This window comes from Homo sapiens, chromosome 1 (assembly GCF_000001405.40).
Source record: "Homo sapiens chromosome 1, GRCh38.p14 Primary Assembly".
NCBI lineage: Eukaryota > Metazoa > Chordata > Mammalia > Primates > Hominidae > Homo > Homo sapiens.
The window spans coordinates 189,763,244-189,835,332 of record NC_000001.11 but is presented as its reverse complement, the minus strand read 5'-3'; the positions used below and the strand labels follow the sequence as shown (position 1 = coordinate 189,835,332).

At 34.5% G+C, this 72,089-nt stretch overlaps 1 long non-coding RNA gene across 1 annotated transcript, besides 1 other annotated feature; it reads right to left on the bottom strand.

Annotated features, from left to right (window-relative positions):
- Positions 1–20,414: 20,414 nt before the first annotated feature.
- Positions 20,415–59,864, bottom strand: LINC01701 (long intergenic non-protein coding RNA 1701). The gene is made up of 4 exons (XR_001737811.1): positions 59,768–59,864; positions 57,996–58,073; positions 43,570–43,754; positions 20,415–20,501 (listed from the first exon to the last, which is right to left on the bottom strand). It is a non-coding gene; the product is annotated as a long intergenic non-protein coding RNA 1701 (long non-coding RNA).
- Positions 24,367–24,567: a silencer, noted in NCBI's record as "peak549 fragment used in MPRA reporter construct". NCBI's record gives its function as "represses an SCP1 promoter by STARR-seq MPRAs in K562 erythroleukemia cells {active_cell/tissue: K562}" and the evidence as "EXISTENCE:reporter gene assay evidence [ECO:0000049][PMID:32103011]".
- Positions 59,865–72,089: the final 12,225 nt, after the last annotated feature.

Sequence of the window (72,089 nt, the reverse complement as noted above, 5' to 3'; positions counted from 1 at the left end):
CAGGCCACACTGCACATTGTAGGCACTCAGTAAACATTTTATTTATTCAGAAACCATTTCAAGGATATTATGCAGTTCACAAATGTGTCTGCATCTCTATTTCTATTTATATACATACACACGCTTAAAATGTCACTTGGAAAAATCGACCTGGGTTGTGTGTCCTGCATACATCATCTTCATTTTAAAATTTCTATAATTATTTTGAGGCATAAAATATATCTGGTTATAGCCTAAGGGAAACACACAGTGCCTGCCCTCTCAGTGGGGGACATCTTTCCCCAAATGACAGGCAGATCTGTCACAGAGTGTGGTCATTTATCTCTTCTGATTTCATCCCGTAAAGATGCCCTATACAAGGTGAAGTGATAATTTTCCTCAGAGTTAACATGTCCAATGTCTCATTTATCATTCTAGTCCTTGTGAAATGACATCGAACATTAAATTGAGAACTAATTTTGGTTGTGAACTTTGGCTGCCTGCCTGCTTCTCTGAGAAAATAAGCAAATTATCTATACTTTTTGTCATGGAAGTCATACGTCACCTGGAGCCGTCCTTTTGTTCTTTTAACCCATGTTGAGAAGCGACAGAAAAGAATACACGAAAGAGACTATAACAAAATAATACATTTTGCCAGGAAAAGTTATCAAAATTATGCAAAATGTTTAATTTGTGGAAAAAAAAACAGTGGACAAGTCAGGGGAGAACCTGGAGAAAGCCTGAGAGTACATATGATGGTTTTAATTCAAAAATATGCAATTAATTCCCTATAACTTTGGATATAAAAACAAATACAATTATATAATTTTTCAGAGAGTAAAATTTCTACAAATCAACATATTATTTTCATCCAGCAGGGAAACTTGTTTGTAAATATTTGCCTTAAGTTAGAACACAATTTTATAATTTGTTTTCTAAATGCACTTATTCACACATATAATCAAGACAGTCAACTGGATCCTGTGGCTGGGTCGAGAAAACATCTATCTGCTGAACTTTTAATTTTACCTTATACAATTAAGAATTTTCCCTGAAATAAAATTGATCATAGATTGTAATTTATCAGGTAAGTCTCACTGTTGTGAGAAAGTTAGACATAGGGAATTTATATACATTTAACAAGTCACATAAAAATAAACTAAGAATAGAGGAAGGTTGTGCTTTTTAAAGAATATTATTGTTTTATAAAGATGGATATACTAAGGGGATATGGATACATAGTCGAATTGAATGTAAATTTATTAACCCATTTGCAATTTGCCCAAAGAATACTCTTGTCTCTAATCCTGAAGTATTATCTGTTAGAGAAATGTATGTCATGTTACGTTCTGTGATGGAATATGACGTTACATTCTGTAACAGAGATGTATGTGATGTTGCATTAGGATTAGGGATAAGAGTATTCTGTAACAGGAATGTATATAATGTTACATTAGAATTAGAGACAAGTTCTGCTTAGAAATAACTCCAATAACAGTTTCATATTTTATTTTCACAGTGAAAAATCAGTCAGATTTACTTAAGCCTCAAAATGGAGTTATGTAAAATTAAATGAGCATTGGCAGCAAGCTGTACTTTTTTTTCTAAATGGAAAATGGGTTAAATAAATATTGTCTATAAATTTTGCAAATCACTCCTGTGAGCCCTGACATTATGAAGCTTATTATCTAAATAATCTACCTAATGATAAAAATGAATATAGAAAACATACAGTAATAAATAATATCTATTGAAAGCTTACTATTGTCTGGTATTAAATACAATCAATGCTTTACATGAATTATTTTATTTATTCCTTTCACTCCCTCTGTGAAGTATAAACTATCGTTTGCATCATTTTATGATTGAGGAAAATAAATCATAAAAAAGAAAAATAATTTTCACAAAGTCTTAACAACTAGTAAGTGATCGAGTCAGAATGCAAAACTGTCTCCAGCATGCATTTAGTAACCTTAGACTAATAAAACGCAAAATATGTTAAGTGCTTATAAGCATCTAGTAGCACAAAAGAGAATAGAGATACAATGAGAGAGGGACAGAACAAAGAGCTGGCATTTCAGCTGCAGTTTAAGGAGGCAGAATTTCTTCAAGCTGGATTATGAAAAAAGAAAAGTTACTTCAAGAAAATATAACAGTCTGAGCAAGGGCAAGTAAAGAGGAAAGGTCTTACTTTTTGTAATTACAAGTTTTCTAGACTGTCTGGAGCATAAGCTTCAGGCAAAGTATTTGAAGGGGATCAGGCCTGGAAAAATTGTTTGCCATCGAATTCTGAACTTCAAATTCCATGCCCAAACTGAGTTACAAAAATAGGAAGACTACTATGCAAGTATAGCAAGTCCTCAAACATTATACTCAAATATTGATTCCTCATAAAGTTGATTTGATAAAAATCACTTTGCAGCCAAGGACCCTGTCTGTGAAGAGCTTGTATGTTTTCCCCATGTATGTGTGACTTTTCTCTGGGTGCTCTGGTTTTCTCTGGTGTGGTTAGTTGGCCTGGCTGAGTGAGTGAGTGAGTGAGTAACCTGAGTGTGTGTGGGTATGTCTGTAAGTGTACCCTGCAATGGAATTGCAGCCTCTCCAGGGTGGGTTCCAACAGTGTACCCTGAGCTTCCTTGATGGACTCCTGCCGCCACAACCCTGAACTGGAATAAGAAGGTAAGTAATTATCTTGTTTTTATGAATCTTTCTTAAATGTATGTATAACTCACATTTTTTCAATGTTTAATATTAGAAGTGCTTTGGTCTTCACTTAGCAGTTTTGCAATGTTTTTATGACCAGAAATATGCCATAGGAATTAAACTCTTGTTTATATCAAGTAGCCTATGGTAAAACTGGTTTTCTTATACATAATTTCATTTAAAGCTGCTGTTTCCAAAAACCTATCGATAATGTTAAATAAGGACTTACTATATACTTGTTTATGTTAGTAATGGCATTTCAAATTGTGGGAAAATGAGCAATTACCTTGTATAAATTGCTGGAAAAGTAATTATATGGGAAAATAATTTATATTTCTATTTTTCATAATTACTAAATTATGTTAAATTTGAATTAAATCACTAGACACAGTTGGTAGATGGTTTTTCAAGTGTATTGGTAATGTTGTATATTCTAGTTCATATTTCTCCCTCCTCAAGAAGATGATTGTGGTAGATTAAATACTGGCCCCAAAAGATATCCAGGTTGTAATTCCTGGAACCTGTGAAAGTCACTATATATAGTTGCTAGGACTTGCATATGTAATTATGTTAAGGATCTTGGTATAGGTATATCATTCTGAATTATCAGGATGGGTCCTAAATGGAATCACTGTCCTTATAAGATGAAGGCAGAGGGAGATTTGAAGACTGAAGAGGAAAAATCCATATATGTAACATAGTTTGGGAGCACGAGCAAAGGAATGAAGACAGCTTCCCGAAACTGAAAAAGTCAAGGAAACAGATTCTCTTTTAGACCCTCCAGAGCTAGCTCTATGGTGCTGAAAACCTGATTTCAATGAGGTAAACCTTATCATAAACTTCTGGCATCTAGATCCACAAGAGAATAAATTGGTGGTGTTTTAAGCCAAATAATTCCTGATAATTTGTTATAGCAGTTATAGGAAACCGATGCAATGATATTTACAGAGGTCTACATCATACCATTATACAGTTCCATGTATATGGAATATTTATAAATAAGTATATATTAATAAAAAGTAATAAAATATAGATGACTATGTTTTGCTGATTGAAGAATGAGAAAACCCCAAAGAGGTATAAAATTAATCTATGCAACTACTGGATAAGTTTATCTGCACAAAAATTAAGTATTTATATATTTTTAAAAGCAATAAAATTAAATACAAACAAAGCCAAAACTGCAACAAATATTGATACTCTATTTTATAAGTGAGAACATGCAGTATTTGCTTTTCTGTTTCTGCATTATTTTGCTAAGGATAATGACCTTCGAGTACATCCACGTTGCTGCAAAGGACATAATCTTATTCTTTTTTTATGACCACATAGTATTTCATGGAGTATGTATGCCACATTTTCTTCATCCCACCTATATAGGGCCATTTAGGTTGATTCTATATCTTTGCTAATCCGAATAGTGCTGCAATGAACATACACGTTCATGTGTCTTTATGACAGAATGATTTATATTCCTTTGGGTTTATATGCAGTAATGAGATTCCTGAGTCAAATGGTATTTCTCCTTGTTGGTGGGAGTGTAAAGTAGTTCAACCATTGTGGAAGACAGTGTGGTGATTCCTTAAAACCTAGAGGCAGGCCGGGCGTGGTGGCTCACGCCTGTAATCCCAGCACTTTGGGAGGCCGAGGCGGGCAGATCACCTGAGGTCGGGAGTTCAAGGCCAGTCTGACCAACATGGAGAAACCCCGTCTCTACTAAAAATACATTAGCCAGGCTTGGTGGCACATGCCTGTAATCTCAGCTACTCGGGAGCCTGAGGCAGGAGAATCACTTGAACCCAGTAGGCGGAGGTTGCGGTGAGCCAAGATCATGCCACTGCACTCCAGCCTGGGCACCAAGAGTGAAACTCTGTTCCCCCCCCCCCCAAAAAACAAAACAAAACAAAACAAAACAAACACCTAGAGGCAGGCCGGGCGCTGTGGCTCACGCCTGTAATCTCAGCACTTTGGGAGGCGGAGGCGGGCGGATCACGAGGTCAGGAGATGAAGACCATCCTGGCTAACACTGTGAAACCCCATCTCTACTAAAAATACAAGAACAAAATTAGCCGGGCGTGGTGGCAGGCGCCTGTAGTCCCAGCTACTCGGGAGGCTGAGGCAGGAGAATGGCGTGAACCCAGGAGGTGAAGCTTGCAGTGAACCGAGATTGTGCCACTGCACTCCAGCCTGGGCAACAGAGCAAGACTCCGTCTCAAAACAAAACAAAACAAAAACAACAACAACTAAAAAAAAAAAAAAAACTAGAGGCAGAAATAAATGTACACTAGAGATTCTGGTACTTTGTGTCTTTGTTCTCATTAGTTTCAAAGAACACCTTTATTTCTGCCTTCATTTCGTTATTGAACCAGTAGTCATTCAGGAGCAGGTTGTTCAGTTTCCTTGTAGTTGTGTGGTTTTGAGTGAGTTTCTTAATCCCAAGTTCTAATTTTATTCCCTTGTGGCCCGAGAGACTGTTTGTTATGATTTCTGTTCTTTTCTTTTGCATTTGCATTTGCTCCTAATTAGTAATGTTGAGCATTTTTTGTGCTTGGTGGCCATGTGCATGCCTTCTTTTGAGAATACTCTATTTATATCCTTTGCCCATTTTTTAATAAGGTTGTTTGTGCTTTGCACATTGATTTGTTCCTTATAGATTCTGGATATTAGACCTTTGTCAGATCATAGTTTGCAAATAATTTCTCTTCTTATGTATGTTGTTTACTCTGTTGATAGTTTCTTTTGCTATGCAAAACTCTTTAGTCTAATTAGGTCCCACGTGTCTATTTTTGTTTTTATTGCAATTGCTTTTGAAGTCTTTGTCATGAAATCTTTGCCAACATTTATAGCCAGAATGCTATTTCCTTGGGTTTTTGCTAAGGTTTTCATAGTTTTATGTCTTATATTGAAAACTTAAATGCACTTGGAGTTAATATTTCACATGGTGAGTGTAAGGGTTCCAGTTTCAATCTTCTGAATATGGCTGACCAGTTATTCCAGCATGATTTATTAATATAGGGATTTATTTCTCCATTGCTTGTTATTTTTTACTGTGTCAGAAAACAGATGACTATGGGTGTAACACATTATTTCTGGTCCTCTAACCTGTTTCATTTGTCTATATGTCTGTGTTTATAGCAGTACCATGCGTTTTGGTTATGGTAGCCTTGTGGTATAGTTTGAATTAGAGTAGTGTAATGGCTCTGGCTTTGTTCTTTTTGCTTATGATTGCTTTGGCTATTAGGCTCTTTTGGTGTTCCATATGCTTTAGAATCATTTTCTCTAATTCTTTGAAAAATAATGTTGGTAGTTTGATAGGAATAGCATTGAATCTGTAAGTTGCTTTGAGCAGTATGGCTTTTTCAACAATATTGTTGATTTCTATCCATGAGCATGGAATGTTTTCCTATTTGTTTGTATCATCTTTGATTGCTTTGTTTTGCAATTCTCATTGAAGAGATCTTTCACCTCCTGGTTAGTTGTCTTTCTAGATATATTATTTATTTGTGGCTATTGTGAAAGGGATTGTGTTCTTGATTTAAATCTCATCTTGGACATTTTAGATATGTAGAAATGCTATTGATTTTTGTACATTGACTTTGTATCCTGAAACTTTATTGAAGTTGTTTATCAGTTCTAGAAAACTTTGAGCAGAGACTATGGGATTTTCTAGCTATAGAACTATAGAATTATGTCATATGCAAAGAGAGATAGTCTGACTTTCTGTCCTCATATTTGGATGCTTTTTAATTTTTTTCCCTTGCTTAATTGCTCTGGGTAGGACTTCCAGTACTATGTTGAATAGAAATGATGACTGTAGGGATGCTTACCTTGTTCTGGTTCTTGGGGAGAATGAATACAGCTTTTGCCACTTCATTATGACGTTGGCTGTGGTTTTGTCATAGATGGCTCTTATTAATTTGAGGTAGGTTCCTTTGATGCCTAGTTTGTTGAGGATTTTTAACACGAAGATATATTGACTTTTATCAAAAGCCTTTTCTGAGTCTATTGAAATGATCATGTGGTTTCTGTGGGTTTTTTGTTGTAGTTGTTGTTTGTTCTGCTTATGTGCTGAATCACATTTATTGATTTCCACTGTTATTCCGTATGTTTAACCAACTTTGCATCCCAGGAATAAAACCTACTTGAATGTGGTGCATTAGCTTTTTGATGTGCTGCTGAAGTCAATTTGTTAGTACTTTGTTGAGGATTTTTGCATCTATGTTCAACAAGGATATTGACCTGAAGTTTTGTTTGTGTTGTTTCTCTACACCTGAATGACGCTGGCTTCATAGAATGAGTTAGGAAGGAGTCCTCCTTCATTGATTTTTGGAGAAGATTTTCAGTAGGATTTGTATCAGCAATTGTTTATATGTCTGGTAGAATTCAACTGTGAATCTGTATGTTCCAGGTTTTTTCTCCTTGATATGCTTTTTTATTACCTCTTCATTTTTGGAAGTCATTGTTGTTCTGTTCAGGTATTCAATTTCTTTATAGTTCAGTCTTGGGAGGCTGTATTTTTTTCCAGGAATCTATCCTTTTCTTGTAGGTTTTCTGGATTGTGTGCATAAATGATGTTCACAAGAGTCTTTAAGGATTTACTTTTTTATTTTTGTGTGATTAGTATAAAAATTACCTTTGTTATTTCTGATGTGTTTATTTGATTTGCCTCTCTCTTTTTCTTCATTAGTCTCCTAGTGATCTTTCAGTCTTACTTATTCTTTTTTTTTTTTTTGTTTTGAGACGGAGTCTTGCTCTGTCGCTGGAGTGCAGTGGCACGATCGAGGCTCACTGCAAGCTCCACCTCCCAGGTTCATGCCATTCTCCTGCCTCAGACTCCCGAGTAGCTGGGACTACAGGCGCCCGCCACCACGCCCAGCTAATTTTTCATATTTTTAGTAGAGACGGGGTTTCACCATGTTAGCCAGGATAGTCTCGATCTCCTGATCTCGTGATCCACCCGCCTCGGCCTCCCAAAGTGCTAGGATTACAAGCGTGAGCCACTCTTTTTTTTTACTTTTTTCCTGAGACAGAGTCTTGCTCTGTTGCCCAGACTGGAGTGCAATGATGTATTCTCCGCTCACTGCAACCTCCGCCTCCTGGGTTCAAGCGATTCTTCTGCCTCAGCCTCCTGAGCAGCTGGGATTACAGTTGCACCCCACCACGCCTTGCTATTTTTTGTATTTTTTAGTAGATACGAGGTTTCTCCATGTTGGTCATGCTGGTCTTGAACTCCTGACCTCATGATCAGCCCGCCTTGGCCTCCCAAAGTGCTGGGATTACACGCCTGAGCTACCATGCCCGGCCTATTCTTTCAAATAATAAACTTTTGGTTTTATTGATGTTTCATGTGGATTTTTCCATCAATTTCATTACATTTAGCTCTGATTTTGGTTACTTCTTTTGCTAGCTTTGGGCTTGGTTTCCTCTTATTTTTCTAGTTTCTCTATGTGTGATGTTAAGTTGTTAATTTGAGATTTCTAACTTTTCGATATAGGCATTTAGTGCTATAAGCTTTCCTTCTAACACTTTTTTACCTGTCTCCCAGAGATTCTGGTATGTTGTATGTTTGTTTTCATTAATTTCAAAGAATTTGTTGATTTCTGCCTTAAATTCATCGTTTACTCAAAAGCCATTCAGGAACAGGTTAATTTCTGTTTAGTTGCATGGTTTTGAGAGATCTTACTGCCATTGACTTCTATTTTTATTGCACTATGATCTGGGTTGTTCTGATTTGGGTTTTTTTATTTGTTTGTTTGTTTTAGAATTGCTTTATAGACCAGTGTGTGGTGAATCTTAAAGTATGTGTCATGCACAGATGAAATAAATATATATTCCATTGATGTTGGTTAGAATATTCTATAGATTTCTGTTAGGTCCCTTTGGCCAAGTGTCAAAGTTTAGGTCTCAAATATCTTTGTTAATTTTCTGCTTTGATGGTTAGTCTAACATTGTCAGTGGGGTGTTGAAGTCTCTCAGTACTCTCACTATCATTGTGTGGTTCTTTCTTAAAATGGCTATTTCATCTTTCATCTCTTGTATTGTTTTATTGAATTCCTTAGATTCCTTGGATTGGCTTTTAATTTTCCTCTTAATCTCAATGATCTTCATTGCCATCCAGATCCTGAATTCTATGTCTGTCCTTTTGGCCATTTCAGTCTGGTTAAGAACTATTGCTGGGGAGACTATGGTTTGGAGGTAAGAAGGCACTGTGGTTTTTAGAGATGCTAGAGGTTTTGCATTGGTCCTTTCTCATCTGTGTGCCCTGATATTTCTTTAATATTTGATGTTACTGTCCTTTGAATAAGTCTTTTTGCTTTTGTATTCTTTGATGCCCTGAGGGTTTCACTGTGGTATAAATTGGGTTTCCTTGATGGCTTTATATCTGGATGGAGCCTGGGCTCAGCTAAGCACTCCTGGGCTGTGTGCTCTAACTGCGGGAGCTGGAACCCATGCCTATGGCTTTTTCTCTTGCCCCTTCGTGTTAAACATCTGCTGTGTCTAAAGGTTCGAGGTGTTCCCAGTCCACTGGTGACAAACTCTGATCAGATGTGCCTACAAATGCACTTGGTGAAGCAGCAGCACGATGGAGAGATTTCCTCACATGAGTGTACATCAGCAGGGGGACAGTGGTGGTGACAGCTCATGAGCTCACACTAGCAAAGTAGCATGGAGAGGGCTGCATGCACATGTGTGCCAGTGGAGGCCCCTGTGCAGAAGGTCTTCAAATGTTAGGTGGTGTCTGCTGGTGAAAGAGGTATGGTAGTGGCCTCTGGCAAGTGCTTCCTCTGGGCAGCCGAAACTGCTACAAGCAGCCAGGCAGGAACCCTTGGAGAGGCCAGCAGACATGGGGAGAACTCGGATCAGATTGGCCCCACCCCACAGGCCACATAGCCCTTCTCTGAGCAGGTCTGGCATCCAACAAATGCTAAAGCCACCTAGAGGAGCATGGCAATCTTTGAGGGATAGGTGCCCTTGGCCATGCTCCACTGCAGTCGTTCCTTCGCCTAGCTCTGTTGGCTCTGTTCAAGCTGGAGCTCTGTCTCTTGTCAATTTTCTGGGCAGTTCTCCCTACCCACTCAAGTGTTCATATGGGTCATGGGGTTTCCTGCAGCTAAGATTCTGAAGGTCCATGGCAAGAATGTGCCACTCCACACCTCTTTCACTCACCACATCCCCAGAAACTGCTCAGGGTCCGGAACAAGCCCTCATGCTTGGCAACCACATGTAGGGTTCCCAGCTTCTTCCCCTTTGAATCTGGGATCTGCATCCCTTCGATGACTCTCAATGCCTTGATTTCAAAGATCTGTTTGGATTGTGCCAGTATTCTTGGTGGTCTTGCCTCTTAGTAATAGAAGCGTTTCCTGACCATATCTAGTTCATCATCTTACACCATTAAAAAGTGGAAATTAAAAAAAAAAAAAGCTGCAGCTGATTGTTTTCAGCTACCACACTGAGGGTAAGGCTTTTCTTATTCAGCAAGCTCTGGATTAGGTCAAATAATCACAGTGCTCTCTCAGTAGAGATTTTTCAGGAACTGTGTGATAGGCCAGATATTTAAAAGGTATTTTAGAGAACTCTGAACCCATCTAACCTTGCCTATGGCTCTGAAGCTAATGCTTTTTATAACTATTTTTGTCATAAAACTGCTAATTTTCAAGGCTGTCACAGAGCTGGGAAGAGCAAAGCAGTAGTGGGCCAAGTTTAAGTATCACAAATCCCTGTGTTTGTACTGTAGTTTAGCTTTTTTCTTGAAGAAATCATTTTTAAATTGTTTTAAACTTTGGTTAATTTTTGGAGATCTGAAAAAAAATGGCTTTGATAATTCTTTAAGAATTTTTGTTAATAATATGGGGGAGAAAATTTACAGATATCTTCACTTTGCCATTAAAGGAAGTTCTGCCTCCGTCAAACTACATTATATTTAATAATTCGTTATAGCATATGAGCTGGGCATGGTGGCTCATGCCTGTAATCCCAGCACTTTAGGAGGCCAAGGCTGGTGGATCACCTGAGGTCAGGGGTTCGAGACCAGCCTGGTCAACATGGCGAAGCACCATCTCTACTAAAAATATAAAAAAATTAGCTGTGCATGGTGGCAGGTGCCTGTAATCCCAGCTACTCAGGAGGCTAAAGCAGGAGAATCATTTGAACCCAGGAGGCAGATGTTGCAATGAGCTGAGATAGCACCATTGCCCTCCAGCCTGGGAGACAGAGTGAAACTCTGTGTCAAAATAAATAAATAATTTAATAACGATGTTAATAATTTATTATAGACTACCAGATAATTACAGTATGTCACTTAGTGGTATAAGCATTTTATGTTTATATATATGTATATATATGAGTGTGTATATATGCACACATATATGTAACATATATATATGTATATATATAAACTTTAATCTTCACAACTATCCCATGAGACAGAAAATATTACCCCCATTTTATACAGGAGAAAACCAAACCATATAGAGTTTAAGCTGACTAATCAATGTCAGTAAGAGGGAGAGCCTGATCTGAAACCAGGAAATACATTTTCAGAACCTGTGTGAATAACCATTATATCTTCTATATTACCACATGCTGCTTTTCTTCTTCCCTCTCAGGTGTATGACACTTTGGTCTAACATAATCTTTGGTGTTATCCAGATCGCTTCTCTTCCAGTCCATTTTGCTTATGCCCAATGCCTTTTTCATGCTTTATTTCACCAACTGCACTATCTTTGTAAATGTTACCCTCACAACCTATACTCTTTTGTCTCTTTACATGCTTTCCTAAATACTGTATAATTTCAAGATAACATTTATTCATAGCAATCCATAGAACATCATTATATTGTATAAATTGGCTGGGCCTGCTGGCTCATGCCTATAATTCCAGCACTTTGGGTGGCTAAGACAGTGGGAATGCCTGAGGACAGGAGTTTGAGACCAGCCTGTGCAACACAGCGAGACCCCTCATCTCTGCAGAAAAAAAAAAAAAAAAAAAGGCCAGGCATGGAGTGTACCCATAGTCCTAGCTACTTGGGAGGCTCTGCAGGCAGAACGGTTGAGTCCAGGAGGTTGAGGCTCCAGTGAGCCATGTTCACGCCGCTGTACTCTTATCTGTGTAAGAGAGTGAGACCCTGTCTCTAAAAAAACAAAAATTAAAATTTTAAATTATCTTTCTAACTTTACCATATGTACATCAAAGACAAGGCTGTACCTTATTTCCCATAGTCACTAGAAGAAATTCTGTGTTAAAGAGTCTGTAAAGATTGGATAAGTGAACAGACATTAATTCTCAAGAAACAATAAAGAAATGTTTTTTTTACTATGTAACCTTACATATTATTTTAATATTTATTGTGATTGACCTGGATTATATAAAACTCTATTATATTTAAAACACTCTGATAGTAATGCCTTTAAATCATTCAAATTGTATACAAACGTTTCTTATATTCAGTTAGTAGCTGAAATATTTTCCAGTGCACCTTATTTTTTATTGCTTTATTCATACAATCCTAAAGTAATACCATACAATTAAACAGGAAAATAAAGTATCCTGGTTGCCTAGCTTATGTCATAAGTGTAAACCATAATTATATTATTTTTTCACAATTTTTTGCCCTTGTTATAAGTTAGACATTTCTAATAATTGATTATAATGAGCAATATTTGCATAATTTCTCAGATAAATCACAATACTGGAATTAATTTCTCACAGCTTTGTCACATATAACATATTAGATACATGTTTAGATTTTATTTGTTCCACTTAGTCCATATGTTACACTGAAGTTTGATGTATTTGTGGAGAATATAGAAAAAAAATTATACTCCTTATTTGAAGAAGCTTTATGGTAAAAATAAATGTATCATTATATCTACTTATCTTCTAATTTGATAATTTTGTTTGGAATCCATTTTGTTATAATTAGTTTTTAAGCTTTTATGATTCACTTATTTTTCATCTTTCATTTGCAGGAGTGTGTAGGTTTAATATTACTGCAAGTTACATAGAACTCTGGGAAGACAATATTTTACAAAACTTTAGTCACTTAAAAACATACAAATCTATGCAGAGACCATAAACAAAAAATGCTCTAAAATGATATGAGCTACACTTTTTTATATTAAGGATGTTTATATTTGACATTCACTTCAGAAAGAGGAGATAGGAAGGTTTAAACAGCCAGCATGCCGAAACTAGTTTTTCCTGAAATGGCTTTTACCATATTCACATCTGGTTCATCTAATTAGGTTTGCAATTGTTATACCTTCAATATTCACATTTTATAGGCGTGCACTTATCAACATAGTCAGAACAGGATATCTTTTATTTTTTTAAGTGATAACAATATATAACCCTTAGTATTTTTGTTGTTGTTGTTGTTCTATTTGCTTTATTTTGTGTTTTACATTTTTCTAAACACTAACATTTTTCTTCATATTTATTTGGATGTAGAATCTCTAGCTAGAGTTTCTTGCTTCTGGTTTGTAATTCTAATTTCAATGTTCATATACCCTGTGAGTGTGATTTGTCTCAGCATGGAATATCATGCTTGTTTCAAAGAAGACTCCCTTCATATTTCTTGCAAGACTCGCAGTGTTTCCAAGAATCTGCTCAGCAGGGAATAGCACTTTATAAAGGCCCTATGTTTTGCTGCTTCATTTGACAATTTCTGTGTTTACACAATGAGTGGCATGCAGATGGAGAATATAAATATTCCATGAACTTGGGTTGAGTTTTCTATTCTTTTCTTGTTTTATAAGTAAAAACTCAAATGACATTCAAATGCCTCTAAAATATTAGTTAACAGAGATGTGTTTATCTCCAGTTGATGCAGGCACAAAATTGTTTAAACATAAAACAAATGAGAAAATTCCAGTGAAGATATCATAGCATAAAAGCATCCATTGGTGATAATTTATAATATGTTTTAATATAAACTCGACTAATGTTTCAAAATAAAAAAAGTTAAGGTACACAAGAGTCAGTGAGAATGCCAAAAGAAATGATTTAAAGAGTCATAAACAGACATTATTTTATAAAGACAGATGTTACAGTTTTATAAATACTGTCATGATTGGTGTCATAATCAAGGACTCTAGAATCCTAATATGGTGCAGTTCCACTACTTCTGGGCTAATTACTTGAGTAAGATACTTGAAACCTTTATTCTTCACAATGCCTCATTCTAAACAGATCTTTTGGAGACATATATGTGTGTATATGAGCCCAGTCTTTTCACCAGCCTAATGATTATAATTGTTTTAAAGATTTCATCAGTTTTTGGCTAGAATTAAATTAGATGACACAAACATAAGTGCACTGAAGTGAATAAATATAATTAGGTGGATGGATAGACGATAGATAGATATAGCATTATTGCTGTTGTTATTACTATGGCCTTCTAAAGGTTTATTCTTCAAAGTTTTCAAGTTACTGGTGCTTGGAATAAGTAAAAAATGACTACTCAAATCTTTCAACCAAACACAGTGTAAGTAGTGTACATCTAGCAGATTACCCAAAGTCTTCCTGTCTCCCTTTTTGAAGGAGACCTGTCCTTTCTCTTAATCTGTAATACATAAGACTTACTGGCAACACCTCAGGGCACAGTTCAATAGCTGAGGTAGGGGCACTTGCTTAATCAAAAACCCTTTTCCTGGAACTGAAATTTATAAAGTAAATGAGGGAGAGAAAGAGAGAGATGGGATTCTGTTTCCCAGAGGTATTTAGATGCCATGCTTCTCACCATGTGGGCCTATTAGTTCAAAAGAAGCCGATTAGCAGAGACAGATAATGAAACAACAGAAGAGGTGGACAAAGAAATTCAAGGAGCCCTGTATCTGTGTATTTGTTCCCAGAACCTATTCACTCACAATGTCCCACCTCAGTTCCCTTGTCTTCCTTGACACACTATTGAATCTTTGATTATAAGTTGCATTCTGTTTTTAAGGTAGGTAAAATGAATTTTTCAACTTCTAACCAAGAATCCTAATGTAGAAAATTAATAGTCACAATTGGTTCCCTCTGTTTGTTAGGGCTCCAGCAATAACATACTACACACTGGGTGGCCTAAGTAACAGAAATTTCTTGCATTTTCTACACTAACCAGACTGCTACATCAAGGTCAAAGTCTTGACTGCTTGACTGGGAAAGAATATCAAAAAAATCTCTGGATGGGGTTGTCTGAAATCAGTACCCTTTACAATCTTGAAATTCTCGATCCTCCTGAGATCTATAGGTCTGCAAAAGAAGCCCCCCTTTTTTTTCCTGTTAAAAGCTACTTCCCCCTCTTGCTTATACAGGTTGCAGAAGCTTCTGCCATGCAATGCGTACAGGATCTATTTTCACCATCCTCCCCTGCCACCAGATCAATAATTAACATCAGGTAACAACATATAAATGGAATTTTGGAGTTATTAGAAAATAGCATTACAGAAGCAAGACAGAGTGACGTCCAACTGTAATATTTCTCAATCCTTACAAATAAAAGGTTTAAACGTGATAATACAAGGATTTATCATCAGGACTGATGGTAATGTCCTGAATAACAAGTAATGACCTCTTGCCCAGTTGTCAAACCTGAGTCAGTTATTAGAACTACATCGAAGGGAAGGTACGACCTTCTAACACCACAGGAATTATTTACAGTAAATATTTCAATGTTCATTCATCAGAGACTTATGGCTATTTACTATGGTACCTGTAATGTAAGAAAAGGTATACACCTAACCATTTTCAGAATATTTGGCACAGAATCTGAGATGTCATGGATATCCAGGCTCATATTACCATAGACCTTCTTTTATAGTGAAGACATGTAAGATCAAGTAATAAATGGAATCCTGCCTTATATCTGGCTTACAGGAAAGTCTGTTGGTCTACTCACACCATTTTTCTAGTTCCTAAATAGATGATTGGAATAGATACATTTGTTAGTTGATAGAAACCACACATTTCTTAGTTCCTTGGTCCATAGGGTAAGAGTTATCACAGCATTAAAAGCCAAGTGGAAACTTCTAAGACACTCTTCCTACCCCAATCTCCACACACATACATGTAGCCTGAAGAAAATTAGTAAATACAATACAATGTCACCTCCCTGGTAGAAGAGCATAGATGAATACCTCCTTTAAAAACCTGAATCAGGAGTAGTTGCACTTATCTCATCCAAATTTATTTAATAGTCTTGTACCTGCAAAAACTAGGTATGAGGATTACAGTAGGTTAATTCAGATAATTAGCAGCCCAATTTTAGCTATAGTGTCAGAGACGAGAAGATTTACTCAGAGTTGATTAACACAGCCTCCAATATAATGCTCGTACCTTTGAACTGCCAAATGCACTTTTCCAATCCTAATAAAAAAAGAAGGACCGGAAATGATTTGCATGTGTATGATAAGAGCAAAAATATATGTTTTCTGCCTTACCCTAGGGCTATATGAACTCTCTTGACTGCTATAATAATATAGTCCTAAGGAATTTGAAACATCTGAACATTATATATAATATAATTGTTTGTATGCTGAATTATCAAGTATACTTATACTTGGAGTTCCAGAAGGATAACAGAAAGAGAGAAGAGCAAAAGGAATATTAGAATAATGTGGTCTAAGAATTTTACAAATTAATAATGGCACAAAGCACAGATCCATGAAGCCTAGAAAAGAAATATTCAGAAATAAAAGGCACTAAACTATTGATATGTACACTAACAGGGATTATATTTTATAAGAAAAAAAACTAGTGTTAAAAACCATTAAGCTATTCAAAATAACTTTTGTATATATGACTTTTGTGAATTACAAAAACCATAGTTTTTGAGATTAGATCAGTTAATTTTTGGATTAAGGATGAGGAAACAGGTTAACTACAAAGGAGCAGCACAAGATCATTTTTTAGGGTAATTAAACTGTTACGTATCATGATTGTGGTGGTAGATATATGACTCTATGCTTTTGTCAAAATTGGTAAAATTATACATCACAAATATGGAATTTTATTGTTTCCAATTTAAAAGAAAATAAATTTAAAATTATAGTGTCCATTGCTTTACATTCTATTTCTAGTTTCTAAAGTATATATATACACACTTTATATATATATAAAGTATATATATACACACACACACTTTATATATATATAAAGTATATATGTATATATACACACACTTTATATATATAAAGTATATATGTATATATATACACACACTATATATATAAAGTATATATGTATATATATACACATATATATAAAGTATATATGTATATATATATACACATATATATACAGTATATATATGTGTATATATGTATATATATACACATATATATAAAGTATATATATGTGTATATATACACATATATAAAGTATACATATATAAAGTATATATATGTATATATATATACACACATATATATACACACACACACACACACACACACACACACACACACACACATATATGGGAGTATTTCTTCTTTACTCAGTCCGTGTCTTTGATTCATTGAAAATTTATATTTTTAGTAATGAAGAGTTAATGATGAATTTATCCAAGAGGTGGGGAAATATAGAGACATTTAAAGTATCTTTAGAAATTTAGTGAAAATTTCGATAGTACCAAAAGGCTTTAGCATCCAGTTGCTAATTTTATGTACCCTTTTTTAAAAAACAATGTTTATAAAGTGACAGGAGCAAGGAAGAGTTGTCATGTTCATGGATATTCACCATTTTGAAATAGTTTTCTATGTTTCAGGACATTCCTATGTTATGTATTTCTTTTCCTCCATAAAGAAATAAAAATAATCCAGTTGTGGGCCATTCTTTCATCTAAGATACATGTGGATTTTCTAGGCTCTAATCTCATTAAACACATCTATGAAACAATAAGAACTGGAAGTTAAGTAGACAAAATTTGGACAAATCTTCCAGGTTTTTTCTGGCAGAGTAGTGGAAATGACAATGATACAAAATCCACAATAGTTACAAGGTTGATACTTTTTATAAAATTATGTTCTACAGTTTAATATTACTTTAAGAAATTAAAATTATAGATTATAAAATTAAAACATGAAAAAAATCAATCTTAGGGATGGTAAAATGTGTTAAGAAAAATTACCTCTTGGCTCAGCTCTTTTGCCATTTTAATGAACTCACTACATATTTACACTAAAGTAATATTTTTAATACACTGTTTCCCTATATAAGACTGCTGAAGTATCAGATAACAGAGTTTAGAGTCATATTGCTATTTAATAGATCATCAAGAAACCAAAAGCATTAAATTTAAATAATATATAGATTTTATTTACGTTATATATATTTAAGTTTAAAAAGCCAAAATATAATTTATTTATGGTAGTAATCTTTACCCCCTCTCTCTTTCTTTCTTTCCTTCTGTCTTTCACCTCTGTTTCTGACAGTTTATCTATATTTCACTGTCAGAGAAATAATGCCTGAAAATATCTCTAGAGATTAAATAAAATAATTATTCACTAGAACATTGTTTTGTTTCATTTTTCAATGACTGACCATGGAAATTTGAGATCATAGAGCAACCTGTTATGTATGGATGGCAAAGATAATAAAATAGAACATTTAGTAGGGTTCCCTAAAATCGTGAGGTATATTTACTTGAAGGTGGTATGTGTTTAAATACAAAAAATATTCTAACTTCATAAATAGAGAAATTGTTCTGCCACAGCTGAACAGATATATTTTTCTTCCACTTTTTAGGTAAAATTCTCATGGGGAATAAAGTAGAAGGGATTTGATTTCTAGGTCAGATTCTTCTGTTCAGTAGCTTTTGTGATTTACCCTAATGTGGTCTCCCCACTTAGTAGAGAATCTGGAGATGAGACAATACAGAAGGCAGCAAAGAAATTCAAAGCAACCTGGCTATCAGCAGGGAGTGTTTCTTTCTCTCTGGGAGCAGTCGGAATTACTTGAAATGCTACTGAGCAAATGCTGTGATGTACTCTAATTCCTGTCTTCTCCACCCACTACAGATCCCTCTTCTTTTTGGTTGAATAATTAACAACAACAAGAGTATCTTTTTTAAAAAAGTGAGTATTTTTTCAGTTTTAGAGGGTATATTTACCCAAGAAAGCTTCTTTTGGCCTAACATGGGTTTGAGGTGATGTGTTGTTAAAAAAGGGAGGTGTTGCCTCTTCCAGTTATTAAAATCCCTTGTTCAATCTTGATAGTCTAAGAATTTAGGTTTACAGAGTACTAATAGAAGCCCGGGTTTCTATCATAGACAACTAACTTAACCACACTAATCAAATCCAAGAATGGTGCTAAATATTACAAAACTTCCATACGTAACCATTCAATCTGAACTCTAACAGTAAGTATAAAAACATAAATATTTGATATTTTGAATTGTGTCATATATGCTGGAAATATTTACACAGAGATCCAGGATGTGCACCAAGTAAATCTGAGCAGCTTACATGTCCCATTTCTTCTCAATTCCTATAGGAGGTAAAAGAGAATGGGGTAGCTTGAATTGTTTTCTTACTACTTAGGTTAGACAAAGAAGATTCTCTTTAGTGACAAACTTCTTTCTTAATCTCTTTGAATTTGGTCTTTTGGAAGACTAGAGAAAATATACTATTAAAAATATTACTAACAACAAACTCATCAAAACAATCTTGAAAACACCAAGGGAATGCAGAAGCTCAAACTTACCCCCTTTGAAAAGGTGAGCATGTATGACATAGTTCTATCAATCTTTGTTTTATAAGAATATTGTCAACTTATTGATTTCAGTTATCTGATATGTATGTTCTCAAAAAAAGTATTAATATTACTTTCTAATATAGAAGGCACTGGAGTTCTTCACTGGTACAAATTAAACTTTAAAATAAAAGTCAATAAATACACAATAACAGGTTTGTACTTTCAAACTTTGAGACTTTAGTGTAATTGAAAACATGGTTATTGCTGATAAATACCTGCAAATATCCCAATTCAAAGACAACAAGTTATTTTGCTAAAAAATAGAGTTTGAAGGATCAATTTGCAGGAAATATTAAACAGAGGGATGTTTCTTTGATTTCCAAACAACTCATTTATGCTAGATGAGCTTCTTGCATCATTTAATGGCACAAGTGTACTTCTACATTGTTTGCAATAGCTATCTGATTTATCACTTCATTGAAATTTTATTAAAAGGTTCAGTTTGATGTATTTTATCTTTCTACACCCACATAAAAAGGCCTTAGAAGTTCAAATAATTCAGCACTGGGGAAAATAATAAGACAAAATTGCATTGGATTTGGAGTTCTTTCTAGAGATAAAAAAAAAAAATGACTAATAGCCAGTTAGCAAATGTCAACTGAAAATAAAATCCTAAAGCAGAAACTAACCAATAAATGTTTCTGCAGTTGTTTTGACAAGTGCATAAAAATGACAAGAAATACTGTAGAATCTATACAATGACAATGAAAATTATTTGGAACATTTGTGTCTACATATACATGCATGCATGCTTAAAATGTTGAAACATAACACAATTTTTGATATATACATCCTAGAATATGCTAACCCTCTAATTATTGAGGATTTTCAGGTTACATTAGCAGCAAAATCTACCACTTTAAAATATTGTCTCTTAGGCACTGTTAAAATATATCAGTATATTTTGTTGCAGTGGAAACAGAAAACCTCATTTAAGCATTTTTCTTCTATATCCAAGTGTGGATATTTATTTCTAGAGAAAAACTGAAGATCATGGTTCCTGCTTTTTTTTTTTTTTTAATATCCAGTTGTACAGAGAACATGGGTGATAATTTGGCATCTCAATGATGAGTCTATAAAGAGGCTGCAGAGAAAAACAAAATAAGAAAGCCATCACAATTTTGTCATTAAAGAAAAATATAATAACTTACATATTATTTCAATAAGATACAAGAATAAATTTTACAAGTTTTAGTTCATTGTAAGGATGATAATATAAGAATTAAGTTTCTTCATCAGACACAGGCCAGCAGCTGTGGGATGGGTGGTTAAATAAGAGCTTTGTCTTATAGATTACATGTCCAGGTTACCTTTCAGACTTTACTATGGCAAAAAACTGAAAGAAGACAGAAACATGTTTAAAGTTTATGGAAAATATCTGGAGAATTAAGATCTCCCCTTCGCTTTCTCTCTTTCTTTCTCTATTTCTCTTGCATGCTCTGTTTTCAATCATTATTATTATTATAATACTTTAAGTTCTGGGATACATGTGCAGAATGTGCAGCTTTGTTACATAGATATAAATGTGCCATAGTCACTTGCCGCACGCACCCATAAACCAATCATGTAGGCTTTTAGCCCTGCATGCATTAGGTATTTGTCCTAATGCTCTCCCTCCCCTTGCACTTCACCCCCTGACAGGCCCCGGTGTGTGATGTTCCCCTCCCTGCGTCCATGTGTTCTCATTGTTCAGAATAAAATATCTAGAAATACAACTTACAAGGGACGTAAAGGACGTCTTCAAGGAGAACTACAAACCACTGCTCACAGAAATAAGAGAGGACGCAAACAAATAGAAAAACATTCCATGCTCATGGATAGGAAGAATCAATATCATGAAAATGGCCATACTGGCCCAAGTAATTTATGGATTCACTGCTATTCCCATCAAACTACCACTGACTTTCCTCACAGAATTAGAATAAACTACTTTAAATTTCATATGGAAACAAAAAAGAGCCCATATAGTAAAGACAATCCTAAGCAAAAAGAACAAAGCTGGAGGCATCACACCACCTGACTTCAAACTATACTACAAGGCTACAGTAACCAAAACAGCATGATACTGGTATCAAAACAGGTATATAGCCCAATGGAACAGAACAGAGGCCTCAGAAATAACACCACACATCTACAACCATCTGATCTTTGACAAACCTGACAAAAATCAAGCAATGTAGAAAAGATTCCCTATTTAATAAATGGTGCTGCAAAAACTGGCTAGTCATAAGCAGAAAACTGAAACTGGACCCCTTCCTTACACCTTATACAAAAATTAACTCAAGATGGATTAAAGACTTAAATGTAAGACCTAAAACCATAAAAACCCTGGAAGAAAACCTAGGCAATATCATTCAGGACATAAGCATGGGTAAAGACTTCATGACTCAAGCACCAAAAGCAATGGCAACAAAAGCCAAAATTGACAAATGGGATCTAATTAAACTAAAGAGCTTCTGCATAGCAAAATAAACTACCATCATAGTGAACAGGTAACCTACAGAATAGAAGAAAATTTCTGCAATCTATCCATCTGGCAAAGGTCTAACATTCAGAATCTACAAGGAACTTAAACAAATTTACAATAAAAATCAAACAACCCCATCAAAAAGTGGGTGAAGGATATGAACAGACACTTCTTAAAAGATTTCTGCTTTTCAAGAGGTTACAGTTTCTTAAAGGTGATAAAGTCATGATCACTTATGATTATTTTTAATGCAAAGATGTTTATGCGGGTACTGAATTCAAAGGAAGCATATAACTCTCACAGAATGAGGAAGTGGGCTAGAGAGTAGGTAGCCAGAGAAAGGTCTTTAATTTTATGTTCTGATTAGGAATTTAATATGGAATCTCCATATAAACATTTAAACATTCCAGAAGTGTATAAAGAAAGAAATCTTATATAATCATATGAATCAGATATACAACAAAATATTTGTAATGGCTGCTTACTCTATCCATATCTATATGTTTACTTATCTATCTATAATTCCACCCACATTTCTTCATACTCCCTTATCTACTTTTCTATAAAAACATCAAGTAGGAATCACACTGTTTATATATTTACACACTGTGTTCACCTCACAATATTATTGTGAATATTTATTTATCATTTAATGTACCTGAAAGCATAATTTTAATGTCAGCGTGTTCAATCTTATTTATGCAGTTCATAAATTTTTCCATGTTGAATATTAAATTACATATCTATATTATGAATAAGTTTCTTGTAACAACCTTCTTGCCTATAACTCTAATTATCAATGAAAAATAAATTACCAGAAATAGAATTGTTCTTGAAATGCCTTGCCTAATCACACTATTGAAAATTTAAACGACTTTCTTCCTCTGTCTGCAGTATATGTATACACAAAAGAATATTTTTTTTAAAAAACATATGCAGTACTATACATCTCATTAACCATGGCCTTTTCACATTTATATGTCTGTTGTTTAGCAGAGTGCCTGGAACATAGTAAAAGTTTAACAAATGTTTGTTTTATTAGGTGGTTTCTTTAACTTAAACCTCTATTTTGGAGATGATATAGCTAAGTGGTATTTATTCTAATAATTTTATCGAAAATTCTTCCATTTAACAATATTCTTATAAATTGGTTATAAAAACTGACTAATTTTTATTTATCAATAAGTCATTCTGCCTTATTTCTTGAGGAATGTAAAACCTAATATTATGCTAACTCATAATTTGGATTGAGCTGATTTTGACAGCTGTCTAAAATGTTACAGTTCAATTTCATTGACTACATGACATTGAGATGTTCATGAGGATACATGTTTTTGAAGCTGCTCGAAAAAATATATACATGTCTATATTAGAGGTGTAAAATCTGGTTAAGTATGTGTGTATCTATATATACACACTTAGAAATATACATGTAATGCATTTTTTTCAGGACATTTCACATTTTAAAGATCTGACTTACTGTCTTCTCATAAAATAATCAGATCTCTCTAATAGTGTGACAGGCCTCTTGCCTGAGGAAAAGTATTCAGAGCTGAGTTGTAGTTGCTCTTTATAGGAAATACCCTCTGTGTTCAGTATTATTCATTTTATTTACATAGTTGAACCATGTATACTTTAAAATTAGAGTTTCCTAAACTATATAATGTTAAAACAACTACTGTTGCAGTTTAAATTTATTTTCTTTTTAAAGCAAAATCAAGAAGATTGCTTTTTTTTTTTTTTTTTTTTTTTTTTATTCTTGCTCTGTCGCCAGGCTGGAGTGCAGTGGCACGATCTCGGCTCACTGTACCCTCTGCCTCCTAGGTTCAAGTGATTCTCTTGCCTCAGCCTCCTGAGTAACTGGGACTACAGGTGTGCGCCACCATGCTCAGCTAATTTTTGTATTTTTAGGAGAGACGGGGTTTCACCATTTGGCCAAAATGTTTTCCATCTCTTGACCTTGTGATCTGCCCCGCTCAGCCTCCCAAAGTGCTGGGATTACATGCGTGAGCCACCGGCCTCTTGATTGGTTCTTTTATTGTCTCTGAGTCACAAAGATTTGCCTTCTAAATTAAAAAAAAAAACTTTTGACTTGATGCTTTAATGTGCATTCTCTGTAGTTTATATTCCTATCTTCCTTATTTCATGTTATTTCAGTAATATCCAGAGCCAATGTGACATTATTCAATTAAAGTACATTTGAGCACTAGTAAAAATAGTTATTATAATTATTGTCTCTAATACTGTAATGCAATATTTATAGTTCTATCTTTAATATCACTAAATCTTCACTTTGTCATGAATCCCTCACCTATGATTAAAAGATGTCAGTTGTGTTAACTCAGTGTAAGATACTTTAGTTCTGTGAAGCTGAGGATAATACAAATTTGAGATTACTTCCCTTTCTTTGGTGATGAAATGGAATATTTCAAGTGTGTTTTAGCTGGTGTTTTGACAGGACTTCTGGATTAGTGAGGCGAAGGGTTGGACAATTTTGTATCTCAGAACAGAATTATCAAACCAGACCAAGTTGTCAAAAACAACCATTTCAGAACTCCAGAAACTGGCCGGATATTGGCCGGGTGCAGTGGCTCAGGCCTGTAATCCCAGTACTTTCGGAGGCCGAGGGTGGCGGATCACCTGAGGTTAGTAGTTCGAGACGTGCCTGGCCAACACGGTGAAACCCTGTCTCTACTAAAAATACAAAAATTAGGCTGGCATGGTGGTGGGCACCTGTAATCCCAGCTGCTCAGGAGGGCTGAGGCAGGAGAATCGCTTGAACCCAGGAGGTGGAGGCTGCAGTGAGAAGAGATCATGCCACTGCACTCCAGTCTGGGCGACAAAATGAAACTCCATTTCAAAAAAAAAAAAAAAGGAAAAAAGAAAAGAATTCTGGAAATTGACTAAAAGAACACAACAAACTAAAAAGCATTTATTCAAGAAAAACTACTATACCTTGGGTAAGAACCATGGGAGTCATAGCATTCTTAGCAGGACCTTTCCTTACTCTCCTACACCTCACTCTGTGTGTTTAGAATTCCTGTCAGGGAAGGACAAGCTATGAAAACTGGCATCTCTGCTGCTGAGGTGTGCTTGCTTGATTTGTAGTGAAGAATGAAAATAATCTCATGGCTGAGGAATTGCCTGAAAATGTAATAATATCAGTGGCAAACAAAAGGGGAAAGGGCCATCACAGTAATTCTCCTATTGCAGTCCTGGTTGGGGAAAGTAACAACCAGGCAGACTGCGCTGAAGCTTAACAGGGAAATCTGGGAAATGAAAAAGTAAAAAGGAGCGTCTACGAGATGCTATATATCGCTGGCAGTCTGGAATGCTGCATGAACAAATAAGGCTACATAGGAGAGATTTGGGAGTGGTCTTGCAATCTAAACTTCCTCAGCTAAACTTGAAGCCGTGCACATACGCAGAGGGGATAGAGAGGGCCTGAAGGAGAGCAGAAATCAAATTAGATATGTAAACTTCCTAATTTTTTATTGTAGTTCCATCCTAAACAAGATTTATCAGCAGAGAATGGAAACTTTACTTGTTCATGGTATTTAAAGTCAACCACAAATCATGAACCGACCACTAATTTGTACTGACACTGAAGTGACCCGCAGGAAAACAAACTTAAAGTTAAAACAAGAATAATAAAAAATAATCAGTGACATTGGCATTTTTACTCTGTGAGAAAGGCACAATTCACAAATGGAATCCAGGCAAATTACTAAACAAAGAAACAAGTAAAGCAGCAATGAACACAACCCCCTTAGAGAAAAATCAGAATCCAGAGTGGCTGCACTATATAATAATAATAAACTACTAACTAACATAAGATGGTATTTGTAATTACTTCACCAACAGAAAATTATGGGGTTTTTTTTGAGAACATACGAAATATTCTCCAGGATAGACTGATAAGCAGTAAGACTGATGTAAAAACACTTAATAAGATTAAAAATCAAGCAAAGCATGTAATCAGACAGAAAGGTAGTTTATTAGATAAAGCATTTGACAAAATTTAGTTCACTTTTGTGTTTTTTTTAATGCCCAACATACCAGGATTACAAGGAAACTTTTTCATTATAATAATGAACATATATGAGAAGCCTACAGGTAATATCATATGCAATGATAAAATTCTGAAAGCTTTTATGCTAGGAAAAGGAAGAAGATAAGGATGCCTGCTTTCACCAGTTCAGTAACACAATATGGAAAGTTTCTAACACGGTATTGAAAGTTATAGTCACAGAAATTCAGAAAGAAACAAAAGTAAAAGGCAATTAAATTGGAAAGAAAAAGTAAAATGATTTCTGTTCAGAGATGGCATGATGCTGTACGAAAAAAACTCAAAGGTCCACAAAAAACCAAACTGTTAGAACAAATTTAAAAATTCAACAATGTTGCATGATACAATATTAACAAAAAAGTTGTATTTCTGTATAGTAACAATAAAAATAAAAATAAGAAAAAAGTCCATTTTATATAAAAATAAAAAGAATAAAATACCTAGAAAAAACTTAAGGAGATAAAATACTTGTACATTGAAAATTACAAAATGTTGGTGAAAGTAACTAAAGAAGACACAAGCTCAAAGACATTTGTGCTCATAGATGGAAAGACTTAATATTGTGAGCATGACCAAATGCATTCTACAGATTCAATGCAATTTCTATCAAATCCCAAGGATAATGTTTGCAGAAATAGAAACATTCTTCCTAAAGTTCATTTGGATTCTTAAGGGACCCAGGTAACCTTAACAATACTGAAAATAAATAACAAAGTTGGAGTACTCTCACTTCATGATTTCAATACTTACTACAAAGTTGTTATAGTAATCAAAACAGTGAATTACTGGCATAAAGAAAAACATATAGACCAATGAAGCTGAATAGAGAGCCCAGAAATAAAACCTCACATATATGGTCAAAGGGTTTTCAACAAAAGTGACAAGAACATTCAATAAGGAAAATAGCAATCTTCTCAGAAATGGAAAATGATATAACCACATGCAAAATAAGAAATATGAGTCTTTTCCTTATATACAGAAAACTCAAAATATTTTAAAGTTTAAGCATAAAAGTTAAAAGTATAAAAATCTTTAAAAATAGGGAAAATTATTCATGTCATTCGATTTGGCAATAATTACTTCTTGAAAGAATATCAAAAGCACAGGTAATATAAGAAAAATTAGATATATTGGACTTGATCAACATTTTTTAAAGGATACTAAAAACAGAGTGAAAAGGCAACACATGGAATGAGAGAACATATTTGCTAATCGTATATCTTATAAAGAGTTAATATTTAGAATATATAAAAAAAGCTCCTATAGGTTATCAGCAACACAAAAACCCAAACAACCTATTTTTCAAAAGGGCAAACAATTTTAGTGATCAGTTCTCCAAAACCATAGAGTATATATATGTGGACATAAACATGGAAACAGTAGACACTGCAGACTACTAGATGAGAGAAGGAGGAAGTGGGGCATGGATTGGAAAACTACCTATTGGGTACTATTCTCATTACCTGAGAATAATCCACTACCTCCATGCCATAAACCTCAGCATCACACAATATACCCATGAAAAAAAACCTGCACATGTATCCCCTGAATTTAAAATAAAAGTTGAAATTAAAACCAATCAACAAACCAAAAAAACAAACCAAAAAACCCAGAGAAAATTCCAAAAGCATATTAACCCTTTAAGATCTCAGGAAAATCAGTAATTGCAAAATTAAATTATTTAGAATTCAGTTTTGCACACAAATATAAAATCCACAAAGACTGCTAATCTTTTAGTGCAAATATTGAACATTTTCTCTCAACAAATGTTCTTACCAGGAAAAAACACAGAAAAATACATAAATGTTCAATAAGCACATGAAAAGATATTCAGTGTTATTAATCATTAAGGAAATGCAAATCAAAGCAAAATGAGATACCACTTCACAAGTGGATTGCTATTATAAGAAGAAAAACAAATGGAAAACAAATGTTGGCACTAATGTGAAGAATTTAGCAGCCTTGTGCATTGCTGGTAGGACAGTAAAATTAGGCAGCCACTGTAGAAAGTGTATGTTTCCTCGAATAATTTGTTTGCTCAAATAATTATAGAATTAGCATATGAGCCAGCAATTCAACTTCTGTGCACATACCTAAAAGTAATGAAAGCGAACACCTGAATAGATATTTGTATAAAATGTTTATAGCAGCATTATTCATAATAGCTACAAGGTGGAATCAACCTAAGTGGTCATGACAAGATGAATGGATAAATGCATGTTGTGTTGTGTGTGTATATGTACCCCCTGAATTTAAAATAAAAGTTGAAATTAAAACCAATCAACCAACCAACAAAACAAAGCCAAAAACCCAGAGAAAATTCCAAAAGCACATTAACCCTTTAGGATCTCAGGAAAATCAGTAATTGCAAAATTAAATTCTTTAGAATTCAGTTTTGCACACAAATATAAAATATTGTATACATACACACATACACACACACAGGAATATAATCCAGACTTTAAAAGGAATAAACTTCTAATACATGTTTTAACATGGATGAACCTTGAAAACATTATGCTAAGTGAAATTAGCCACAAAGAAAGAGCAAATATTGCATAATTTTACTTATCTGAGGTACATAGAAAAGGCAAATACATAGAGATAGAAAGTAGAATAGTGTTTACCAGATACTGGGAAGAGAGAGGGATGAAGATTTACTGTTTTTTGGGTGTAAATTTTCAGTTCGAAATGATAAAAATGTTCTAGAGATGGATGGTGCTAACAGCATATTCAAAAATGTTGTGAATATACATAATGCCCTGAATTGTAAATTTAAAAATGGTTACAATAGTAAATTTTACATTATGACTATTTTACCACAATTAAACAAAGTTAAAAATACTCTAGGAAAAAAATTATTCATTCCAGTGTATTTTAAACACATACTTTTCTAGTGCTCCTTCCAATTCAAGACCTAATTTCCGAGTGATGGCCATGTGTGGTAGGTTGAGGTTATACTGGAGCCCTACGGAGCCCTTCAAGGGCACCTTCCTATAATAGTCTCTTACTTGAGCCTATCAAAGGGCATGCAAGCAGGTCCTCACATTTAAATTATGCTATTATCTTTAAATAATGTTGCATATAATTTAATTTAAAATGAGTAAAGAATGTGTACGTCACACAACTTTTGCTTAAGTTCTTTTAAGCGAATGAAAAGAACTTTATTTTCATGAAGGTGCCTAAGATGACAGGAGCCCTTTCTCTTAAACATTGTAAATATTATAGCTTGTGAATAACACAATTATTTTGCATTGTGATTTTCTGTGTCAAATCTTTTATTTTGTTAGTGACAAACATTCGAAGTATATCACTATTTTTCAACCGTAAAAAATATTGCTGGACTAATTCCAGCAATATTTCTTCAATTAGAGTTCAAAGTCTGCAAATAATCTTCATTAGCTCTAGTCTTTGGCCACTGGGATTTTGACTCCATCTGCTGAGTCATCTTTCCTTTTCCTTTTCCTTTTTGTAGCATTACAGCTGAGTGGTTTTATCAGTTTGCTTCCTGCCTGTAGAATTTAGGGTATCTAGTAGCCTTCCTTCGTTTGGTACTCTCTCTGTCCCTTTCAGTCTACACTGACAGTATGTCTACTTCAATAAATTTCTCAAGAATTTTGGGGTATTGTATTAATTACATTGAATTTTATTTTATTAGACATAAGCCATATCTACATGTTTGTCTGATATAATTTATATTATATTTTTGGCTTCTGTTCAGTTGGCAGAGGGACAACACCTTTTACCTTCTCCTAGAGGTTCCCTGATTTCATTGAGAAGAACTCTGAAAAATATCCTTAATCTCTTAAAACAGAGTGTGCACTCTAACCTTTTGGTCTTTCTGAGATCTCAGCAAAAGATTATCATAGTCACACACTCAGCCTTTTCTCTATAACAAACTTTCGGCAGCAACTTTTGACTTTTGGCCCTTTGCCATCAGAAGAGTCTGAGATTTATAAAATATTATATCCTGGCTTATTTCTGCTCAAAAGTCCTCTCGATTTTCTCTCCTCTGTTGCTTTATACCATGAGCAGTAAGAAGAAACCAGCTTTGTTCAGAAATCTTTTTAGCTATATACCCAGGTTCATCACTCACAAGTTTAGCTTTCCAAATAACTGGAGAACACAATGTTACTAAGATTCTGCCACTATAAAACAAAATGATTCCTTCCTTCAGTTTCTAATAATATGTTTCTTACTTCCTTCTGAGCCATCATTGGCAATGTTCTTAATGTCCAGATTTGTGGTAATATTCTGTTCATTGTGATTTAAGCTTTCTGTTAGGCAATTTATGATTTCTTCATAATGCTCCTTTACTTTCTTCTGAGCCCTCACCAGCATGGTCTTTGATGTCTACTTTTCTACTAATAGTCTGTTTGAGGAAATCTGTGATTTTTCTAGTAGTCTCCCCAAACTTTTTTTTCAAATTTTCTTCCAGCATCCACCTACTTCCTGACTACAAAGCCATTTCCACATTTTTAGATATTCTTAAGCATAGTACCCAACTCTTGGTAACAAACTCTGTATTAGTCTTCTATTGCTGCAAATTTGCAAAACAAATTACCATATACTTAGAAGCTTAAAACCATGTATTATCTTACAGTTTTGCAGATTAGCAATCGAGGTGTTCTCCACAAGATTCTCTTCTTAGTGTCCCACAGGCTGACATTAATAAGATATGGCCAAACTGGATTCTTACTTAGAGATTCTGGATAAATATTTGCTAACAAGCTCATTCAGCTAGTTGTGAGAATTTAGTTCCTTGCTGTGGTAGGAATGCAGACTCCTTTTTCTTGCTGGCTGTGAACTGGAAAACACTCTCAGCTCCTGGCTACTTGCAGTTCTGGGCCATGCGCCTTCTCACAGGCTCTCTCACATGCTTTCTCATGCCATAGTCTGTAGCAGGATGTCTCATGTCAAATTTCCATCATGCTTCCTACCTCTGACTTTCTCTCTGTGACCCCAGAAAACTCTACTTTTAGTGTGTTCATGTAAATGTCTGGCCTATGTGAATAATCTCCGTATCTTAAGGTTAACTGATAAGCGAGCTTAAATAAAAGCACAAAATCCCTTTTGCCATACACATTATATAATTATGGTACTAACAACAGAGAATAAATATCATGGGGCCATCTTAGAATTCTACCTAAAACAGAGCCCAGAATAGGAAGATACAGAAATGGAAGCAGAAACAACTGATGACATGATGTCAACTTATTATCCAAAACTGCTGAAAGACTTCCATTCACTAATTTTTAAAGAGCTAGGAATCATGAGAAAAATAAATTTTAAAAAAGCAACAAATAGGAACATCATAGTAAAACTGATTTAAAAATAGTAAAAAGGTTAAAAAACAATTAAAAGCAACTAAATAAATGAGACAGTTTACTTCAATATGACAATGTTAAGGTTCCTTGCAATAGAGAAAAACAAAAAAGCCTGTCCTCACCCCAAATGAAATGGTATCTTAAAACTACTATAAGACACCTGACTACTTATATATCTATAAAATATCCTTAAAAAGTATAATTTCTCACATAAATTTTCCATGCAAAATGTGTGTAATAATAGCAATATATTAATAATTGTTTTTGCATTAATTAATTACTATATTTAATAATAGCAAGAATAATCTTAAGGGGTACTAGACAGTTATTTAATATTAAAATAGTACACTATTTAGGCTACAGTTCCCACAAGTGACTGACGGTGCATTACAGCCCAGATATTTGCCCTCACAAATATACCATCTATCCTGTCAGTTTCCGATGGAAAGGCTCTCTGTGAAGTGGGGCTTACATGGGAGCCTTGGAGACTGGTGGTAGTTTGGGGGTATAGCAGAAAGCAAGGATCTTTGCAGGTGATACTCATCTAGGGCCTTCTGATAGGGAAGCCACTGAAAAACCTGGGTAGGCTTTGTAGGATTCAAAGCAATGATGACTACCAAATACTGTAGAAATTCTCAAATAGTTTAACTATGTGTTTCCGTGTTCATGAAATAGTTTTTATATTGTGAATATAACCATAGCTGTAGCTCACATTATTGAAAACGTAGTATATTCCAGGTCCTGCTAAAGTACTTTATTTGCATTGTATTTTCTAATTGTCGAAAAAAGTATGAGGTATACACTCTCATACTGATTTTTACAGACTTTACTGCGTATCAGTGAAGTCTGAATCTGGAGCCCATACTCTTACTCGGTACACTGCATTATATAAGAACATTTATTAGATATTATTTGCAATTTTTGAAATGTCCTAAAATAGTAAAACTTAAATTACTTATGATTTATCGTTACTATGGACTCCATATTTATGTCCTCACAGAATTCATATGTTAAATTTTGGAGGTGGTACTTTGGCAGGTAATTAAGTCAGAGGATAGAGGCTTCATTAATGATACTAGTGACACTATAAGAAGAAACTGGACAGTTTACTTCCTCTCTCTGCTCTCTGCTGTGTGAGGCTCCAGAAGAAGATGGCAATCTGCAAATTAGTACCAGACACCTGATTTGCCAGCACCTTGATCTTATACTTCTCAGCCTCCAGAACTGTGAGAAATAGATGTTTGTTGTTCAAGCCATCTAGTCTATGATATCCTGTAATAGCAGTAGAAATTGACGAAGGCAATCCTTAATATGAGAAACCGTGCAGCTATTTGAATGTGGTAGACTTAAATGTATCCACATGCAAACACTTTTGACATACTGCTAAGTGTAAAACTAAAAGCAAGTTGCAGAGCAATATGTAATGGAAATAACTAGATATATGTATGAGAAGTAAATATGTAAATTCATAGCAAAATTTCTGGAAGGAGGCCGGGCACGGTGGCTCATGCCTGCAATCTCAGCACTTTGGAGGCCAAGACGGGTGCATTACCTGAGGTCGGGAGTTCGAGACCAGCCTGACCAACATGGAGAAACCCTGTCTCTACTAAAAATACAAAATTAGCCAGGCATGGTGGCGTATGCCTGTAATCCCAGCTACTTGGGAGGCTGAGGCAGGAGAATTGCTTGAACCCAGGAGGTGGAGGCTGTGGTGAGCTGAGATCGTGCCATTGCACTCCAGCCTGGGCAACATGAGCAAAACTCTGTCTCGAAACAACAACAACAACAATAACAAAAATTTCTGGAAGGATACATTGGTTACCTGAAGGAGGGTAGTAGGATGCTGAGTTTAGGGTACGGGGGTCAAGAGAATAGAGGAATGGAAAACTGAGTTATGTTACTCTAATACTTGGTTTGGCTTATTTATTTATTTATTTATTTATTTATTTATTTATTTATTCATTCATTTATTTTGAGACCGAGTCTTGCTCTGTCGCCCAGGCTGGAGTGCAGTGGCGCAATCTCGGCTCACTGCAAGCTCCGCCTCCCGGGTTCACGCCATTCTCCTCTAACAGCCTCCTGAGTAGCTGGGACTACAGGCGCCCGCCACCACGCCCGGATAATTTTTTGTATTTTTAATAGAGAAGGGGTTTCACTGTGTTAGCCAGGATGGTCTCGATTTCCTGACCTCGTGATCCACCCGCCTCAGCATCCCGAAGTGCTGGGATTACAGGCGTGAGCCACCGTGTCCGGCCATTTTTTTTTTTAAGAAAGGCTGTTTTCCTATTTAATGTTTTGATAAAAATAAAATGTAAGAAAAATTATTGATGATATTTTTGCTTATTGATAGAGAAAAGTATTTCATTGTTTTTAAATATAAGACAGTTATGCTTTACTTATGAAATAATAACATACATATTTCTGTTGCTTGTGGGACCTAGAGGATGAAGAGGATAAGTAGTTTTTTAATAGCATACCTGTAAGCTCACTTTTCTAGAGTGTGGGCAGGATTGCTTTAAAAAATTTATATTACATATTCTGATGCTATCTTTACATAATTTATACATAAGATAATAAAGTAAGGAATATGGATTAGAAGAACAAATAATTATACATGCATATATGTTTATAAACTTGTTTTATATAATTTATTTACATGCACAACAAATTTTTAGCTAAAACACAGGTGCAATTTCAAAACTCATACGATTAGATCATGCCAAGTTGTACGCAATTTCAATTGTTGACTGACCTGAGAACGTAATTTGATAAAGCAGAGAAAAAAAACACAAAAAAATTTCACAGATGATGAAAACGAAGTTTCAAAGAGGATGTGCAAGAGTGATGACATTGCTACTTTACATTTTTTGGAGGGATGCAAATTTAGTCTTTATAGAGCTTTAATAGAATAATATACATTTTTACTCTCATGAAAATTGGATATAGTTAAATTCTAGATCCAGAGTTTCACCATTCCTACAGTGAAATAAGAGAATATGCACATGGGCAAAAAAGAAATCATAAAGACAGCATTACTTAAAAAAATAGGTAGCAATGAAAAAAAGCAGATCAGGTAACATTTAATGCATTTAGTAATTTGGAAAGGCCTAAAAATGGCCTGAAAATTGTAACATAAGAGAAACAGACTGGCAATTAAAAATGCTGAAACTGACTATTGTACTTTCATATCTGTATCTTCAATTCTTCATATCAAAACTTCCTTTAAATGTGAAATTAAAGAAATTGGAAGTTTCTAATGTATAAAGAGAAGAGATAGTAAACAACTGAAAAAATTGTTTTTTTATTACACTGTAGCTACATTTATATTTGAAGTCAAACATCACGGTAAGGTGTTAAACTTGAAAAAGAATACCTTATGTTCTTTGCCAGTTTCACTCCCTGAAATTGTTTGTCATCAAAGTCCTCTATGTTGATGCTAAATTATCAACCTAAAATGCAAAGTGGAGGTGTGATGATAGTTTGATGGACATCTATATGACACCTAGACTGGTTATTTTCCCTCTTAATAAGCTTTGACATGTAAGTGTTCCTAAAGTTCAATGCCATACAATTTAATAAACAAAAATGTTAAATTTTTTATGATATCTTTATTTGAATCAAAAGCAAATGTATGTGTGACATTTCTATGTGTATTATGCTTTTATATTTATACAAAATATACATAGTGATATATTAACTAAGCTATTTTATACTGAAATAGAATTGCATTATATGGATTTCAAAAAGATGTAAATGACAAATATATATGAATATTAATTTCCCATTCTTTTATGAATATAATAGCATGTAATGTGCAAATTGTAGCAAACTGATTCATTCATTTCACAATCATTTATTAACATCTACCTTAAGACCTTCAGTGGGCAGATTACCTGTTATTTTAAGTAGATTACCCTGCATCATTCTTTAACTTTAAACCCCTTAAAAGGAACACCTAATGAATTTGTATGCATGTAGTAAAATTTTCATAACTCTTTCACAGAATTTTGTTTAGAAAAAGGCCAGTGATTACCAAGATGAACATATGATTTTATTTGTGAGAAAGTCAAGAATCAGAAAGTTTAAACAATTTGGTCAAAGGTTTGTTAGTTTTAGAACTTTAGAATTACCCTCCTCCTATCCTACTCCTCATATCCTACTACACAACTGTTTCTCAAACTGGGATCTGTGGACACGTAGTCTTGCAGACATACTCAGGGAATTATCCTATATTCTACTGAATCTTTTAGTCTTCATCACCCTGACTTTGTTGCATTCTAAGTGATCCATGTTTCAATAAATGGCAGTAAATGGTAATTCAAATTTCAAATTTGCTAGTTGCTCAGGCTAAAAATGGCAGTGTTATCCTTTACTCTCATCATTATTTAATACCACGCAAGCTGTTCATTGGAAAATCCTCTGGTCTATATGAGGAACCAGCAAATGTTTTCTCTAAAGGGGAATATTCTAAGTGTTATAGTCTTTGTATGCAATATAACCATTGCTATAACCACTCAACTCTACTATTACAATGTGAAAGCAGCACTAGACAATATGTAAAAGAATGGGTATAGCTGTGTTCCAATGAAATCTTATTTACAAAAATTTAGACAAAGTTATGGTTTCAACCAAGAGCTATAGTTTGCTAACTCTTTTAATGGCTTCTTAAATGTATCCTGAATGTGAAAACCTCTTCTTAACATACACATGGTTAACTCCCTCATATTTCAAAACAAACACTATGCTACTATCCCATCTGGTCTCTCTGAACCCAATACACCGGTGTAAGCCCATCAGAACATTTTTAAATGAGATTGGCTTGGATCTGTGTTCTCACCCAAATCTCATGTCAAATTGTAATTCCCAATGTTAGAGTTGGGGCCTGGAGAGAGTTGATTAGATCATGGGGACAATTTCTTATGACTGCTTTAGCACCATTCTCTTGGTGCTGTTCTTGTGATAGTGAGTGAATTCTCATGACATCTGGTTGTGTAGAAGTATGTAGCATGTCACCCCATCTTGCTGCTGCTCTTCCATGTGAGATGGCTCACTGCCCCTTTGCCTTCTGCCATGACTGTAAATTTCCTGAGGCCTCCCAGCCATGCATTCTGTACAGCATGTGGAACCATGAGCCAACTGAACCTCTTTCTTTTCTTTCTAAATAACTCTGTCTCAGGACCTTTCTTTCCTTCCTCCCTTCCTTCCTTCCCTTTCTTTCTTTTCTTTTTCCTTCCTTCCTTCCTTCCTTCCTTCCTTCCTTCCTTCCTTCCTTCCTTCCTTCCTTTTCTCTCCTTTCTTTTTTTTTTGAAACAGAGCTCGATCTTGTTGCCCAGGCTGGAGTGCAATGGTGCGATCTTGGCTCACCACAACCTCTGCCTCTCAGGTTGGAGCGATTCTCCTGCCTCAGCCTCCCGAGTAGCTGGGATTACAGGCATGCGCCACCACACTTGGCTAACTTTTTGTATTTTTAGTAGAGACCATGTTGGTCAGACTGGTCTTGAATTCCCAACCTCAGGTGATCCGCCTGCCTGGGCCTCCCAAAATGCTGGGATTATAGGCGTGAGCCACCACACCCGAGCAGTCTCAGGTGTTTCTTTATAACAATATGGGAATGGCCTAACGCATCATGTAATGACATTTTAATACAATTTTCTGAATAGGTATTACAGAATATTCTCATGATTCTCAAATCAAAAAGTAGAAAAAGGCATATGCAGTGAAATATTGATACCTATATAAGATACTTTATCTTGCAAGCTGATAACCACTGCTATTATTTTACTTCTTATGTTTCCCTCTAAAAGTCTAGATAAATAGTTCAGTGGATATTAGTTTTTTTGGCAGATTATGGCATAAAATATTGAATAATCTGCTCTTTGCCTTTTCATTTATTAATGTAGCTTATATACTTTCCATTTTGTTACATAAATAGAAAATTCACCATTTTATTATGTTGTGTTATATTTTATTTCATTGACATTTAGCTAACTAGTTTCATACTGATGGGCATTTAGGATATTTTTCATATTTTGCTATTAATGTTAATACTACACTAAATATCATTATATTTATTTATACATGGGCACAATACATGAGCAATTATAACTGTTGACACTAGCATATCTCACAATGCACCCTGGCGTTTCCACCCTTCTTCACCCTTTACCCTGACTTTTTCATTCAACATCCATAGATACAGATGTGGATATAGATATACATAGACACAAACGCAACACAAACATACAGATATAAAAACATACACATATCTTCCTACATTAGAAGGTAAGCTCTATGAAAGTATGGGCATTGCATAAATTATCCTCTGTAACCAGTAGGACATTGTATAAATTATCCTCTGTAACCAGTGCTTGGTATATAGTAGGCCATTATTAAATAATTTTTAAATACCTTTATTTAAAATTTAAATATTTCACAAACATTTTTTCTTAAAACAAATAAATTTTAAATACCTTTAAAAATAGAAGCTGAAAATTGGTAGCTTGAGTTTTGGCTTTAAAAATACTATTAATCCACTCAATATCCATTTAATGAGAGAGAAATGATACCACACCCTACTATTAGTGATACAACAACAGGATCATATTAAATATAAATTCTGCATTCTTGCCAAATGATTTAGATTAGTGAAGTATCCACCAGTGTTTGAGTAGAAATATGGGTATGAAAATTTAGCTATCATAGGGCATAACCTGTAGGCATCTTGAATTAAAAAATAAACTTTACCTATCACTGTTGGTTAATTCAATTATGTCCTTAAAATATTATTTCTGACATTAAATTAATGTTGGTAATTTGAATAATATTAATTTTATAGTGTTTATAATTTATTTTTAAATTAGCTTTGGTTGTATATCTTTATGAGCAATGGGAGTTTATACATAGGCCTATGTTTTAAATTTCTTAAACCATTATAAAATGAATAATTTAATTCAAGATAAGAAGTATGTGAGTTTACACATAGCTATATATATATGTATATATGTATATATATACATATATATATATAGTTTTTTTCCATTAAAAGAATACTATGCTGTATACTACATACATTTGAGAAATAAAGCCAAAAGTATATTTTCTTTTTATGGATGTATTTTTAGAGCATTTTTTCCACCAATACACTTTAAAACCCCATAAAAATATTAACTTGAGATTTTTTTAACTTCTTGGTGTAATCATGTAGTGCTATAAATTTTCCTCTTAATGCTGCTTTAGCTGTGTTCCAGAGATTCTAATATGTTGCTATTTCTAGTAATTTATGTAGCACCAAATAAACAATATCCTCCCCCAAAAAATGGGGAGGGGAAGAGCCAAGATGGCCTACTAGATGTAGCCAGGAAGAGCTTTGCCCACCAAGGGAGAACAGACCATCTAGTACACTGGCATTCTCCAAACACATCCATGGAGAATTAAGCAGATCCATGGAAATTAAACAACCTGCTCTTGAATTACTTCTGCATAAAAAAAATTGAGGCAGAAATCAAAATAATTATTTTAAACAAAAAAGCAAAGGCAAAACATTCTAGAATCTCTGGGACACAGCTAAAGCAGCATTAAGAGAAATGTTTATAGCACTACATAATTACATCAAGAAGTTAGAAAAATCTCAAGTTAATAACTTAATATCACACCTAGAGGAACTAGAAAAACCAAGAGCAAACCAAGCCCAAAGCTAGTAGAAGAAAATAAACCACCAAAATCAGCTGACCTGAAAGAAATTGTAGTGCAAAAATCCATAGGGAAAAATCAACAAAAATAAAAGTTGTTTTTATGAAAGAATAGATCAGATTTATAGACCACCACCAGATTAATAAAGAAAAAAAGAAGATCCAAATAAACATAATGAGAAATGACACAAGTGACATTACCACTGATGCCACAGAAATACAAAAATCCCTGAGAGGCTTTTATGAACACTCTGGACAACAACTAGAAAACCCGGAAAAAAATGATAAATTCCTGGAAACATACAACTGCTCAAGATTGGACCAGGAAGACATAAAAATACTGAGCAGACCAAGAATAAGTTCCAAAATTCAATCAGTTATAAAACACCTACCAAGAAGGAAAAGCTCTGGAACAGATGAATTCACAGTCCGAATTCTACCAGATGTATAAAGAAGAGCTGGTACCAGTCTTACTAAAATTATTTCAGAAACGTGAGAAGGAGGGACTCCTCCCTAACTCATTCTAAGAGACCAGTATCATTCAGATACCAAAAACTGAGAGAGATAAAAAGAAAAAAAGTCAGGCTACTATCCTTGATGAACATAGATGCAAAAATTCTCAACAAAATACTAGCAAATCACATCTAGTAACACATCAAAAAGTCGATACACCACATTTAGGTAAACTTTATTCCTGGGATGCAAGGTTAGTTTAACATATGGAAATCAATAAATATAATTTATCACATAAACGGAACTAAAAACAAAAGAAATCAGAGATAACAAAAACAAGTGGAATAACATTCCATGCTTATGGATAGAAATCATCAATATTTTAAAAATGGCCATACTGCCCAAAGCAACTTACAGATTTCATGCTATTCCTATCAAACTACCAACATCATTTTTCAAAGAATTAGAAAAAACTATTCTAAAGTCAAATGGAAGCAAAACAGAACCTGAATAACCCAAGCGATCCTATGCAAAAAGAACAAAGCCAGAGACATCATATTACCCTACTTCAAACTATACTGTAAGGCTACAGTAACCAACACAGCATAGTAGTGGTACAAAAACAGGCACATAGACCAATGGAACAAGTAATAAATAAATAAATAAATAAAGCCACAAACCTACCACCATCTGATCTTTGACAAAGTCAATAAAACAGGCAATGAACAAAGCACTCCCAATTCAATAAATAGTGCTGGGATAACAGGCTAGCCATATGCAGAAGATTGAAACTGGACCCATTCCTTTTACCATATGCAGAAATCAACTCGATAGATTAAATATTTAAATATAAGACATAAAACTATGAGAACCCTAGAAGAATGGCTGGGCCTAGTGCCTAGAACCCTAGAAGAATATCTGGGTGCAGTGGCTCACGCCTGTAATCCCAGCATTTTGTGAGGCAGAGGCAGGCGGATCACTTGAGGCCAGTTCAAGACCAGCCTGACCAACATGGTGAAATCCCATCTCTACTAAAAAAATACAAAATTAGCCGGGCATGTTGGCACATGCCTGTAATCCCAGCTACTTGGGAGGCTGAGGCAGGAGAATTGCTTGAAACCGGGAGGCAGAAGTTGCAGTGAGCCGAGATCACGCACCATTGCACTCCAGCCTGGGTAACAAGAGTTAGACTCTGTCTCAAAAAAAAAACAAAAAACAAAACAAAACAAAAAAAAAACCTAAAAGAAAACCTAGGAAATAACATTCTGAACATAAGCATTGGCAAATATTCCATAACGAAGACTCCAAAAACAATTGAAACAAATACAAGAAAAAAAAACAAGTGAGACCTAATTAAACTAAAGAGCTTCTGGACAGCAAAATAAATTGTCAAGAGAGTAAACAGAAAACCTACAGAATTTAAAAATATGTTTGCAAACTATGCATCTGACAAAGGCCTAATGTCCAGGTACTAAAATTACCTTAAACAAATCAAAAAGCAAAAATCAAACAACCCACTTAAAAAAAGTACAAAGGACATGAACAGACACTTTTCAAAAGAAGGCATACATGCAGCCACTAAGCATATGACAAAATGCTCAACATCACTCATCACTACAAAAATGCATATCAAGACCACAATGGATATCACCTGACACCAGTAAGAATGGCTATTAAATAGAACATAACTGATATTGGCGAGTTTGTAGAGAAGAGGAACGTTTACACACTGCTGTTGTGAATGTAAATTAGTTCAACCACTGTGGAAAGCAGTTTGGACATTTCCCCAAGAATGTAGAACAGACTCAACCCACCAATCCTACTACCGGGTATATATTCAAAGGAATATAAATCATTCTACCAAAAAGACACATGCACTCCTGTGTTCATCCCAGCACCAATTACAGTAACAGACATGGTATCAACCTAGATGCCCATCAACAGTGGACTGGATAAAGAAATATGGTATATACAAACTATGGAATACAACACAGCCATAAAAATAAGGAAATCATGTTCTTTCCAAATACATGGATGGAGCTGGAGGCCATTGTCCTAAGTGGATTAACACAGGAATAGAAAACCAAATACAGCTTCTCCCTTATAAGTGAGAAGTAAACATTAAGGACACATGAACACAAAGAGGGGAACAACAGACACCAGGGCCTACTTGAGGGTGGAGGGTGGGAATAGGCTGAGGACCAAAGAACTGCCTATCAGGTACTATACTCGCTATCTGGGTAACAAAATCATTTGTACACCAAACCCCAGTGACATGCAATCTACCCATATAACAAACCTTCACATGCACTCCCTGAACCTAAAATAAAAGTTGAAAAAAAAAAAAAATGCCAGCAACTCCCTCAATTCTGCCTGTTAAATGTCCATACAAGTCATTAATCTAAAAATATAATCAATTCATTCTCTAGTTACAGACACAAAAAAGGTATGAGTGGTTATATAATTTTAAAGTTCATGGAAACCACCTTTTAAAACTATTTAGTAAGTTATTGTATAATTTGAATAAATGAATTATACATATAAATTCCTAATAGGAAGAGAATAAATGCCATATTATTAATTCTCACTTCAAAGTTTATTTTCTGAAGTGAATAATATTGATAATAATATGTTGCTACATTGTGTTTGTGTTCACACATTTAAAGTGTAAAATAACTTGCAAAAAATAAAATGCCATAGAAACTCAAATTTCATTATTAAGGCAATTAGGTGGAATACAAAAATGGCAAGCCATTTAAATGTGTTGGACATTAATGCAAGATATACAGCTTTCACCATTGTACAATATTTAGACATTCAAGTGGTGGAACCCCATAATAGCAAATATTTATTTATTTTTTCTGATCTTTAATTTCTTCTTGACTTTCACATATTACTTGAATATTTAGAACTGTGTTAGCTTGAACAAATTCTTGAATATCTCCCTGGCTTATTTTCTTAATTTATAAAGAGGGTAATAACTTGCTTAACTAATAGAATTATTATAAAGTTTAAATCAGTTAATAAGTGCAAAGTTCTTAGCAAATTGTTTGATGCTGTGGAGAGAGGAGAACTGTCAGACCAGGGAACATGACAGAGCTTGATTTGACTCTTGAGCCTCCCAGAATTGTAAATTGAAATAAAGTTGTGATAACATTTTTCTTCCTTGGTGAAGTACTGTCATTCCACATTGTCACCTTCATTCACTAATACAAATGAAAGTTCCAGAATCACTTGTCCTACCTGTATTATATTCTGAGTGTTATTTCCTAAGGAGAATCATGACAGTATAGAGATCTGGACAATATGTAGTGGTCTCCCCTGTGACTTAGCCAAGAAAGGACAAAGGGAGGGAATGAAAACAAAGAAATTCCACACTTGCTTTAAGACATTTTTGTACCTACATAGAAATCTATAAATTCTGCTTTCCTGAAGGATATGTCTCATATTCGCCGGAAGCTGCAAGTGTGTTCAAAGATTTTTTTTTGCATTAAACTTTTCTCAATGAGTTGGTGCCCTAGGACTGCACCACTCTGGATTTTAGAATGTATTATTTCAATAATAAGCTCTAATCAAAATACTGCTTTGTTTAAATATAATTCAAGCTCCAGTTTTCTTCCTAATCCTAAATACCAAAATCTTTTCATTTTCTTTGTTCAGTGAGGAGCTGAATTTTTATATTTACAAACAGTTCTCCCTTAGTCAAGAAAAAAACTAACAAATTAAAAATAAATTCAGCATTTTGTTTTTCATATATTGGTGATTTGAGATTTCCATCAACATTATTCATGTGCAACATCTGTCTTTTGCTATTATTAGTTGATACAGAAAGAAAAAGAATGTAAATTAACAGTGGTGCAAAAGCATTATTTGTTCCACTAGATTTCTATCTCAGTTATTTTGTAGTCCCTCTTTATCCACTAGGGATATGTTCCAAGACCCCCAGTGAATGTCTGAAGCCTTGGATAGTACCTAACCCTACATATGCTATGTATTTTCCTATACATAGACACCTATGAAAAGTTTCATTTATACATTAGGCTAAGTAAGAGATGAACCATAACAAACAATAATAAATACAATTACAGCAATAAAAGCTACATGAATGTGGTCTCTGATTTCAAAATATGTTAATAGAATGTACTCACTTATTTTCTGAATGCAGTTGGCTGTGCATAACTGTAACCATGGAAAATGAAACCACCATGGACAAGGGGGCACTACTGTACTCAGTTGCTCTATTTTAGTGACAGGACATGGGTAAGGAAGCTGTTCTCCATTCCCCTAAGGTGAGAGGTACAAGCTTCTGGATACAGGTAGTAGGGCATCCCACCTGTGAACAAAAGGATTTCACACATGACAGTTCAAAGTTCCAAAGTGTCTTTGAATATCTGAATTTTGAAATAATTCGAAGATTTCCAGTAGAGTTTACCCAGGACAGACATAAGAGAATACTACTCTCAGGAAATGGGTGCAAAACATTCTTGGCTGAAATGCTGAGATGAAAATTTTTATTCACCATAGACCCTGAAAACTCAGATTGTGTTCCTCAGAGGAAAACTTTTTTTTCCATCTGCTGGACTTGGTGCTTCTTAAGCTTCAAACTGATTAAATAAATAGGGTTCCTGTCACAGAAAGGATTCTTGATTCTAAACTCTAACCCGATAGCGCACTTCTCTTCCCTCCTTTTCTCCTGAGACTCCTCCTTTTGATCCAGCTCCTCCCAAAACATTCCTATATTTCATTTTCTCTTCTTTAGTTAAGGCTTAAATTATTCTTCAGAAAGAACTTAGCATGACCCTTCCAATTGCAGCCCCAACACTTAGTCACATAAACAATTTGTTTAGATTATCTGAGGATGTGGATATTTATTTCTCTATAAAATTATAAATGTCCTTCTAGACAAACATCTCCCGTAGACTTATGAAATAATTTCTGGCAAAATAACCTAAAAATTAAAACCACAGTTGAGCTTCAATGCTATCATGCCCCATAGTTTTCTTGCCCATGCCTCACGTGCACAGTGATCCTTCTGGCCTATATCCCTCTATTCAAAATCTTAGAGCAGAAAATTTGATTGGTTTTAAAAGTTTTTAAAAAGTGCCAACTCTATAAAATGCTTATTTCTGAAAATGAAAATAAGTTTTCACTCACATACATAAATAAAAAATACTTATTGAAACTGTCATTTATTCTGAGTTTTTGGAAACACTTAAATTACTTTATGTTTCAAATGAGATAAAGACATTTACAAAATCCTTTTCCAAAGTGAATTTTTACTAACAAATTACCAGTATCAGTTTTTAGGAATGCTTATGTGAATTCAATTTAAATTAGAGAACCAGAGAGATAAAGGCCAATGAGTCATACAATGAACTACCTCTGAAATTCATAATTTAATTAGGGAGTACAAGATGCTTTTATGAAACAGTCCTTTTCCTTTTAAACGCAAGAATTCACAAAACATAGATTCAACGTTTGCTCAGTAAAATCTACCATTAGTAGATGGGTAGAATTCATGAGCTAGCTCTGTAAATGTGAGAATGTGTTGTGTTGTTTCCTGTTTTTCTTCTACTTAATATTATTTCCGTTAATGAATAAATCACTTCATTTGAATAAATCTTAATGAAAAATTATATGAAGTATATACACATTTTAATGTTTTGATCAACAAATATAGCAGTGCAGTAAATTATGGTATTCATTGGATCTAATGGGATATAACAGAATTTTTCACTTCCTTCAGACTTCTGAAATGTGGGTGTAATAATAGACTCCTATTGCTAGGGTTGACTCATGGGAGGAGTGTTTATGGGACTCCAGAGGAAATAAGCTAGTGGTAAGTAACATATACGATATAACTGTTTCATCTTTAGCCTTTAGTCTGCAAGTGTCAATGCCTATTTTTTTGTGATTGTTTGCAAATATGCTCATACATCTATAATGATTATGTATGACCTACATGCAGATACAATAAACACATATGTGTATGTAACCATGAATCTTCACTGTGACCATCAAGACAAATTTCCATGATTCCATTGTACATCATTCCTAACCAATAGACCAGGAATCTCATATTATTCATCATCATGGAGAATCTATTTGTCCTAAAGATGTGCCTGTCATTTACTGTCAGCTGCTCTTCAACTTTGAAATTTTTCCATTATATCTTCAGGGAATCATGCTCGGTCATCAGATAAATACATTACATTCTAAGTATCTTTTTTGAAAAATTGCCTTCACCTTCTTAGTGGAACTGAAACCCAGATCTTACTGAGGCTACTGCTTCCCTCATAGTACTCCCAAGTGACAGTCGTTTTCTTCCACACAAACTACATATTAAAGATCTTGAAGGTGGACTTGGTAACACTCATGCTCTCTGTTATGGTTTGCAGAATATTATTCCTCTCTTGTCACTAAATTACTCCAGTCATAAATTTTGACACCAGATTACACCACTCACTTTCTATCCTTTTTTGCTGTCATGCACATAGGAATACATACACGTGTAACTCTGAGTGTTCTTGTAGAGACTTCAGTCCCTGCTCCCCTTCCCACTATATTTCAACCTCACCATCACAATCTACCAGCCCATTTTTCACCACGAATAAAAAGCTTTAGCACCTGGCTGTTATGCCATCTAAAGTTAATATTGCTTTATTCCAGGTTACCATAATATTCATGGAAATTATCTAATAACTTCGCTACTCAGTTTCTTGACCTCCATTTATCCAGTAATCATGTTCTTCATTCTACTTCAGTTGTCCATTCCCACAGAAAAGTCTATCCTTTGTTGTTAATAACATCGTCATCATTTGTGATCTCAATTTCAAGCATTCCACTCTGCAACAACCACCTTCTATCTTGTCTTTCCAGCTCAGCTTCCTATCTTTTAGTACCAAGCAATTATAACCACTTATCAACCACATCATTTTCCTCAATTATTGTTATTATTTAAGTGTCATGTTCTTATTGAAGCTTTCTTTGGCCACAGAGTACAAAATTGCAACTGCCCACCCACGTTGAGCTCCATAGCACTCTTCTGAGTTTGTATTCCACAATAGCAGAAATGGTGGATATATGGTGAAACTGATGATGCTTACAATTCCTAGTTCCTCATTTGCACTGGCTCTTTCAAAGAACTTCTAATTTTGTATCCACAATATTTATAATTTTTTAAAAAATTGCCATCAAACTATAGAAGAGTTATATAATCCACAAAATGTGGATCTTCTCCTGCTTAAAACTTATCAATACCAACTATATAGTTATCTTTTTGTTTTTTCACATATGTATTGTCTAACTTCCCTCAGTAGAATGCAAACTTCATAAGGTGCATTAGTCCATTCTTATGCGGCTATAAAGAATTGTCTGAGACTGGGTAATTTCTAAAGGAGAGAGGTTTCATTGGCTCAGAGTTATGCATGGTGGAGTAGGCCTCAGAAAACTTACAATCATGGCGGAAGAGGAAGGAAACGTGTTTCTTCACAAGGCAGCAAGAGAGAGAAGTGCAGAAGAAAGGTGGCGTGGCAGGGAGCCCCTCATAAAACCATCAGATCTTGTGAGAACTCACTCATTAACATGAGAAGAGCATGGGGAAGCCATTCCTACAATCTAATCACCTCCCAGGAAGTCCCTACCCTAACAAGTGGGGATTATAGGAACTACAATTCAAGATGAAGTTTGGGTGGGGAAACAGCCAAACCAAATCATAAGGGAAGGGATTCTTGTTTGCTTTAGTCACACTGTGTTCTCTGTCTCACAAGGAATAACTTGAATATGGCGAACATTTGATGAATTATTTCTTGTTTCTCAAACTTATCTCCATTATTAATGTTGTAATATTTTATTATTAAATGAAGAAACAACTGGCCAGGCGTGGTAGCTCATGCCTGTAATTCCAGCAATTTGGGAGGCAGAGGGAGGCAGATCACGAGGTCAGGAGTTTGAGACCAGCTTGGCCAATATGGTGAAACCCTGTCTCTACTAAAAATACAAAAATTAGCTGGGTGTGGTGTCACGCACCTGTATTCCCAGCTACTCGGGAGGCTGAGGCAGAAGAATCGCTTGAAACCGGAAGGCAGAGGTTACAGTGAGCCGAGATTGCACCACTGCACTCCAGCCTAGGTGACAGAGCGAGGCTCAATCTCAGAAAAGAAAAAAAAAAAAGAAAAGGAAAAGAAAGAAAGAAACAACTAAAATCCTGCTAAACTGAGAATAAAAAGTAGATATAAACGCCAAGTTCCAAAATTTACAAAGTAGAAAAATTGTAAGGTATAAGATGTAGAATGTAAATAGTTTGTAGATTCACCAAGGACGCAGATATAATAGATAAAACTGCTTTAAAAAGAAAAGTTTAAAAAAATTCTGTATGCTTCCACAAACAGATCTTGAGGGGAAAAAAAGAAAAAAATGTGCATTATGCTTTAAAAAATGCAAAGTGATCATGTGGCCCTGTTTACTCTTAGCGCAAAGGCAAAGTAGCAATCTGAACTTGGTTGCCTAGCAACGAAGCGGCGGAATCCGCGTTAGTGGAGTAAGTTCAAAGCAGTTTCACAGAGAACGAAATCATGCTTCATTCAGAGTCATTTCTAATTTTAAAAAAAATAGTAAGACGTTAAAACTTTGTATAATTCCCCATATTTCCTGAAGATAGTGCAGGTGCATTAAGACAGTTTTTACAAAGGTGAGAAAATAGATGTCAATTTTTCTTTTTTTTTTTTTACTTTGAGTTTTAGTGGTGACATCAGTTGGAGAATACATAAAATAATACGCATTTCCTTAAGCTTGAAGTGACTGTTACAATTTTCGAAGGATGTCAAATTGGCAATAAGAATTTAAGTTTGTGTGTTTGTGTGTGTGTGTGTGTGTGTGTGTGTGTTTCCACCCAGAAACTATACCCCATTCATTTAAAATCAAATGCTTCCTCGGTTGAAGCCAAAGGTCAGAAGCCTTTATTCTGACTTCAAAGGACCCACAGCAGTGACGATGAAGGCTCCTGCGTAGAAGATGCATTATTTATAAAGATATAAATCCTCCAGTCATTAAAAAGAGAAGCTGGGCAGAAAGAAAACTTAACAAATATGCATTATATCATGTATCTTCTTAAATGTCTATTTTAAAAAATCATTTCTCTAGTCCTTTTTACATTTCTGGAATGGAAATCATGGCAAAATATTTCAAATAATTTACTCATTTGGGAAAACCGTAGAATAGGGTTAGAACTTCTATTAGCCATTTAAATATGGGTACATTTTGGACATGTGTAGATTCAGGGTAGAAGGGAATTTAGGATAAGAGAACAAAAAGAGCAAAATCTAAGATATGAAGTGATGTAAAAGAACACTGAATACATTATTTTGACTGAGGTAAGTGGAGATGAAGGGGAATGCTAAAAAAATATGGCTGGAAATGCAGATTGCCATAAGAACAAGTAAAGATTATAATGATAGTCTACAGAATTTGGTTGTGACACTACAGGCTGACAGAAAATAATGAGAATATTCAAACAAGTGAATTAAATGGTAATAGTCATGCTTCAAAAAGTTAAGTCTGTCAGATGAGTAAATGCTAAAATGGAAATGAGAGAGAATGAAGGTAGAGAGATCAGTTAGGAAACTACAAGAAGATTTATTTCCCACAATGAAGTCCAAGATGAGAAAGATGGAAATAGGAATAAAAAGAATTTATCCCCACAGTGCTTGCAGGGGCCTGTTTCTTCATGTTTCCTCATGTTTCCTCGCCCTGGAATGAAATCTTTACGTGACTGGTTCCTTCCCAGCACCCATGTTTTATCTCAAATGTTGTCTTGAAAAGCCTTTTCCTTACAACTGCCATCACAACTTTCATTTTATACAAACTACCCTATTGGATTGAATTTGTAGTAACTACCATTTTCTGAAATGATCTTGCTTCTTCAGGTGTTATTTACCAGCCTTCTCCCCTTAAACCACTCACTACAATATAAGTGCCATGGAACCAGGGTCCTTTTTTCTTTTATTCACTTCACATCCACAGTGTGTTGAAGAGTTCTTGGGATATTCTAGGCACTCAGCAAATTACGTTGAAGAATAAATGAAAGAATGAATAGCAAGTGTCAACCAGTGATTGTTGAATAAATGAAGAAACCACTGGGATGAATAAGGTCTCTTGAGCTCATGAAGCTTAGATCATAACAAATTTTTTATGATGTATCCAACAAAAAGGAGTTGTCAACAGAAGTTTTAAAAGAGGAATTTTTGAATGTTTGTTTTACCAATGTTGTTGTTTTATCTGAACCTAGGGTTGTAGAATTTAAAATAAATTTTGAACTATATAGCATAATTGTGTCTGTATTTGGTTAGGAAAATCACCAGTTTTATAACCTGTGTAAATTGCTTAATTTGCTTTAATGCCCAGTTTTCTTATCTGTAAAATATGAATAATACTGTTTTAAGTATTAGGTATACTTCACTTTTTAAGTATTAAATGAGATAATTCATGTGAAGTGTTGAGTGCAGTGATTGGAGCATCATGACTTCTGATTATACATTAGCTATTATTATGAAAACTATTATTAGCCACTGTGCATGGTTAAAAGAACAAATTTGGGAATGAAACTGCCTACTTTAGAGTTTGCTTTTTAACGCTACTGATTTATATTGGCCTTGTTCTTCTTGTTTGTGTTAGAATTATTTTTTCATAGGACGTTTGGCATAGGAGTTATGTGAACAGAGTTTGCAGCCAGACTGCTGGTTTTGAACTCTGGCTCTCACGTTATTAGTAGTGTGTGAAGCATGTTACCTGCTCAAACCTCTGTGGCTCCCTTTAAAAAGGTGCAAAATACATATAACAGTACTACCCAACAGTGTGGTTATGAATATTGAAGGGGTTTAGTGGCGTAAAGTTCTGAAAACTGTGCCTAGCACATGGTAAGTTCTATATGGGTTGTTGAAGAAAAAGAAACCTAATACTGTTGTTATAAGAGATAAACAAATTAATCATTAAAATCACATAACTTAGTAGCAGTTTGTAAATCCTCAATAAATATTGTTACCAGTACAAACATCTACATTACTTAAATCATTATAGCTTGCAAAGATATTCTAGCATTGTCAGTTCATATAAGAAAATTCAACACCTCTAACAAGAATTATGATCTCAACCTCTGTACAGACACATGCATTTCCAAGACACCCACAAAATTATTCCAAAATGTGTATGAGTAATAATGAATATAGCACCAACCATGTCTTATTTAGTATTTTAGAGTTCAACTTTTACCACAAAGCTTGATCTTAAGACTAAACTTGTTCATTGAATTTATGTAGCTATGCTTATTTTATAAATGTAGTACATCAATGAAAATTTTAAATTATTTAACAATCATTAGACAGTCATCAAAACCCAACAATTAAACCACATTGAGATATCACTACCCACCCACCAGAATGGCTAAAAAATAAACAAAAAACTCTCCCTATGTTCCATTAAAGTTATAATTCAAGTAATAATCCTACTTGCAATATTAAAGTGTTTCTCCTCATTTTTATCAATACTTGATGTAAAAAAAATTTGTGAAATTTTCACTGATCTATGAATGTGGAGCAGTGTCTTGCCACTTTAGTTTGCATTCTTCTTATTAATGTGATTATCTCTTTAGCTTCGTAGAAACTTGGGATATTTACTCCTATATATTTAATTTTTATATTCATTTTCTATTTTTCTATTGAGTAATTGATAATTTTGTTTGTGACATATAAGTTGGGTCTCTATTTTGAATATTATTCTACTGTTAGTTATATGTGTTGCAAATATTCACTCAATACTTGAAAATGTCAATTCAATTTAATTATGGAAAACTTTATCAAGCAGAGTAGTTATAATAAAAAGGTTAAATTGGTCAGTCTTTATATTTATTGTGTCTTATTTGAGAAAGAAATGTAATTTTATATCATCAAATATCCTGTTACATTTTTTCCCCATAGATTTTTCTGTTTTGCTTGTCTACTTGACTATCCCATATCAATATCCTTATATAAGCAAAGCCTTGGAGTTCATGGCTGATAGCATAAACTTTAGTCAATGAGAGACAGGAGTATGTGGCCACTTTTAACTTAAAATTCTGTAGTAAGATTTCTTAAGGTACATGTCATTGACATTATTTTAGAACAGTAGTTTCCAAGGTTAAATTGGCAGTCCAGAAACACCAGTATCCTCTTGGAATTTGTAAGAAATTAAAATTCTTGGCCCCATCCCCAAACCTACTGAATCAAAAACCCTGGGGACTAGGTTCAACAATCCATGTGTTAACAGTAATCCCTGATGATTCTCATATACGCTTAAGTTTGGGAAGGATTTTATTAGAGCTCTACAATTATGTAATCAGGCAAAGCCAAGTGAGAATCTCAAAGATTTATAGATTTTATGGCTTTAACAGGTAAGAAAATAAAAAGAAAAGCGTTTTCACCAAGAGCAAGCATGTTTTTGAGCTATGAGAGAAGACTTAAAATATCTAAAAATCTAAAGAAATATAAATCCAATCAAATAATACAGCAGCCAGGGTTAAGAGAAGAAAAAACATAGTATACATATATGACACGCAGAGGCATGGCTGTATGGCCACTACTTTCTTTGAATTATTGTTTATCCGTTATAGACTATAAATTTGGCTAGTAAATCCTATCAGTGCTAGAAAACCAGAATTTAATCCAGAATTTAATCTTCATCACGGTTATCAAAAATGGTCTTCAAGGAAGTCATGCAAATTTAGAAAGTAATTCCCCAAAATATATGGTAAATGTTCCTCAAAATGTGGGTGATCATAAGAATGATCTGTGTAGTGGTTAAACATATTTTATCCAGAAGAAAATTTAGATTTACATATACAAATACTTAAGAGAATGAAAGTTAAAACATTTTTTAAGAAATCTGTGCAAATATGGAATTTTACGTGCATGTCATATTTATGACATTCTTGCTGTCATAGGATTCATTTCCCAGAAAACAGACTTGAGGCATAATCTTAGGGGATAACCCTGCGGCATGGACTGCATTATTTAGGAAACAGAAATAAAGGAAAATGAAAGTGAGATAGAGAAAGAGAAAATGTTATGTGGAGTTATATAGAACTACCATAGCTCCAACCAGTCTATCTGGCAATTGGAAGGGAAAAGAATTTATCCACAGACTCCTGTCTCTCATTGCCCAAAGTCTACTCCGCCAGCCATGAACTCCACTGAGGCTTTGCTTGTAGGTTCCAGAGGGTATTCTTGGCATCTGCTGCCACAGTCCAAGGAGAGCCTGAAGGCAGACGGCAAGAGTTGGGGGACTGTATTCTCAGAGGAGCAACTGGGGGGTGTCTGAGCAGCTCCAGTAGTGGGCTCCTCAATCTGGCAATGCAGTGATTAGGTTTCAGTGTCATGGGAACAGCACAAACTGTTGCTGAAGCTGCTCAGGCTAGAAAGCAAAGCAAGCATGCAAATCTGAGCTGATGGAAAAACCGAGCACACAGGCCTATTACACTAATTCAATCAGTCTCATTATTAAAAACATGGGAGTTAGGCTGTAGGCTTACTCAAAGTAACAGTGAATATTAACAGTGAATGTTAAAACTTGCAAGATTCATAAATAAAAGCATACGATTTCTATGTTTAATTAAAGACCTTTATGTTTTAAATTTGTAAGGTTTATTAATTTTGAAAAAAAGACTAAAATTTTGTTTATATCAATACAAAAACACATTCTGCTCTTTTATTTGAAAGAAAAAAAGGGAAATAAATCTCTCTTTGATATAACTTCTTTCTTCAACTCCCGCGCAATCTCTTTGCTCCCTGTTATGGTTTGAGTGTGTCTCCTCTAAAACTCATGTTGAAATTTTACCCCCAGTCTGGCAGTGGTGGAGTAGGGCATAGTGGGGTTTGTTTGGATTATGAGGGCACTGCCCTTCTGAATAGATTAATGCCATCTCACAGGTGGAAGAGAATTTTTCTTCTTACCGGAATGCATTGGTTCCTGTGAGAGCAGGTTGTTATAAGCAAGTGTGCTGCTCCTGTTTTGAACTTTTCCCATGTGGCTGGTTCCCCTTCCATTTCTCTGTCATATTTTGGCACAGGAGAAGGCCTCACCACCAACTGCCAAATGCTGCCACCCAATCTTGAACTTCCCAGACTTCAGAACCATGAGCTAAATACACTTCTGTTCTTTATTAATTACCCAGTCTAAAGTATTCTCTTATAGCAGCACAATTTGGACTAAGTCACTCTCCTTCACAGAAAGATTTCTCAAAAAAGTTTGTACTCAATGTCTTTATTTCCTCAATTTCTTTTTCCTTTCTTTCTTTTTTTTTTTTTTTTTTTTTTTTGAGACAGAGTCTCTCTCTGTCACCCAGGCTGGAGTGCAGTGGCACGATCTCAGCTCGCTGCAAGCTCTGCCTCAACCTCCTGAGTATCTGGGACTACAGGCGCCCGCCACCACGCCTGGCTGATTTTTTGTATTTTTAGTAGAGATGGAGTTTCACCGTGTTAGTCAGGATGGTCCTGATCTCCTGACCTGGTGATCCGCCCGCCTCGGCCTCCCAAAGTGCTGAGATTACAGGCACGAGCCACCGGGCCTGGCCTGCATTTCCTCAATTTCTAACCTCATGTCAGTACTCATGAAACAAGTCAAACATCTTTTTTCAAGATCAATGCTAGTTTACAAGTTGCCAAATTCTATATATTATCCTCATTTTAGGTAATCTTTTAATTCAGTGTTTGTAAGCCATAAAAAATTACCCAGGTGATTTCAGCAAAGTGCAAAAATAAATATATTTCATAAAATTAAAAGAAATGTTAACTACCTATGTTCCAGAAAAGAAGTGAAACCATGGATGCTTGTTAGATATAAGTAGCAAAAACTAGTAACTATCTGTTCAGTACATTGTCAATAAAATAATAAAGAAAAATTAATGACAATTTCCCATCTACATGTTTTTCTGGAAAGGTTTAAAGTTACAGGGGCAAGGTTGAATTGACCTTTCCAGCCTTTGTAATCCAGTTTGGGTTATAAAGCCATACATTTCCTAGGGTAAGGGCATGATGAGCACCTTGAATAACTGCCTGACTACTGGTTGTACAGTACCAACTGCAGGGTCATCCTCAATGAAAAATCTTTAGGTACCTAAAAATGGTGAATCATTGCTCAATAGGAAAAACAAAATCTTCCATACTTGACCACCACTTATTTCTTTAAGCTCCTCCCTCCTTCTTCCCTCCATCCCTCCCTCCCTTCCTTCCTTCCTTTTATCACCTCTCTTTCTCTCTCTCTCTTTTTCAGTTAAATCTGTAGTTCTCTCAGCCTCCTCTGCTGACAGTTTTTCCTATTCCAGCGATATAACAAATACATACCTGAAGCTTGGTACCCTCATTAAAGCATTCCTCTTTGGGAACTAAAACTTCAAAATCAGTAGACCCCCAAATTGTGAAAATGGGAAGCAAACATTTCACAAAAATAAAATAATCACCAATAGTAATAGTGAGAATAGTGACATCTTGATTCCTTTACCTATGATTTCTGTCTATGGAAGAAATTATACCATATTTGATGCTGATTTGGAGCATATAGCTCTTCTGGGAGAACATTTGACATTACTTCGGCCCCAAAAGGTGTTGCCAATACAGCTAGCATTAAAACTATGCCTTCTTAAGGCCGTTCTATTTCCATCTCAGGCTACAGATGGGAAACATGGTAAGACCACTAAATTCCATGATTTTGAGTCTATTGCCGTACATGATTTGCTCTAACAGAAGTTTCCCAGTCAAAAGTAATGCTATGTGTAATTCTATAATGTTGAAAAAGATATTTCAAAGACCACAGAAGGTGACTTGTGCATAAGCATTGCTAACAAAAAAGGCAAATTTGTATCCAGAGCAAAGGATTATTTCAAAGAAAAGTAAGCATTTCTCTTTTCATGATAGAAGTGGCTGGATGATTTTTTTCCCATATTTCCAGGGCAGTGATGCCATGTTGGGAATGCAGTATTTGCCTCTGCCCCTGGCAGTGTGGGAAGGGTTTAGCAAGTGAATATTCCTGTTGCTGAACCCATGCAAAACCTCCATTCCCAACACCATGCTGCTTTGTTTGTGAGTCTATATGACAAGGAAAAGATCAGCACCTATTACAGAACATTTCAACTTGTCCACCTGATTATTAACATTTTACTCTTCTATGGTTGCTTCTTAGTGAGCTGCTCATGAAACCCAAGTAGCTTCACACTCTATGCCCATTCGGAGATGTCTAATATGTACCTCTTCCCTAGACCTTCTTTCCTAGACCTCCAAACTTTCCAACTTTGTTTTTTCAGTTCTCTGATTATCCAGCCAAAATATTAGCCACTCTCAATACTCAGTGTAAATTCATTTGCTAGTTCTCTCTCTCTGTGAGCAAAATGCTTAGCTTTCAGCAAGGCTTAAATCTCTGATCCTTTTTCTTGGAGACATCATGAAGAGGCAAATAATACTTCAGCCACCTATTTACAAGAGGTAATAGCATATTTGTAAAAAATAATCTGTCAACCAGACCTATTATTTTTTTCCCAGTCAACCTATTATAGGTATCACCTAGGAGTCCATAGTTGCAGATTTATAGGGAGGAGGCAACTTAGAGTAGGAGGCATGGGAATTTGGTCATGTGCCATTTGGTCACATGACTTACTTATTCCCTCAGAATCTCTTCAAGCCCAATAGCATATATAGCACTTCCATTTAATGATGGGATGCTACTGAGTCTGCTTGCCAATCTTACAGTATATTGGATTAGACAACACTCAGTTTATGCTGAGCATATCAGGTCCCATGGTAACCTGGCTGGCTCATAGTCAAGCCAGCGGCTATTTTGTAGAAGCAGAATGGTACAACTTTGCTTTGAAACCCTAAAAATTTACATTTATTTCCCTTATAGAGTCCTGCTCATGGCTCCTTACAGCATTCTTATCTACAATAGGTACTTTCAATACCATTAGATCTACTGTGCCACAATGACAAACTGGCAGAATAGCTTCATGGTAGCCTAGATCTCTTTCAGTGACACTATTAGCTGACCACAACAGGAAGCTAGAAATCAAGAGAAATCAGTTAATGTCATTCATAACGTCACCGCATTCATACCCATGAAACAAGGAAGGTAAGAATGGTGGATACTAGATTGGAAGAACAAATAAAGAATATCAAACACACTAAAACTGGCATATTTTTAGGATCCATCATTGAATCAGTCCAACAAACATCATTCATATTTTTTGTATTGAAGTGGGCAAGAGTGTTTTTGTGATCTTAGAAAATTCACTTTACCCATTTAGCCCTACGTATCTTTTTTAAAAAAATTTCCAACTTTTATTTTAAGTTCAGGGGCACATGAGCAGGATGTGCAGGTTTGTTACATAGGTAAATGTCTGCCTTGGTGGTTTGCTGCACAGATCTTCCCATCAATGATGTATTAAGCCCAGCATCCAATAGCTATTCTTCCTGATGCTCTCCCTCCTCCAACACCCCAACCTCCGACAGGCCCCACCCCTGATGTGTCCGTGTGTTCTCACAATTCAGCTACCACTTATAAGTGAGAACATGCAGTATTTGGTTTTCTGTTCTTGCATGAGTATGCTGAAGATAATGGCTTCCAGCTCCATCCATGTTTCTGCAAAAGGCATAATCTTGTTCCTTTTTATGTCTGCATGGTATTCTGTAGTGTATATGCACCACATTTTCTTTATCCAGTCTATCATCAATAGGTATTTAGGTTGATTCCATGTTTTTGCTATTGTGAATAGTGCTGCAATGGACATACACATGCATGTATCGTTATATCAGAATCATTTATATTCCTTTGGGTATATAACCAGTAATGGGATTGCTGCGTCAAATGCTATTTCTGCATCTAGGTCTTTGAGGAATCGCCACACTGTCTTCCACAACAGTTAAACTAATTTACCCTTCTGTCTATGGCCATACCACCATGAATGTGTCTCATCTTGTCTGACCTATTAGTCTTTATATGTACAATGGGAATGATAATAGTTCTTATTTCAAAGAGTATATAGCATATAAAAATAAAACACTTAACCCATTGCTTGGCAAAAGTAACACATTTAATAAATAGGGGATGTTAAATTTGCTGATCATTTAAGGTAACTTTTTTAAGTAGATAAAAAATAAGTTTGGATAAGTTTACTGGCAACAGAATATGAAGATTCTGAAATCTTGGCTGAGGAATTAGGACTTTTTGATGCATACAATCGGCACTTAGTAAATCCAAGAAATACTTAAGCTTAATTACTGTCAACAACTAGATGGTTGCACTAAGAATTCTTTGGCAATTAATTCACTGTTGAAAACTATTCAGAGTAGGGAGAACATTCTGCTTGTCCCAATGATAATTTCAAAACAATAAAATTAGCTTTGTGCTAATGTAATCCTTAAGGTACTGGACATGAAGTTTTATGGTAGTAAAATCTCAGGCTGATGCAGTAAATAGGTGATGACTGTAAGACAGGCAAAACCATCATGCAAGAGAGAAACATTTTCAGATTCTACCAATTTGAAGGCTCCTCTCACTTTACCTTAATTCAGGCTGCAAAATAAATCCACTTCCATTCCATAGCACATATCTTAGAACATGCAGAATAATTAATGATGTCCTGAAGAGAAGTTTACAGAGAGAAAAGTCATTCTTATACCAAAATAAGAAGTAACAACTTAGCAGACTCTAAGTTGAATGTTTCAGCTTTATATGGATCAATACAATAGCTACTTGTAACCAGAATTTTTACATTTCAGAAATGCTGCAGATGAAGGTTCCAACAGTAAATTTTGAGACATTACCAATCAAAAGACAGATTTTTTTTTGCAATTGATATAAGTTGCTTGTTACCAAGATGAGAAAACCTAAAGCATATACATAAAATTGAACCAAGAGAATGAAAGGAAAAGTTCAACACTATATTTGCTACCTTGGTAAAGTTTTCACAACTACATTAGGAAAAAGATTATACAAATATAAGCTGAAGTTTGAATAAGGCAAGTGCCCATATCATATACTTGCCTGACGTTCTTTCCTTACCTCGGGATGTGTAAATTAAAAATGGTGTATGGGTGGGCATCAGGAAAGTCAATACATTTTTTAAAATCTATAAATGTGTAATAATGTAGAGAAGGGAGAGAGAGCTTTCTCTAGACATTCAAATTAGTCTGTGACTCCTAAAATGGCCAAGAACAGCTATACAAGTATTATTTGTAACCGTGAATATATAGTTAATGTTGGTCAAATATCAGTACACAATTTTTCATGAATTTAAGGAAGATTTTAGGAAATTTTATTGGTAAAAATTATAAATATGACATCTAAAACATCACAATTAGATTAATAAATTCTGTAAGTTTGTTCATAATGTTTCCAAAGTAAAATTTTAATCAAACAATAAAATTTGTGGAAATGCTACATCGATCAATGTTATTATTTATGCACATTGATAATACACAAGCAAATTGTGTCAGGCAAGTTATACTCAAATAAAGAAATAAGCATCTGGAAAAAATTAGAAATAAATGAGCCTGAGAAAACATTCTTTGATGACAATTACACGTATTATCAATGATTAATAGAATTGGTGAATATGAGAACAATTCATATTTATTCCGATCATTTGAGGCACTAGGCAAAAGGACCTGTATTTCAGAAAATGGTAGCTTATAAAATATTTGTTTTTCAATTTATACTAAAAACGGTATTAAAGTCTATAAAGTAAATATTGCGCTCAAGCATACCACATTTGTGAGTCCCACGAAGAAAGAAAACAGATTTACATTTTGGCACTGATAACATTATATATTTAGAGTTCATATGAGAAAAGTAAGCCAACCTATCACTCTCATTATATAAATATGGTGATATTTTAACTAGTCTGTGCAAGAGAACATAATGAATAAACATGATCATTTTCTTCAGGTTTATCAATTTAGCATGTGACAGAAATACAAATGGAATTCAATTGAGAAGAGAAGAGATGTATTAGCATATTTATTCTACCTATAAGTAGGGTGATAGCTGGCCTGAAGGATAGAGAGGATCAAAAATTTAAACAGCAAGAAAATTGTTTCTCTAGGCTTTACTTTCTGTGATATTCTGAAAAGACCAAGCACTTGCTACTCCTCTTATCAGTCAAGTTACTGAATCAATTGAGAATAAGTCATGGCAGTCAACATTATTACTGATAATGCTAAGTTGAAAGATATAGCTTAGATAGCACAGCCAAGTGGACTTGTTAAGTGAACCACTGATTTAGACAGACTTATCTTCCAGTCACAGGCAATGATGGTGGAATTCTTTTCATACCTCTTACAAGCTGCTCCATTCCAGAAAAAGTTGTAGAGCTGAAATGAGTATGTCCAATTTAATCTTTCCAAACACGTCAGTGGATGAGTCATTCTATTTTTCTGTGTAGGAGGATAGAAGAGACTTTGAGTTACATTAATTGAATTTTCTTTTTCAAATGAAAAGAACATGAATTGGGGGGAGGTGGTTCCCCAACATGTGATATTTTGGTTTATTTCTATATGTCATGCTTATTCTCTGATGATCAGCATGTATTGAAGGAGGTGTGACAACTCGCAACACACTATTCACAATCTCAAAACTCCAAAGCAAAACAGAAGAAAAAAACCACATCAGAAAATGTGCTTTTCTCAGTTCCAAATTAAATATTTCTACAGAAAATGTTGATTTGCTTAACTTGGATTATGTGCTTATCCCTTGAAGAGTCACTGTGTACATCTGAGTGATAATTATCATTGGTGAGGCTGGGTTTCATGTTTACCTCTGAGAGAAGAGAAGCAGAATATCTTTATAGGAAAAAAATGTGAAGTAACAGTTCTGAGTCCACAGGAAAGCAGCCTCCAAAAATCTCTAAAAATATGTATTTAGTTTACCTTTCATCCATTCAACAAATATTTACTGAAGGCCTAGAATGTGATGAGTGCTCTGGCATCTCACATTTATTTGCACTTCAACCTGACACTGCATGCCGAGATCGTCTGTATACTCATTCTTGGCCAAACAGACCTGTATATATCTGTAATCATTCACTGCCTACTATCTGAAAGCACATTTTCATATGTTTACCAAATTAAATATAGCTGAATCAGGTTAATATTAGCCTTTCAATTTCTCTCCATTTCAGATTCTGTAATTCTCCAAACTTAAAATTACAAGGCTATTAATAACTTTTCTCCCTCTTTTTCTCCTCCTACTCTTCTTTGTCCTTCTTGTTTATTTTAATTACATTAGACCAGTTTGTCTTGAATTTTCTTGGAATTTATTAGTGAACAAAATTCAGAATGTTTTCTGATTTTCAAGAAAGCTTACGTAATTTTTGCTTGTTTCACTCATATTTGGAAAATCCATAGCCTCATAATGTGAAGAACTGCCCAGAGTAAAAAGCATCAACATTTGAGAATTCTCCTTACATCATCCATAGACATTCATATGAAGTCAATAAATTTTTACTTGTGGAAGAACACTAATGAAAGATAAACTTCTGCCAATTAGTTTAAAATCAAGAAGTGGTGGTAAAATTATATTTGTGGTTGTTCGGGGACTTTATAAGTATTATATAACGGTAAAAATTCTCATTTTTAAAAGAATTCATAGAAAATTAATGTAAGCACCTAAATTTTATTTATTGGATATCTATTCTATATCAAGCACTGTTTATAGACACCAAGGACATTAGAGTGAACAAGACAGACAAAGACATTTCTGTTATGGAGTTTATATTATCCTGGGAATAAACAAATACAATTTATAAGAAAATTTCAGGTAGTTTTAAGAGCTATTAAGTGAAACAGTTTATAAATGGATAAGAGGTGTCTGGGTAGGAGTATAAATATGGTTTTTAGATGGTTTTTGTTAGGTCAAGATAAGGGATTCGAATATGATTCTGAGGAATTGGAAACAATACAAAGGTTTTTAACTAGAAAGTAATTTGATGTGATTTATGTTTATTCTTTGTTCTGAAATCTACTTTGTTTGATATTGCTATAGCCACTCCATCATTCTTTTGATTAGTATTTGCATGATATATGTATTTATTTTTATCCTTTTACTTTTAACCTACAAATATCATTATATTCAAAGTAAGTTTCTCACAGATAACATACAGTTGGGCATTTCTTAATCTATTCCGACAATCTGTCTTTTAATGTTTGTGCTTCAGCTTGTCCAATTAAACTTCTAATATAATTAATTTGAATTTAGTTCTATCATTTTTTTATTTGTTTTATTCTTGTTCTCTCTATTTCTTCTTTCTTTTTTTTTTCTTTTGATTCCTCTGTTTTCTCTTTCCTGCTTTCCTTGGGATTATTTCAACCTTTTTTGTATCTCATTTCAATTTGTCAACTATATTTTTTATTATAGCTGTTTGTACAATTTATTTTTAGTCTTTGATATCATGATTACTATATGCATATTTAACTTTCCAAAATCAAACTTGATTCAATATTTTACCCCTTCGAGGACAATATAGAAACCTTATCACCATACAGGTACCTTTATTGTCCCTAGTTTAGATTACTGCTGTCTTATATATGACATCCACATACATTTAAAACACATTCAACAAAATTATAATATTTGCTTTTAAACATAAAACATATTTTAATAACGAAAGAGGAGAACAATAGTTTATTCCATATAGCCATACGTTTACCATTTTTACTACTATTTTTCATCCTTGATGTTCCAAGTTTCCTGGTGGTAACATTTTCTTTCTGCCTAAAGACATTGTTTAGTAATTTTCTAGAGCAAGCCTATACACAGTGAATTTTCCGTAATCTGAGAATGCCTTGATTCCTGCCTTGATTCCTGTTCATGCATGAAGAATATTTTCACGGATATAATGTTAGATTGAAATTATTTCCATCAGCATTTTAGGAAAAATGTTCCACTTGTTTCTGTCTTCCGTGAATTGTGATGAGAAATCCATAGTTGTTCCAATTGTTTTTGCCTCTAGGAGCCTCACTTTTCTCTGGCTGCCTTTGGGACTTTTTTCTCTCTAGTTTTCAATAGTTTAATTAAGTGTGTTTGGATGTGGATTTCTTTGAGGTTATCTTATTTAGGGTTTCTCTGAACTTCTTGAACCTGTATGTTTATAAGTTTCACTAATTTGAGAAAGTTTTTGGCAATTATTTCTTTATTATTTTCTGCACAGTTTTCCTCTCTTTCTAGGACTCTGATGACACAAAATTTAGATATTCTACAATTGTCCCGTATGTCTCTGAGAGCACTGTTTATTTTTTGATCATCTGTATTTATTGACCATACTGGATAACTTCTATTGATCTACTTTCAAGTTCACTGACTTTCCTTTTTCATCTCCACTTTTCTAATGAGCTCATACCTTGAAGGTTATGTTATTGTTGTTATTTCTTATTCATCCTTGGTTTTTGGGGCATTTTTAAATAGTTGCTTACAAAACCCTTGTAATAATAGTTACAACATCTATGTTACTTCAGTCTTGGCAAATATTGATGGTTTTTTCACATCAGGTGTTTTTCTGATTCTTCACATTACAAGTAATTTTGGATTATATCTTGATATTTTGTATATAATGTTATGAGGTTCTGCTTCTTCCTTAAATTCTGTGGAGACTGATATTTCTAGTTTAGAAGTCAATCAACCCAGTTGGAATCAGGCTATAAGTTCTGACAAGCTTTTTTTGTGTTGTGTTTGCAATAATAGTTTTCAAAATCTTTACTTTGCTGTTTGAATGTGGTCTGCATGTAACATACACAGTGGCCAGTCTGGGACCTGGGCAGTGATTTAGTTTTAGTTCAATTCTAAAGCATTTTTGTGATTTTTTTAAGTATGGAATCCATGCATGAAGCTTGGAGATGAGCCCAGGAGTCCATAAACAACTTTATAGGTCACTTACTGTGTTAGGCTATTTTTGCGTTGCTATAAAGAAATACTTAAGATTGGGCAATTTGTAAAGAAAAGAGGTTTAATTGGCTCACAGTTCTCCAGGCTGCACCAGAATGAAAACACCAAAATCTGTAGTAAATTGTGTTTGCCGAGTTAAACATGTGGACATAAAGTTTTTTATTTGTGCACAATCAGAGAATAGTCACATTTTCAGCTGAAAAATTTTACTTTTACCAAATATAAAAATATATAGTATTACTAAATATATGTATAAAAACAGAGTCAAATGTAGATTTTGAACTTGAAATTATAATAGCCTTTTTCTGATAAAACATATGTATCTTGTTTTTTGTATTATGAAACATATAGGCAAGATTTTGGATATTTGAACCCATTTATTGAGAAAAAGTATTTGAATGTTATTAAAATGGTAAATATAAAAATTATTCATATTGAATTATTTTTCCTAAAATATAATGAACAAATAAACAACTTCGATTAACATATATGGAAATCTGAAACTTAAATTTACTACACTGATAGTTAAATATGACCAAGTTCCCAACTCAAGTAAAACTTAAAGAATGCTGTAATTTAAATGATGCCAGGGTACCTTGATATTGTTGTTTTTTTCAGCATCTAAATTATCTTTATAAAATCAAGAAATATTGTAAAAATTCAGGATGATACAAATAAAAATATATTAATTTAACAGTTTTGATGTAATGTCAAGCCAATGTGACATCTCTAATTTCTTTTTGGTTTAGTTTTCTTTGCAGACTAATCTAGATCTCTTTTGAATGAGGACCAACAAACTTCATTTCCACTTTTATTTGGGTTTCTCACATAAACCTTTCTTTATTGCTTTGGAGCTCAAACTGACATAAGTTCCCCACAATTCTCTGAGCATTCAGATTTTAAGATTTATTTGATATGTTTATATTGGGGAAAACAAATTTTGGGGTCTTATTGGGGAATTACTCTAGATAATGTTTTTTTTTATCTTTATGAGTTTAAATTGGAGGTGCTTAATGAGAAAGACAGATATTTTGTGATTAAGCAATGCAACTGCATAAATGATGGGGAAATCATATGTCAACCTGAATGAGATGTGGCAAGACAAAATTTGTTGAATTGCAAAGTTCGTCCTGGACTAACTGCTTTGCCTATGCCCTACTTTGCCAGTGGCTCATATTTACTTGAGTTTTGAATTACTAGGTAAAACTTAAACTTGGCAAGATCTCTAGTTTATGTAAGTCAAATTTGGCCATACCTTAATAAATACATGTTTATTTGGCATCTAATGTGTATTCCCTCTTTTTAGACATTTCAATGGATTTACATTATTTTGGGGGAACAAATTCATACCTTAGCATGACCCCCTTGGCCTGCATGTCCTAGCCTCTACATCTATCTTTTAGTTTATCTCATTCCACTCCCATATCATTAAAAAAATTTATTTTAATTAATATACTTTTTTTGCACTTTTAGGTTTACAGAAAAAATATTGAGTGGAAAGTGTGGAAAGTTCTCATATACTTATCAATCTCCCCACCCCAGTTTTCCCTCTTAATAACACCTTGGATTAGTGTGATGTATTTGTTACAATTGATGAACCATTTTGATTAAATAAAGGTCATAGTTTCCAATGGGTTCATTCATTGGGTTATACAGTCCTATGGGTTTTGACAAATGTTTGATGGCATATATTCACCATTACAGTATCATACAACATAGTTTCACTTCTTTAAAAATGTCCTTGCTCCACCAATTCATCCCTCTGTTTCCCAGAGCCTCTGATAACCACTGATGTATTTATTTTGTCCATTATCTTTTCTAGAACGTTAGAAGGCCGCATAGTTAATGTTACACAGTACACTATAGTCTTTTCAGATTAGCTTGGTTTTCTTTGCAATATGCATTTAGAACTCTTCCATGTCTTTTCTTCATTTGATAGCTCACTTCTTTTTACTGATGAATAGTATTCAATTATGTGAAACTACCACAGTTTGCTTTTCCATTCACATCTTGAAAGACCTTTTTATTGTTTCCAGGTTTTGGCAATTATGAATAAAGCTGCTATAAACATTTGCTTACAGATTTTATGTAGACAAAAAGTTTTAACTCATTTAGATAAATACCAAGGGGCATGATTGCTGAACCATATGGTAACAACATGTTTAATTCTTGTAAGACACCTCCAAACTGTCTTCCAAATTGATTGTACCATTTTACAAAACCACCAGGAGTGGATGAAAGTTCTTGTTACTCTCCATCCTCACCAGCATTTGATGTTGCAAGAGTTTTAGATTTTAGTCATTCTAATAGCTATCTAGTGGTATCTCATTGTTTTGATTTGCAATTTCCTGATGGCTATAATGCGTCGTGTCTTTTCAAAGGTTTCCATTTGTTTATCTTCTTTGGTGAGGAGTCTGTTAAGAGTTCCTCCCCCGCCCTTTTTTAAATTGGGTCTTCTGTCCTCTTGTGGTTGAGTTTAAAGTGTTCCTTGTGTATTTTAGATACTAGTCCTTTAACAGATTTGCACTTTGCAAATGCAAATATTCTCTCTCAATATATGGTTTGTCTTTTCATTCTTATGACAGTGCCCTTTGTAAAGCAGAAGTTTCTAATTTTAATGACATCCAATTTAACAAGTTTTTCTTCCACGCATTGGTACTGTGATTTTGTTACTGTTTCTAAAAAGTCATTGTTGGTTGATACTACCTTAGTTAAACCCAGGTTCACCTAGATTGTCCTTTATGTTATAATCTTGAAGCTGTATAGTTTTGTGTTTTGCTTCTAGATTGATGATTCATTTAGAGTTAATTTTTGTGAAAGGCATAGGATCTGTATCTAGATTCATTTTTGACATGTGGATGTCCAGATGTTGTATAACCATTTCTTGAGAAGGCTATTTTTTCCCCATTGAACTGCCTTTGCTCCTGTGTCAAAAATCAGTTGAATATATTTGTGTAGGTGTATTTCTTGGCTCTCTCTTCTGTAGCATTGATTGATTTGCTTATTATTTTACCATTACCACACGGTCTTAATTACTCTAGCTTTATATCAAATCTTGAAGTTGGATAATGTCAGTCCTTCAAACTTGTTCTTTTCCTTCAATATTTTCTTGACCATTCTGGGTCTTTTGCCTTTTCATAAAAGCTTTTAAGTCAGTTTGTCTATATTCACAAAATAATATGGGGTTTTGACATGATCAATTTTGGAAGAACTGACATCTTGGCAAGATTAAATCTTCCTAAACATATACATGGAATATCTCTCTATTTATTTAGATATTTCCTTTGTATCATCACAGTTTTGTAGTTTCCCTCCAATATTTCATATACATATCTTTTTAGAATGATATCTAAGTATTTCAGTTTTGTTACTGCTAATTTAAATGATATTGTTTTTAATTTCAAATTTCAATTGTCCCTTGCTGATATATGAGAAATAAATTAACTTTTGTGTCCATCTTGTATCCTATAACCCTGCTATAATTTGCTATAATTACATATTAGTTCCATTACCCTTTATTTTTACATTTATTTCTTTAGCAAACTATTTTCACTTGCCTAAAAGACTAGTGCCCTTTCTAACATGAAAGCATTTACACATCCTCTGCTCTGAACCTGAAACAAAGTGCCCTACTCTCTGCTTCACCTTTCTACTCCCTTTCCCCTCTTTCAGATCTTTGCTTGATATTACCTTAGAGAGGAGTTTTCTCAATACAAAAGATTAACATAAATATTCCATTTATATACCTTCATAACACCCCAAATTTCTTCTGTCTGACAATAGCTACAGTCATAATTATATGTCTATCATCCTTATCAGACTATAAGCTTGTTACAGGCAGGTGTTATGCTTGTTCTGCACATTGTCAGCCTCTCACCCATTATTTTTTAGTATGCACTAGACTTTCACTGCCTGTTTTTGACACATTAAGTCACATCAAATCTTTGCATGCATGCATAAGTCTTCCCACTGAAATAATTTTGAAACTCTCTAAAGATGACAAAATATCCTTTACTTTTCTTTTCCTTTCTGAGCTTTGCCAGTTCTAATAGTATTGCTTTGAATTTTTAATACATTATTTAAATAAATATTATTTTTACTTAATCCACAAATACATCTGTAATTTTTAACTCCTCAACCCTAATTTTGCCAAGACCAAAGATGAAAATGTTAAAGTTTTTTCATATTCTTCTGCTTCCTTTTCTTTCCTTTAAATTAAATATTTTTGTGTTCCAACTTATGATAACAGTATGATTAAAACTGTCAAATATAGCACATAACATTAAAGACACTATATCTAGCGATGGTGGTTGAAGAAATTGCATTTAGTTAAGATATGTTTTGAATACATGAATAATTATTGCATCTCAGAGCATAATACTTGTTTTGTCACAGCTAGAAAGAATAGAGCACAAAGGATAGTAAACCTCATCAATGTGATGGATTTTTTGTCATTGAGAAAGTGTATTTGAACAAAATTACCAAACCATCATAGGATTAATGTGTGCCATGGCTACACTTGACATTCATTTATTTATTGTTATTGAATTTACACTTGTTTTTCTTTCATAGTTTTATGGGTTAGATTGTAGTCTATGTACTGTATTAGGGTTAACATTTCTAGTTTGGAAAACAAAGACATGTAAACCATATTCTTCTTCAAAGCTCACTTTTTTTCCGCAAAGTTCAAACCCGGAGTCTTCTTGAATGTTGTTTTATTTTTCTTTATTTCTGCCATTATAAAATTAAAATAGATGAGTCTTAGAGACAAAAATAGGAAAAAAGTCATGCCTCATATATATTCTATAAAAATTAACCCGTGTTTTTGCAAATTTTCATATGAGAAATGACTTGTTGAACCTGCCAGAATTTTTTCCATTTATATATTAGATACTCACTACTGTTAATGTTAGTTATTTAGTTTCCTCTGTAATCTACATGCAAATAATATCAATCAAAACCAGAAAAAATATATAGTCCTTTTCTTCACTAAACTAAAGACAGCAGAGAGACACAGAACTAAAGACAGCAGAGAGACAAGGATGAATTAATGTGATAAATGCTATGATAGAGTTATGAGCAAAGGGTCCGGGGACGGGAGGGATTCCTAACCTGACTGATGTGGTAGAGTGTGGAGGCAAGAAGTGCTTCTAGAAGTGATCACATATGATGAGCTTTGAATCCATATAGTCATGTAAGTCTCCTTCCGTTGCCCATGCAAAATGTTGTGCCAAGATTAAATCTTGAAATAACCCTGATGAAGTTTTAGAGATTTCTAAATTCAAGTTTTCTAGCACTTAAGTGATTGAGCCCTGTCAGTGACTACTTTGAGCTATTATATGTATTACATAAAGATTCAGCATCATTAATAGTTATATTTGACTTGATTTAATGAAAAATTATGTGCAGCTGCTATTTTCAAAGCATCATGGTGGGTGTTGACAGGACACAAGATAAGGTAGCAATGATTTTGCCTCTTACTAGGCATAAAATCCAATGGAGCATTTCTTCTGGCTTACCTCAACTTGCTTATGTATAAGAAAGTATAGGATAATTAGTTTAATATATAGTTTTTCCTTATTGACTTGCTTACTTTCTTTAATTAATAGGAATAGTCTTAATAGCAGATATTTTAAATAAACAAGTTTGTTTCTAGGCCAAAATAAAAACCAAAATGTCACAAGATTTGTAAAATGGCTAAGCATGCTTTTTAACTTACTGTCCAGTTGTAACAGCTATTTTGCAGGTGCGCTATTGAATTTATTTTTTAAAAGTGAGGATCTTTTGATAGGATAGTGTACACTGCAAGTATAATTTGTTAAATGAAACCTTGCTGAGGTGAGGGCACTGCTCCTGGGGTGCTACTAAATAGAGACAGCATGGCAGCTGCCCTTCCTTGCCACAGTAATAACAGGACTCTATTCTTAATGGTAACATTGGGATGACTGACAGCAGTTCTGGACTAATGCCTCAGAGTGACTACCTCTAGCTTCAGGAGTCGAGGCAATGGGACCCAGTTGCTGCTGGCATTATTGTAATTATTATCCAATAATTATCACTTGACTACTTGGGCAAAATATTTTATTTACTTATAATTAGTTATTTCTAAAAATGTAACTGTCAGTAAATTATGTAAAATAAAAATCTGGCCAGGAATGGTGGCTCACGCCTGTAATCCCAGCACTTTGGGAGTCCGAGGCAGGTGGATCATAAGGTCAAGAGATAGAGACCCTCCTAGCCATCATGGTGAAACCCCATCTCTACTAAAAATGCAAAAAATTAGCTGGGCGTGGTGGTGCATGCCTGTAGACCCAGGCTGAGACAGGAGAATCCCTTGAACCCAGGAAGCAGAGGTTGCAGTGAGCCGAGATCATGCCACTGCACTCCAGCTTGGCGACAGAGCGAGACTCCATCAAAAAAAAAAAAAAAAAAAAAATCTTAGAAAAAAGTTTATACCTTTTGAAAAATAGCAATTTTATTAATTGCTATTTTATTAATTGCTAATAAACTAAATTAAACTTTAGTTTAAAAAAGCTTTGAGTATGACAAAAGTGGTGATTTGGAGACAGAGAGCAAAAGGAGATCATTCATGGTTAATAATTTCCTTCCACAGCACTCATTCAATAAATGTCATTTACTGATTTCATGATATATGTAAGGAAGGTAGCTGAAGTGGATCTTCACAGAACTGATAGCTATGCCATAAGAGGAAAGACTCACTGGGGCAGGGGGAGAGAGGTTGATTAAACTTAAACTTTGTTTGGTAACAGTGTAGAGAATAGAGTGCTGAGACAAGTTGATGCAAACAGGATACCCATGAGGACACTGGCACATTTTCTAGATGAGGAAACCAAAGGCCTGAGTTGGAGGTGTGGCAATGCTAAGAGTATTAGGAGTTCATAGCTTAGAAAGATGAATAGATCATTAATAAAGTAAAATTCATGAAGAAAAGTTTAAAAATATATGACTCCATTGTTTTGAACTGAGTGACAGAAAAAAAATGGAAATAACATTAACAATGAGAGCTAATATACAAACAAGCAGTGGCCAAATTATATAGAATGACAGAACCTGAACCCCAAATCTGCAGCAGTCACGGAAGGCAAACCACAATCTTTGTAGCAATTAGCCCCAGTGGCCGAGACTGGATTAATAATAGACAGCTTCCCTATTTTTGCCCCAGCTTGGGACTAACTGTAAAAGCTAAATATGCTGTTCTAAAAAATCACATAAATCACTAACTCTAAAAGCTAAATATGCTGCTCTAAAAAAAATCACATAACTTCTAGTTAGCTCTCCTTCAGTTTTCTCATGCAAACCACCTCCAGTCAGGGCATACCTGAAGCCTTCCCCTTTTTCCACAATAAAGCTTTCCCACTCCTCTTCCTGCCTTTAACCCTCTACCATAACAAGTGGTGAGGGCCTGACTCTCCACAAGCTCTGAATAAATAGCTATTGCTTGTTCTCATTTGGGTAGTCCTTGTTTATTTCCACAACAGAGAGAAGGAGTTGAGTTTAGAAAAAAAAAATCAAGGTGATGAAGTAACTTTTAGATTTGACTAGGTGTTGTATTAAGACCTCCATGTAGGTCTGCCTAATAGACAATGCAATATTTAATACAGCATTCTGAAGAAGAAAAACTGCAAATTTCTGTAGCACTCCAATTCACATTATTCAGTACACTAAGGAAAAATGATTAACAAAGTGAAACAAGCAAACAAAAACAACTTTCCACTGGGTTGGTAAAAGATTAGCATTGTTAAACACAAAATGCACTGGACCAGTAAGGAAATGATTTTATTCAGGCTGCTGCAATTGGGAGAACTTTTATTAATCAGGAATGTGTCAAAAAAAAAAGCAAAAAAGTCTTGGGTTTTATAAAGGCAACTGAGCAAGGAAGGTATCTGAGAATGTTAGGGAGTCAAGAGGAAAGATGGAGACAAGCCTTATTTCAAATATATGAGGCTATGGTGGTTCTTCTTGACCAACTCTTTCCAGTTGGGAAGATATAAGTAAAAACAAAATCCCTTGCTTACCTACTAACCTCTACACGAAAGGAGAAGATAAAGAAAAAACATTGTACTATTCAATAAGCATTAAGCTAGAATGCGATCAACTTTGCAGACAATCTGCTAAGAGATTATAAAGACAGAAAGGAATCTCCCTGTTATCCAGCCAAGCAGATATAACTCATTACATACATATTCTCAAGACAAACAATAACTAGTCCTCATGTTAGAGGATTGATGGTAGAATTTGTTACAGGTATTTCATCCTAAATTCGGTTGATAATGGGATTGACCATCTGTGTTAACTAGGTTTAATCCAAAGGAAAAATAAGCTTGTCAAAGTTAGGATCCTATTATGCAGAAAATTAGAAGATAGGGAGCTATCTTCCTTGATGTATACATCTCAAAAGAAATGTTCTCTGGATCTAAAAGCTGGAAAGATGTTTATTTAGCTTTTAAAAAGATTTACATACATTTTAAAGAGACAGAGAAAGGACTTACTTGTTTTCTAAAATAAATGCTATAAGAAAGGGAATGGGGATGAGTCTCTTTCCTTCTTGTGAATAGGCTAGTTTTCATTTCTTTTTTGATTTGTCTCTACCCTTACAATGCTCCCTTACCCCTCCCTAGGAGTGTTCTAACCCCAGTTTCTTCCTTTCTTCAGTGGAGATAATGATATCAATCATACTGTGTTTTTGTGACGATTAATT